Here is a 72,089-nt window from a genome sequence, read left to right on the forward strand (position 1 = left end):
TCCCTCACCCTCAAATTAACCCTCACCCTAAAAGTTACCCACAACCTTAACCTCACCCTAACCCTAACCCTAAACCTAACCCTCACCCTATCCCTCACCCTAACCCTAACCATAACCCTAAATATAAACCTCACCCTATCCCTCACCCTAACCCTAACCTTCACACTCACCCTAACCCTCACCCTAAACATTACTATCAATCTAACCCAAAAGCTAACCCTAAACCTAACACTCACAATAATCTTAACTCTAACCCTCAGCCTAACCCTTACCCTAACCCTAAACCTAACCCTAACACTAACCCTCACACTCAACTTAACCCTAACCCTAACCTTAACCATCACCATAACCCTAAACCTCACCCTCACCCTAACCTCATCCTAACACTTACCCTCAACCTAAGTCTATACCTAACCCTCACCTTAACCCTAAACCTCAACCTAAACCTAACCCTCACCCTGACACTCACCCTAACCCTAATCCTTTCCCAAACCCTTACACTAAACCTAACCCTCACCCTAAACCTAACCCTCACCATAACAGTAACCGTCACATTAACATTAACACTTAACCCTCACACTCACCCTCACCCTCACCCTCACCCTAATCCTTACACTCACCCTAACCCTAACCCTAACCCTCACACTAAACCTAACACACAAACTAACCCTAAACCTACCCCTCAGCCTAACCCTCACCCTAACCCTAACCCTAACCCTAATCCTCACCCTATCCATAAACTTAAACCTAACCCTCACCCTCACCTTAACCCTCATGCTCACCCTAATCCTCATCCTATCCCTGACGCTAACCCTTAACCTCATGTTAACCCTAAACCTCACCCTCATCCTAACCCTCACCCTAACCCTTACCTACACCCTAACCCTCACCCTAATCCTCACCCTAACCCTAACACTCACCCTCACCCTAAACCTAACCTTCACCCTAACCCAAACCCTAACCCTAAACCTAACCCTCACACTAACCCTAATCCTAACCCTCAGCCTAAACCTCTCCCTACCCCTAAACCTAAACCTAACCTTCACCATCACCCTAACACTAACCCTAAACCTAACCCTCATCCTAACCCTAACCCATACCCTTACTGTCACCCTCACACTCAGCCTAACCCTAATCCTTACCCTAAAACTAACCCTCACCCTCACCCTCACCCTAACTGCAAACATAACACTCAACCTCACCCTCACCCTAACCCTATCCATAACCTTCACCATAGCGCTAAACCTCACCCTATACATCAACCTCACCCTAATCCTAAACCTAACCCTAAGCCTCACCCTAACCCTAAAACTAACCCTAACCCTCATCCTCACAGTATACCTCACACTAACCATTACCTTCACCATAACCCTAACGCTAACCCTAACCCTAATTCTCACCCTAACCCTAACCCTCACCCACACCCTAACCCTCACCCTCACCTGAACCCTCACCCTCACCCTAACACTTAACCTAACCCTAACCCAAACACTAATCCTAAACCTATCCCTCACAATCAAACTCAACCTAACCCTAACCTTCACACTCACCCTCACAATAACCCGCACTCTAACCCTAACTCTCACCCTAACACTAACCCAAACCCTAACCCTCAACCTAATGTTAACCCTATCCCTAACCCGCACCCTCTCACTAACCCCAACCCTAACACTAACCCTCAACCTAACCCTAATCCTCAACCATAACTTAACCCTCTCCCTCACCCAAACCCTCACACTTCCACGAACACTCATCCTCACCCCAACCGTCACCCTCACCCTAAACATCACCCAAACCCTAACGCTTACCCTAAAGCTAACCCTAACCCTCACCCTAACCATAACCCTCAACCTAACCCTCAACTTCACGCTAATCCTCTCAATAACCCTAAACCTTTCCTAAAAGAATCCCTCACCCTAACCCTTAAACTAAAAATATCCCTCACCCTAGCCCTCAGCCTAAACCTATCCCCAACCCTACCCCTCTCCCTCACCCTTATCCTCAACCTAACCCTTACCCTCACTCTAACTCTAACCCTAACACTAATCATAATCCTCACACTAACTGTAACCCTCACCCTAACCCTAACCCTAACTTTAACCCTAAACTTCACACTCACCCTGACCCTTACCCTCAGCCTAACACTAACCCTAACCCTATTCCTAATCCTATCCCTCACACGCACCCTCACCCTAAACATAACCCTAACATTAACCCTCACGCTCACCCTCACCCTCAACCTCACTGAACGCTCACCCTCACCCTAAACATCACCCTAACCCTAACCCTAACCCTAAGCATCTGCCAAACTTTTAGCGGGAGCAAACCCCGGGGATTAACCCCAACACTAGGCGGATGCTGATAAATTACACATCGAGGACAGTCTAATATCACCTGTCTCGCATTGGCTCGAGAAATTTGAAATTTTTGTTGTAGTGCTTTTGCATTAACATGAAATGTTTTATGAAAGGTTTTGGCTCTGTCTAAGGCAGAGCTAATAAATACCCATTCTTGTCTGGTCCATTGATCCACTACATCATTTCCTTTGCCCAGGGGTCCTGGCAGGCCCGTATGAGCCCGAATTTGCAAGGGATAAAAGCATGATTTTCTCTGCCAAATCAACTGTTGTAATTGTTGAAACAATGGACCAACCGGACTGGAACTCTTAATAGGTCCGGCAACCTCTAAAACCTTGAGAGCATTAATAACATAAGCAGAATCAGATATTAAATTAAAAGAAAACGGGCATGCTTCAAAAACTTTTATAACAATTTTTAACTCTACCATCTGAGGAGCACCGGGCTGAAACTGGTGTTGTACCGGTCGTTGTGCCTCAAACAGGTATACACCACATCCCGTTTTTGAGCCATCAGTAAATACATTAGGGGCACTTACAATAGGTTGAGAAGTCGTTACCTTTGGAAAGATAATTGGGTGTTCCTTGAAAAACCCCAAAAGGGGATGTTTTGGAAAGTGGTTGTCTATTTGTCCAGTAAAGCTACATTGTAAAATAGCCCAATCATCTATAGTAGCACACAAAGTTTGAACTTGATGGCTGGTGTAAGGAACTATAATGATAGACGGGGCAATTCCAAAATACTGTAAGCATTGTTGAATTCCAGAGAGTGCAACACCAGCCACAGCAGTAGGGTAATATTCAATGGACTTGGCCGGTGATATTTTCGGGTGAATCCAAAACAACGGGCCTTCTTGCCACAACAACTCAGTAGGTTGAGACAAGGTAGGGAGTATACACAGGGTAATACTATTGTCTTCCTGTATTCTCTGTAAGCAGGCATTTTGTAATCTCTCTTCTATCTTATGTAAAGTCTCTCTTGCCTCTTTGGTTAACTGTCTAGGAGAATCCAAAGCAGAGTCTCCTTGTAATATAGCATAAAGGGGTCTCAACTCATAATTTGGTAGCTTTAAATAGCTTCTAACCCAATTAATATCTCCTAACAATTTTTGAAAATCATTTAAGGTTTTTAGATTATCTTTTCTCAACTCTACCTTTTGTGGAGTAACGCAAATTTTACATATTTTCGCTCCTAAGTAATCTATAACCTGGTCCTGCTGTACCTTTTCAGGAGCTATAAACAGTCCTCTGTGCTTTAGCATCTCAATCAAATCCACATACGCCTTTTCCAGCATATGTTTACTCTTTGCTGTTAGTAAAATATCATCCATATAATGAATGCATCTTAATTTGGGATATTTTTGTCTAAGAGGGGCAAGAGTTTCATCCACATAAAGTTGGCACATAGTAGGACTATTGGCCATGCCCTGAGGCAAAACTACCCACTCATATCTTTTATCTGGCTCCTCATGATTGCAGGAGGGAATAGTAAAAGCAAACCTCACACTGTCTTGATCATGCAAGGGAATGGAAAAAAAACAATCCTTTATATCAATCACAATAATGGGCCAAAAGGCCGGCAGGGAAGAAAGCAAAGGTAGGCCTCGTTGTACGGGGCCCATAATTTGCATCTGGTTATTGATGGCTCGTAAATCGTGTAACAAACGCCATTTTCCAGACTTCTTTTTAATAACAAAAATGGGTGTATTCCACGGGGATACTGATGGTTTAATGTGTCCTTGGGTTAACTGTTCCTGTACTAATGTCCTGGCGGCAGTTAATTTTTCAGAGGAAAGTGGCCACTGAGGCACCCACACCGGCTCCTCTGTTTTCCAGGATATGGGGATCCCTCCCCCAGTGGCCCCTAGGAAAAACCCAAGCCCTGCCTGTGGTTTCTCTGGTACACTTTAATAGGCTCCTTGTTCCCTCGTAGAAATTTACCTAGTCCAAAACTGGGGTGATAACCCATACGCACCATCATGTCCTGTGATGCAGGGGAATAGTCATTACTTAATTTAAATCCCATTTCTTTCATAAGGTCTCTGCCCCATAAGGAAACTGGGAGCTCTAACACATAAGGCTGTATTATACCAGAATGTCCTTCTTCATCACTCCAGTGCAGCTGTCTCGCACTCATGTCAGGGGCCTTAGCATATCCCAGACCTTGTAAGGTTTGGGAGGACGCTTGTACAGGCCATCCTGATGGCCAATCTTTTCTGGCAATAATGCTCCTGTCTGCCCCAGTATCCAAAAGGCCCAAAATTTTCTTATTATCAACATTGAGTTCAAGAACTGGTCTTTGGTCCAAATCAAGAGACAGGAATGTTAAGTCTGTTCCCGTGGATCCAAAACCCCCTTTTCCTCTTAGCTTGGGCTGAGCCGCAAAATGGTCATGTAAACTGGGTAAAATCAAAAGCTGAGCAATTCTATCTCCTGGGGAGATGGCTAAAATTCCTTTAGGAGATTCAACCATAATCTTTACAATTCCAGTATAGTCTGGGTCAATCACACCAGGATGCACCTTAAGGCCCCACAGAATTGTGGATGACCTCCCTATCAACAATCCCACCGTGCCAGGCTCAAGGGGCCCTTGGAAGTCTGTGTCAACTAACTGGACCCCCATTCGGGGAGTTAATACGAGTCTGGTGGTGGCACGGAGGTCCAGTCCTGCTGAGCCCGCAGTGGCTCTCCGCGGTCCTTGGGGTGCCGAAGGGTCGGCCACTGTTCTGGGTAGTAGCTCCTGTCCTCGTTCTCGACTGCCCCATATATTTGCGGGCCCTGAGGGCGGGGGCCCTGCTGCCCGTTTTTTGAATGGGCCTGCGTTAAGGTTCGACCGTTGATGTCTTTCACAGATCGGCATTCAACTGCCCAGTGCTTCCCCCTTTTACATCTAGGGCACAGTCCAAGCCGCTTAGGCTGTTGTCCCTTTCCTGTTTCTATCACACTTCCTCTTTCAGGGCAATTACGCTTTATGTGTCCCATCTTGCCGCATCTAAAGCACGCACCTGAGCCTCCTCCTTTCTTCTGGGTTAATTGCACCACAGCAGCAGCTAATCCAGCATTAGTTAATGGTCCGCCCAGCTCTCTGCAAACTTTCATTCATGCTTCTAGTCCCCTATTCTTATATGGGGTTATGGCGGCTCTGCATTCCTTAGTACACTGCTCGTAATCAAGCTGTTTAATTAATGGCATGACTGCGTCTGGGTCACCAAAAATTCTGCCAGCAGCCTCGACCATACAGGCAACAAAGTCTGAAAACGGCTCCGTAGAGCCCTGCAGGATTTGGGTAAGATTGCCACTCACCTCGCCTTTATTTGGTAAGGCCTTCCATGCCTTTATGCCAATTTTATTGATTTGTTCATAAACTTGAACCGGGTAGCCTATCTGCTGATTGGCAAATCTCCCCTGTCCAAGCAGCATATCTCTGTCCCAAGCTGGGTTTCCCCCAGCCTGATTGGCTGCAGCCTCTTCACTAGCAAATTCAATCAAAAAGGGCTTCCAATCTAAATACTGACCTGGGCTCAAACAAGCTCGTGCGAGCCCACTCCAATCACCGGGTGTCATGCAGTGTCTGTTTAGGGCCTCCACCTGGGCTACAGTAAAGGAGGCCGTGATTCCGTATGTCCGCACAGACTCAGCTAAAGATTTTATCACCTTAAAATCTAAGGGTTCATGATACCGCTGTCCCTGTGGATCCTGAAATATTGGACAGGCTAGATGTAACTCGGTTCTGACCGCTTTCCACATGCCTGGGCTGAAAGAACAGCCGGGGCTGCCACTTCCAGGGTCCTCCGCATAGAGCGGAGGGGCCGAAGGTGTGGGGCGGTGCACGGAGGGCGTGCATTCGTCTTTATCTGGGTCCTCTCTCTCTTTCCCTTTCCTCCTCTTTCTTATCTTTGTGTTTTCTATTTGTTCTATGAGTGATTGTAGTTCCTCTGAGTCTGTAGACTCAGAGGTCTCTAGTTCGGCAAAATCAGGGTATGACCCCCCCCGCCCCCGCTCTCCTCCTTTTCGCTGTCTGCCCTTTCCGATCTTTCTTCCTGCAGCATTTCTAAGGCAGCCTGACCATTCTCTACCGCCTCACTGCAACGCTGGTCCTCTAGACAGCCTCTTATCAGTTTCCATATTGGTCTCACTCCTCTCTTAAGCGTTCCTTGTTCAGAGGCAAAATCTAGGTCCCTCCCTAGTTTCTCCCAAGAGGCCACCGTGAGGCTTCCAGAGACAGCGAACCATGGGGCAACGGTGTCACATTCATTCAAAAATCTCTCTAAAGTACTCTTTTTTATTTTTAACTTTTTTGAGTGCAGTAGCTCATTGAGAGCCAAAAAAATTGGGTGCGAAGAAGAAGCGCCCATGTTTTAAACTTTTAAAGCTGGTAAACAAACTTTTACTTTCACTTTTGGCTACTCTATTGACTAGCCCCGGGTTCTCACTCTCTTTATCTACCGAGAAGAGCAAAAATCCCCCCGCTCTTGTGGCGGATTCCCCTTTTACCTGGGAACTTACTCCCTGCTCTTGTGGCGGATTCCCCTTTTACCTGGGGACTTACCGGTGCACCACCCTGACCGCAGAGAGTTCTGAGTCCTCGTTGGGGTTATGGCTGAGTCCCCGTACGGGCCGCCACGTGTCGCTACCACCTCGACCAGCAAGGAAGACCCGACACCGGACTCTTCTCTCTGCAGTTTATTCAGGACCTTTTAGTAATCTTCTGACCCCCAACCCCGGGGAGAATTCCCCACAGCCTTAAGTATCCGCTGGGTAGCCAACACTGATACGCCACGTGGGAACCACCAATAGGTTCAGGTGCGCGGAAGCAAGCCAGATTCTTTGCCTTAGCCATATCAGGAGTTGTTTACCACAGAGAGCACTCGCCATCGGGAAGGCGGAGGGCAGAAGCTGGCACCATCTTCCAGGTGCGGCCTCTCACAGCTCTCTACATAACCCTTACCCTCACCCTAACCGTAACCCTAACCCTGAACCTAACCCTCACACTAACCCTAACTTTCACCCACACCCTGTCACTCTCACCCTCACTCTCACCCTAAACCTTACCCTTACCCTAAACCTAACCCTAACACTAACCCTAATCTTAACACTAACCCTAAACCTAATCCTAAACCTAATGCTCACCATACCCCTCAGCCTAACCCTAACTCTAACCCTAACCCTCACCCTCATCCTAACCCTCACCCTGACACGAAAAATCACCCAAACCCTAACGCTCACCCTCACAATAAACATCACCCTAAACCTAACCCTCAAACTAACGCTAACCCTAACCCTCACCCGAACCCTAACACTCACCCTAACCCTAACACTCACCTGAACCTCACCCTAAAACTAACCCTTACTCTAACCCTCACCATGACCCTCACCCTCACCCTAAATCTAACCCTCAACCTAAACTTCACCCTAACCCTAACCCTCACCCTAACCCTAACCCTCACTCTAAACCTAACCTCAGCTTAACCCTCACCCTCACCCTAATACTCACCCTAAACCTACCGTTACCTAACCGAAACCCTCACCATCACCCTCATCCTCGCCCTAACCTTAACCCTAACAATAACCCTAACTCTAAACCTAACCCTAACCCTAAAACTCACCCTAAACCTAATCCTAACCCTAACCCTCACTCTCATCCTCACCCTCATTCTAACACTCACTCTCAACCTGACCTTCACCATCACATTAACCCTCACAATTACCCTAAACATCACCCTAACCCTACCCTTCACTCTCATTTTCTCCCTCACCCTCACCCTAACAATAACCCTAACCCTCATCCTCAACCTCACTTGCACCCGTACCCTCACCCTAAACCTCACCCCCACACTAACCCTCAACCTCACCCTAAACCTAACGCTAAGCCTAACCGTCACCCTACCCTAACCCTAACCCTCACCCTAAACGTAACGCTAAGCCTAACCGTCAACTTCACCGTAACCCTCACCCTATACCTTATCTTCACACTAACCTTAACCCTAACCCTAAGCCTCAATCTAACCCTAACCTTCACCCTAACCCTATCCCAAAACCTAACCCTAACACTCACCCTAACCCTAACACTCACCTGACCCTCACCCTAACACTAACACTAACTCTAACCCTCACCATGACCCTCACCCTCACCCTAAACCCCTCCCTCACCCTAAACCTAACCCTAAACCTAACCCTCAACCTCACCCTAGCCCTCACCCTAACCCTCACCCTCACCCTAAACGTAAAACTAAACCGCACCCTCACCCTAACCCTCCTCGTCACCCTAACCCTCACCCTAATCCTAACCCTCAACCACACCCTAACCCTCACACTCAACCGAACCATCACCCTCACTCGAATACTCACCCTTACCCTAACCCTCACCCTCAGTATAAACATCTCCATAACCCTAACTCACACCCTAACACTAACCCTTACCCTCACCCTAATCCTAAGCCTCAACTTAACCCTAACCCTCACCCTGACCCTCACCTTAACCCTCACCTTCACACTAACCCTCAACCTCACCCTAAATATCAACCTAACCCTAACCTTCACCCTCACCCTATCCCTAACCCTCACCCTAACCCTAACGCTAAGCCTAAACATCACCCTCACACTACCCCTAATGCTAACCCTAAACCTCACCCTCACCCTAACCCTAAACCTAACCCTTACCCTCACCCTCACCCTAACGCTCACCCTAACATTTACCCACATCCTAAAACTCACCCTAACCCTAACCCTAAACCTAATGCTCAACCTAAACCTTACCCTAACCCTAAACATAACCCTACTCATAACCCTCATCCTAACCCTCACCCTAAACCTAAACCTCACCCTCACACTAACCCTCAACCTCACCCTAAACATCACCGTAAACCTAACCCTCGCCCTCACCCTAATCCTAACACTCACCCTAAACCTAATGCTAAGCCTAACCATCACCCTCACCCTAACCCTTTTCCTCACACTAATCCTAACCATAACCCTAACCCTCAATCTAACCCTAACCCTAACCCTAACCCTATCCCGATACCTCAACCTAACTCTCACCATAACCCTAAACCTAACCCTAACCCTCACCCTAACCCTCCCCGTCACCCTAACACTGACCCTAATCTTAAGCCTCAACCACACCCAAACCCTCATCATCAACTAAACACTCACCTTTACCCTAACCCTCACCATCACAATAAACATCACTGTAACCCTAACTTTCACCCTAACACTAACCCTAACCCACACCCTAACCCTAAGCCTCAACCTAACCCAGGCCCTCACCCTGACCCTCACCCTAACCCTCACCCTCACACTAAACCTCATCCTCACCCTAAACATCACCCTAACCCTAAACCTCACCCTAACCCTACCGCTCACCCTAAACCTTACCCTAACCCTAAACATAACCCTACTCCTAACACTCATCCTAACCCTCACCCTAACCCTAACCCTCATCCTCACCCTAACACTCACCCTAAACTTTACCCTCAACCTAACCCAAACCCTAACCCTAAACCTAACACTCATACTAACCCTAAACCTAACCCTCAGCCTAACCCTTATCCTAACCCTAACCCTAACCCTAACCCTAAACCTCACACTCACCCTAACCCTAAACCTAACCTTAAACCTAACCCTCACCCTAAACCTAACCTCAGCTTAACCCTCACGCTCACCCTAATCCTCACCCTAAACCTAACCCTTACCTAACAGAAACCCTCAACGTCACCCTCATCCTCACCCTAACCATACCCCTAACAATACCCCTAACTCTAAACCTAACCCTAACCCTAAAACTCACCCTAAACCTAATCCTAACACTAACCCTCACCCTATCCTCACTCTCATTCTAACACTCACTCTCAACCTGACCCTCACCATCACACTTACCTTCACACTTACCCTAAATGTCACCCTAACCCTACACCTCACCCTCACTTTCACCCTCACCCTCACACTAACCCTAACCTTAACACTCATCCTCAACCTCAGCCGCACCCGTACCCTCACCCTAACCCTCACCCACACACCTACCCTCAACCTCACCCTAAATATCACCCTAACCCTCACCCTAAACCTAACGCTAAGCCTAACCGTCACCCTCACCCTAACCCTGACAATAACCCTTATCCTCACACTAACCCTAACCCTAAACCTCACCCTAACCCTATCCCAACACCTCACCCTAACTCCCACCCTAAGCCTAACCCTAACCCTCACCCTCATCCTAACCGTAAACCTAACCCTAACCCTCACCCTAACCCTCCTCGTCACCCTAACACTCACCCTAATCCTAAGCCTCAAACACACCCTAAACCTCACCCTCAACTGAACCCTCACTCTCACACGAAAACTCACCCTTACCCTAACCCTCACCCTCACAATAAACATCACCATAACCCTAACTCACACCCTAACACTAACACTAACCCTCACCCTAACCCTAAGCCTCAAATTAACCCTCACCCTCACCCTGACCCTCACCCTAACCCTCACCCGCACACTAACCCTCACCCTAACCCTAACACTAACCCTCAGCCTAACCCTCATCCTAAGACTAACCTGAACCCTAGCCCTCACCCTCAACCTTACCCTAACCCTAACCCTAACCCTCACTCTAACCCTAAACCTCACCCACACCTTAACCCTCATCCTAACACTTACCCTCAACCTAACCCTATCCCAACCTTAAATCTAACCCTAACTCTCACCCGAACAGTCAACCTCACCCTAATCCTCACCCTCACACTAAACATCACCCTAACCCTAACTCTCACCATAAAACTAAACCTAACCCTCACCCTGACACTAACCCTAATCCAAACATAACCCTAACACTCACCCTAAACCTTACCCTAACCCTAACGCTAACCCTAACCCGACCCCTAACCCTAACCCACACCCTCACCCTAATCTTCACCCTAACCCTAACCCTAATCTTCACCCTAACCCTAACCGTAAACCATACCTAACCTAAAACCTCACCCTCAACCTCACCCTCACCCTAACCCTCACCCTCACCCTAAACCTAACCCTAACCCTAACCCACACCCTCACCCTAATCCTCACCCTAAACCTAACCGTAACCCATACCTACCCTAAAAGCTCACCCTCACCCTCACCCTCACCCTAATCCTCACCCTCACCCTAGCGTCACCCTAAAAATAACCCTCACCCTAACCCTAATCCTAACTCTCACCGTCACCCTCTCCCTAACCCTAAACCTAACCCTAACCCTCATCCTAACACTAACTCTAACCCTAATTCTCACCCTAAACCTTACACTCACCCTCAGCCTCACCCTAAACCTTACCGTCACACTAACCTAACACTAACCCTCACACTAAACCTAATCCAAACACTAACTCTAACCCTACCCCTCAGCCTAAACCTCACCCTAAACATAAACCTAACCCTAATACTCACCCTGTCCTTAACCTTAACCCAAACACTCACCCTAACCCTCACTCTCACCCTAACACTAATGCTAACCCTAACCCTCACCCTCACCCTAAACCTCACCATAACCCTTACCCTCACCCTAACCCTAACCCTCACCCTAACCCTAAGCCTCACCCTCAAACTATCCCTCACCCTAACACTTAGCCACACCCTAACTCTCACCCTAACCATAAACCTAAACCTAAACTTCACCCTAAACCTCACCCTAACCCTAAACGTCACCCTCACCCTAAACATCACCCTAACCTTTACCCTCACCCTAACCCTTATCCTAACCCTAAACCTAACCCTCACATTAACCCTAACCCTAAACCTCATCCTAAACCTTATCCTAACCATAAACCTAACCCTAACCCTCACCCTACCCCTAACCCTAACCCTCAAACTAATCCTAAACATAACTGTCAGCCTAAAGCTAACCATAACCCTAACCCACACCCTAACCCTAACCCTAACCCTAACCCTCAAACTAATCCTAAACATAACTGTCAGCCTAAAGCTAACCATAACCCTAACCCTCACCCTAACCCTAACCCTAACCCTCATCTTAACCCTAACCCTCACCCTCACCCTCAAAATCACCCTCAGCCTAACCCTAACTCTAACCCTAAACGTAACCCTAACACTCACCCTCACCCTCAATCTAAGCCTAACCCTAACCCTAACCCTCACCCTAACCCTATCACTAACCCTAACCCTCATCTTCACACTAAACCTCACCCTAACACTTACCCTCAACATAACCCTAACTCTAACCCTAACCCTAATCCTCACCCTAACCATAACCCTCATCGAGAACCTAACCCTCACCCTCATCCGAACCCTCACAATCATCCTAACACTCTGCCTAATCCTAATCCTAAATCTAACCCTAACCTTCACCGTCAACCTGACACTCACCTTCAGCCTAACCCTAGCCCTAACCCTATTTCTAATCCTAACCCTCACCCTCACCCTCAACCTAAACATAACCCTCACCCTAAACCCTAACCTATACTCAGCTTAACGCTCACCATCACCATAATTCTCACCCTAACCCTAAACCTTACCTAACTGAAACCCTCACCCTAACCCTCAACCTCACCCTAGCCCTCACCCTAAACCTAACACTTACACTAACCCTCACACTCAAACTACACTTCCCCCTCAGCCTTACCGTAAACCTAAACCTAATGCTAAACCCTACCCTCAAACCCACCCTCACTCTAACCCTAACCCTAAACCTAACGCTAAGCTTCACCTTCAACCTAACACTAAAACTAAACCTAACAATAACCCTAACCCTAACCCTAACCCTAAAAATCACCCTAACCCTAATCCTAACCCAAACTCTCATCCTCAACCTCAACCTCATTCTAACCTTCCCCATGACCCTGACTCTCACCATCACACTAACCCTCACACTAATCCTAACCCTCACCCTAACTTTAACCCTAACGCTCACCCTTCACTTTCACCCTCACCCTCAGCCTAACCCTAACCCTAAACCTAATCCTAACCTAACCCTCACTCTCACCTTCACCCTAACTCTAACCTTAACCCTAACCCTCACCCTAACCCTCACACTAACACTCAACCTCACCCTAAATAGCAACCTAACCCTAATCCTCACCCTAACACTAACCCTAACACTCACCCTAACACTAACCGTCACCCTAACCCTTACCCTAACCCTAATGCTAACCCTAAACCTCACCCTCACCCTAACCCTCACCCTAACCCTTATCCTCACACTAACCCTAACCTAACCCTCACCATCACATTAACACTAACTCTCACTCTAAACCTATCCCGACACCTCAACCTAACTCTCACCCTAACCCTAAAGCTAACCCTAATGTTCACCTTTACCCAACTCTAAACCTAAACCTGACCCTCACCCTTACCCTCAAATTCACCCGATCCCTCACCCTAACCCTAACCCTCAACCACACCCTAACCCTCACCCTCACCCTAACCCTCACCTCACGTGAACTCTCACCCTTACCCTAACCCTTACCATCACAATAAACATCACCCTAACACTAAATCTCACCCTCACCCTAACCCTTACCCTCACCCTAACCCTAACCATCACCCTCAATCTATCCCTCACCCTAACACTAACCCAAAACCTTACCCTAACCCTTACCCTAACCCTAACCCTCACCCTAACTGTAACCGTTACACTAACCTTAACACTAACCCTCACCCTCACCCTTACCCTCACCCTCACCCTAACACTAACCCTCATCGTAACCCTAACGTTAAACCTAATGCTAACCCTAAAGCTCATCCTTACCCTAACCTTTACCTCAACCTAACCCAAACCCTAACCCTAAACCTAACACTCACACGAACCCTAACCCTAATCCCCAGCCTAAACCTTATCCTAACCCTAACCCTCATCCTCACCCTCACCCTAACACTAACCCTCATCCTAACCCTAACGTTAAAATTAATGCTATCCCTAAAGCTCATCCTTACCCTAACCTTTACCTCAACCTAACCCAAACCCTAACCCTAAATCTAATACTCACACTAACCCTAACCCTAACCCTCAGCCTAACCCTTATCCTAACCCTAAACATAACCCTAACACTAACCCTCACACTCACGCTAACCCTCATCCTAACCCTAACCTCACCATAAACCTAAACCTCACACTAACCCTAACCCTAACCATCACCCTCACCCTAACACTAACCCTAAACCTAACCCACACCCTCACCCTAATCCTCACCCTAACCCTAACCGTAACCCATATCTAACCTAAAACCTCACCCTCACCATCACCCTAACCCTCACCCTAACCTTAGCCCTCACCCTAGCACTAACGATCACCCTAACCCTAATCCTAACCCTCACCGTCACCCTCACCTTAACCCTAAACCTACCCCTCAGCCTAACCCACACCCTAAAACTAACTCTAACCCTAATCCTCACCCTATTCCTAAACTTAACCCTAACCCTCACCCAACCCTCACCCACAACCTAACCCTCATGCTAAGCCTAACCCTAACCCTCACCCTAAGCCTAACCCTAAACCTAACCCTCACCCTAACCCTAAACATAACCCTAACCCTAACTGTCACTCTAATCCTCACCCTGACCCTAACCCTCAACCTCACCGTAACCCTCACCCTTGCCTTTACCCTCAACCTAACCCAAACCATAACCCTAAACCTAACACTCACACTAACTCTAATCCTAACCCTCAGCCTAACCCTTACCCTAACCCTAAAACTAACCCTAAACTTCACCCTAACCCAATCCCTAACCTTAACTCTAACCCTCACACTAACCCTAAACCTAACCCTCAGACTAACCCTCACCCTAACCCTAACGGTAACCCTAACCCTCACCCTCACCCTCACCCTAACCCTACCCCGAACCCTAACCCTCACCGTAAACCTAACCCTCATCCTTAATATCACCTTCACCCTCAGCCTAAACCTAATCCTTTCACTAGTCCTAACCCTCACCCTCACACTAACACTAAACCTAACACTCTCCCTCACCCTAACCCTAATTCTCATCCTAACCCTAATACTCACCCACAACCTAACCCGAACACGAACCCGAACCCGAAACCGAACACTTACAATCAATCTACCCCTAAACCTAACCCTATTCCTAAACCTAACCCTCACCATCAAACTCACCCTAACCCTAACCCTAACCCTCACCCTCACAATAAACCTCACCCTCATCCTATCCCTCACCGTAACACTAACCCTAACCCTAACCGTCAACCTAATGCGAACCCTATTCCTAAACCTCACCCTCCCACTTACCCTAAACCTAACACTAACCCTCACCCTAACCCTCACCCTCACCCTAAACATCACCCAAACCGTAACCCTTACCCTAAACCTAACCCTATCCCTCACCCTAATCTTAACCCTCAACCTAACCCTCAACCTCACGCTAATCCTCACCATAACACTAACCCTTGCCTAAAAGAATCCCTCACCCTAACCCTCACACTAACCCTCTCCCTAAAATTAGCCCTCAACCTAAACCTATCTCTAGCCCTAACGCTCACCCTCACCTTAACCTCACCCTAACCCTTATCCCCACCCTAACCCTAACTCTAACACTAATCATGATCCTCACACTAACCGTAACCCACACCCTAACCCTAACCCTAACACTAAACTGCACCCTCACCCTGACCCTTACCCTCAGCCTAACCCTAACCCTATTCCTAATACTAACCCACACATGCAATCTCACCCTAAACCTAACCCTAACACTAACCCCCACCTTCACCCTCAACTCACCCTCAACCTAAACCTAAACCTAACCAAAACCATAACAATAACACTCATCCTAACCCTAACCCTCACCCTAACCCTAACACACTCCCTCACCCTCACATTAATCCAAACGCAAACAATAAGCCAAACTCTCACCCTCACCCTAACCCTCACCCTAAATCTTACATTCACCCTCACCATCACGCTAACCCTAACCCTTACCCTCACCCTAAACCTAACCCTAACCATAAACCTAACCCTCAAACTAAACATAACCTTCACCCACACCCTAACCGTCAATCTCACCCTCACCCTCACTCTAAACCTTACCCTCACCCTAAACCTAAACCTAACCCTAACCCTAAACCTAACCCTAACGCTCACCATACCCCTTACCCTAACCCTAACTCTAACCCTAACCCTCACCCTCATCCTAACCCTCATCGTCACCCAAAAAATCACCCCAACCCTAAAACTCACCCTCACAATAAATATCACCCTAACCCTAACCCTCAACCTAACGCTAACCCTAACCCTAACACTCACCCTAACCCTAACTCTCACCCTAACCCTAACCCTAAGCGTAAACCTCACCTTAACCCTTACCCTAACACTAACCCACACCCTAAACCTAGCCTTCACACTTACCCTAATCCTAACCCTCACCCTCACCCTCACCCTCACCCTAACCCTAACCCGAACCTTAATCCTATCACTAAACCTCACCCTCACCCCCACCCTTACCCTAACCCTAATCCTAACCCTCACCCTAACCCTCACCGAAACCCTAACCCTCACACTAACCCTAACCCTTGTCCTCAACCTCAACCTAAACCTACCTCTAACACTACCCCTCACCCTAATCCTCACACTAACACCCACGCTAATCCTAACCCTCACTGTCACCCTAACCCTCAACCTAACACTTACGCTCACCCTAGCCCTAACCTTAACCCTCACACTAAACTTAACCCTCACCCTAACTCTAAACCTAAACCTAACCCTAATCCTAAACCTAACACTAACACTCACCCTCACCCTAAGCCTAACCGTCACCCTAAATCTCACCCTCAACCTAAACATCAAGCTAACCCCAAACCTCACTCTAAAGCTAATCCTAACCCTCACCTTCACCCTAGCCCTCATCCTAACCCTAATCATAACAATAATCATAACCCTAACACTAAAACTCACCCTAACACTAATCCTAAAGCAAAACCTCACCCTCTTCCTCACCGTCACCCTAACCTTCACTTTCAACCTCACCCTCACCCTAAACCTCACACTAACCCTAAACCTCACCCTAAACCTACCACTAACCCTCACCACTAAACCTAACCCTAACCCTCACCCTCACCCAAACGCTCAACCTCAGCCTAACCTAATCCTAACCCTAAACCTAAACCTAAACCTAACACTCACCCTCTGCCTAACCCTAACCTTAAACCTTACACTCACCCTCACCCCCACCATAAACCTAAGCCTAATCCTAAACCTCACCCTCACCTTAACCCTTACCCTAAACCTTACCCTCATCCTAACCCTAACCCTAACACTCACCCTCACCCTAAAACTAACCCTAACCATAACACTCACCCTCAACCTAACCCTCAACCTCACCCTCAACCTAACCCGCACCCTCACCCTAAATATCACCCTAACAATAACCCTCACCCTAACACTAACCCTAACCCTAACCCTCACACTAGCCCTAACCATAACCCTAAACCTCACCCTCAAATTAACCCTCACACTATCCCTTATCCTCACACTAACCCTACCTATAACCCTAACCCTACCCTCACACTAACCCTAACCCTCACCCTAACCCTAAACCTACCCCTCACCCTAACCCTCCACCTAACCCTTACCCTAACCCTAACACTTTCCCTAAAGCTAATCCTAACAATAACCCTCAACCTCATAGTAAACATCACCCTAACTCTAACCCTCACCCTAACCCTAACCCTAATCTTAAACCTGAACCTAAACCTCAACCTCCCCCAATCCTCACCCTAACCCTAACCCTAACACTTACCTAAACGAAACCCTCACCCTCACCCTCACCCTCAACCTAACCCTCACCCGAACCCTTACCCTCACCCTAAACCTAACCCTAAACCTCACCCTCACCCTAACCCTCACCGTTACCCTAACACTCAACCTAACCCTAAACCTAACCCTATCCCTATCGCTAACCCAATCCCTTACCCTCACCCTAACCCTCACCCTAACCCTAACCCTAAACTTCACACTATCCCTAACACTTACCCTAACCCTCACCCTCACCATAACCCTGACCCTAACCCTATCGCTACTCCTCACCCTAACTCTCAACCTAACCCTAACCCTAATCCTCACCCTATCTCTAACCCTCACTGACACCCTGACCCTAACCATCACCCGAATGCTCATCCTCACCATAAAACTCACACAAAACCTAACCCTAACCGTAATCCTAAACCTAACCCTCAACCTCAGCCTCTCCCTAAGCCTAACACTCACCCTCACCATAAACATCACCCTAACACTAACCCTCACCCTAAACCTATCCCTAACCCTCACCCTAACGCTCACACTATCCCTAACGCTAACCCTACACCTCACCCTCACCCTAACTCTCATGCTAACCCTTATCCTCACACTAACCCCAACAGTAACCCTAACCCTAACCCTCACACTAACCCTAATCCTCACCCAATTCCTAACCCTAACACTAACCCTCATCCTAACCCTCACCCTCATCCTAAGGCTAATGCTTACCTTAACTCTCACCCTAACCCTCACCCTCACCCTAAATCCCACCCTAACCCTTACTCTCACCCTAACCCGCAGACTAACCCTAACCCTAAACCTAACGCACAAACTAACCCTCAACCTAACCCTCACCCTAACACTTACCATCACACTAACCCTATCCCTCTCCCTAACCCTAACCCTAACTCTCACCAGAGCACTCACCCTCACAGAAAATCTCACTCTCACTCTAAACATCACCCTCAACCTAACCCTCACACTTACCCTAACCCTAACCCTCACCCTAACCCTAACTCTCACCGTAACCCTAACCCTCACACTAAGCCTAACCCTCACCCTCAAACTCAAACTCACCCTCACCCTCACCCTAACCCTCATCCTAACATTCACCCTCAACCTCACCCTCACCCTAAACCTAACACACAGCCTCACCCTAATTCTAACCCTGAACCTGACCCTAAACCTTACCTAACCAAAAACCTCACCCTCACCCTAAAACTCACCATCACCCTAGCCCTCACCCTAACACTATCCCTCACCCTAACCCTAACCCTACAATTCACCCTCACCCTAACCCTAAACCTAATCCTAACCCTAACACTCATCTTAACCCTAATCATAAACCTAATGATAACCCTAAACCTCACACTCACCCTAACCCTCACCATAACCCTTACTGTCACCCTAACCCTAACCCTAACCCCCACACTAAACCTAACACTCACTAACACCAACACTACCCCTCAGCCTAATCCTCACCCCAAACCTACCTCTAACCTTAATCCTTATCCTATCCTTAACCTTAACCCAAACCCTCACTCTAACCCTCACCCTGACCCTATCCCTCACCGTAACCCTTACCCTCACAATAACCCTAACCCTAACCCTCCCCCTAAACCTCACCCTAACACTTACCCTAACCCTAATCCTAACTCTCACCCTCACCCTCACCTTAACCCTCACGGTAAACATAACCCTCACCCTCACCCTAATTCTCACCCTGAAGCTGACCCTAAACCTTACTTAACAAAAACCTCACACTCACCCTCAACCTTAACCTCACCCTCAACCTAAACCTCACGCTAGCCCTCACCCTAACACTAACGCTAAGCGTACACATCACTCAAACCCTCACCTTAACCCTAACGCGAACCCTAACACTTTCCATAAGGCTAAACCTAACAGTAACAATCACCCTCATACTAAACATCACCCTAACGCTAACCCTCACATTAACCCGAACCCTAAACCTCACTGTAACCTTAACCCTCAACCTAACCCTCACACTTCCCTAAAACTCAGCCTAAACCTAACCCTAACCCTTACCTAACGGAAACCATCACCCTCACCCTCACCCTCAACCTAACCCTAACCCTATACCTCAGCCTAAACCTCACCCTCACCCTCACCTTCACACTAAACCTAACCCTAAAACTCACACTTATTCTAACCCTCACTCTAACCCAAACCATATCCCTCCCACTAATCCTCTCCATAAATCTCACCCTAACCCTAACCCTCAAAAAAAACCTAACCATAACCCTCACCCTCAACCTAAACCTCACATTCACCCTAACACTCAACTTAACCATAACCCTCCCCCACACCCGAACTCTCACCATCACCCGAACCGGAACCCTCACCCTAACACTAAACCTCACCCTAAACATCACCCTAACCCTAATAGTCAACCAAATCCTGACCCTAACCCTCACCCTAAAACTAACACTCACACTAACCCTCAACCTCAACCTAATCCTCAAACTAAAAATAACCCTAACCCTTACCTAACCGAAACCCTCACACTCACACTCACCCTAACCCTCACCCTCACCCTAACCCTCAACCTATCCCTAACTATAACCCTAACCCTCACCCTCACCCTAACCCTCACACTAACCCTAACCCTACACCTCACTGTAACTCTCACCCTAACCCTAAACCTAACCCTAAACTTCACCATAACCCTAACCCAATATCTAACCCTCACCCTCACCCTAACCCTCACCCTAACCCTAACCCTCACCCTAACCCTAACCCTCAACCACACCCTAACACTCACTCTCACCCGAACCCTCACACTCAACCTAACACTCACCCTCACCCTAACCCTCACCCTCACAGTATACATTACAAAAAGCCTAACACTCAGCCTAACCTTAACCATAACCCTAACCCTAATCCTAACACTAACTCTCATCCTCACCCTCACCCTCACCCTAACACTAACCCTGAAACTAACCCTCACCCTTACACTCATCCTATCCCTCAACCTCACCCTAACTATAATGCTAACCCTACCTCTCACCCTCACCCTAACCCTCACCCTAAACCTCACCCGAACCCTTACCCTAACCATAACCCTAACATTAACTCTAACCCTAATCCTCACCCTAACCCTATCCCTCGGCCACACTCTAAAACTCACCATCACCCAAAACCTCATCCTCACCCTAACACTCACTCTAACCCTCACTCTAACTCTAATCTTAAACCTAACCCTCACCCTCACCCTCAACCTAACCATAACCCTACCCTAACCCTTAAACTAACCCTCACCCTCACCCTCACCCTAAAACTCACCCTCACCATAAACATCACCCTAACCCTAACTCTCATGCTAAACCTAACCCTAACCCTCACCCTAAACCTAAACCTCACTCTAACGGTCACTATCCCTAACCCTAACCCTACACCTCACCCTCACACTAACCCTCAACCTAAACCTTATCCTCACCCTATCCCTAATCCTCACCCTAACCCTCACCCTCTCCCTAACTCCAATGCTAACCCTACCTCTCACCCTCACCCTAACCCTCACCCTAAACTTCACCCTAACCCTTATCCTCACCCTAACCCGCAAACTAACCCCAACCCTAACCCTAACGCTCCCCCTAAACGTCACCCTAACCCTAAACCTAACCCTAACCCTAATCCTCACCCTCACCCTTACCCTCACCCTAACCCTATCCCTAAACCTAACGCTAACCCTAACTCTGAAATGAACACTCACACTCACCTGAACCCTCACACTAAACATCACCCAAACACTAACCCTCACCCTAACCCTTACCCTCATCCTAATCCATGCCCTAACCCTAACCCTCACCATAACCCTAACCTTCACATTAACCCTAACCCTAAACCTCACCTTCAATCTCACCCTCAAGTGAACCATAACCCTTACCCAAACACTAACCCTCACCCTCACCCTCAGTCTAACACTAACCCTTATCTAACTGAAACACTCATCCTCACCCTCACGCTCACACTCACCCTGATCCTAGCAATCACCCTAACCGTAACCCTAACCCTCACCCTCAACCTCCCCTTCCCCCTCAGCCTTACTCTAAACCTAACCCTAATCCTAACTCTAACCCTCAACTCCACCCTCATCCTAACACTAACACTAACCCAAATGCTAACCCTCACTCTCATCTTCACCCTAACCCTAACCCTAACAATAACCCTAACCCTAATCCTAAACCTAACCCTAAAACTCACCCTAACCCTAATCCTAACCCTAACCCTCGCCATCACCCTCACCCTCATTCTAACTCTCAATCTCATCATGACCCTCACAATCACAATTACCCTCACAATAACCCTAACCCTCACCTAATACTAACCCTGTACCTCAACCTCACTTTTTCCCTCAACTTTAGCCTAACCCTAACCCTAACCCTAATCCTAACCCTAACCCTCACCCTCACCCTAAAACTAACCGTAACCCTCATCCTCAACCTCACCCTCACCCACCCCTAACCCAAACCCTCACCCTCACACTAACCCTCAACCTCACCCTAATCATCACCCTAAATCTTACACTCACCCTAACCCTAAACCTAACCCTCTCCCTTACCCTAACCCTCACCCTCACACTAATGCTAATCCTACCCATCACTTTAACCCTCAACCTAAACATAACGCTAACCTTAACACTTTCCTGAAGGTTAACTCTAACAGTAACCCTCACCCTCATGGAAATCTCACCCTAACGATAACCCTTACCCTAACCCTAACCATAACTCTCACCCTAAGCCTAACCCTCAACCTAACCCTCCCACTCCCCTAAACCTCATCCTAACCTTAACCCTAACCCTTATCTAACCGAAACCCTCACCCTCACCCTCAACCTAACCCTCACCCTCACCCTAGCCCTCACCCTAATTCTAACCCTAACCCTAAACCTTACCCTCACCCTAAACCTAACCCTACCCCTCTCCCTAAACCTCAAACTAAACCTAACCCTAAGGCTAACCCTCAATCTATCCCTAACACTTCCCCTAACCCTCACCCTCACACTAACCCTAAACCTAACGCTAACCCTCACCATAACCCTAATCCTTACCCACACCCTAAACCTCACCCTCATTCAAACCCTCACCCTCACCTGAACCCTAATCCTCACCATAACTCTCACCCTCACCCTAAACATCATCCAAACCCTAACCCTCACCCTAACCCTAACCTTAACCCTAAAACTCACCCTCACCCTAACTCTTACCCTAACAGTTACCCTCACCCTCACCCTAAACCTAATCCTAAACATAACCGTCAGACTAACCGTAACCCTCACCCAAACCGTAACCCTATCCCTAAACCTAACCCTAAACTTCAAGCACAACCTGACCCTCAACCTCAGCCTAACCCTTACGCTAACCCTACTCCTAATCCTAACCCTCACCCTCAGCCTAAACCTAACCCTAACCATAACCCTAAAAACCTCACCCTCACCCTTACCCTCACCCTAACCCTCACCCTCACAATAAACATCACCCTAACCCTAACTCTCACCCTAACGCTAACCCTAACCCTCACCCTAAAACTAACCCTCAACCTAAACGTAACCCTCACCCTGACCCTCACCCTAGCGCATCCCTAACCCTAATCCTCACCCTATCACTCACCCTAACCCTAAACCTAACACTAATCCTAAACCAGCCCTCACCCTCAAACTAACCCTAAAAATAACACTAACCATAACCTTCTCACTCACACTCACCCTAATCCTCAAACTCACCTTAAACCTCACCCTAACACTACCTCTACCCCTCTCCTTAACCCTCACCCTAAACCTACCCCTAACCATATCCATAACCCTACCTCACACTAACACTCAAACTAACCCTAACCATAACCCTAATCCTAAACCTAACCCTCACCATCAAACTCACCCTAACCCTAAACCTAACCCTAACCATCACCCTCACCCCAACTCTCATACTCACCCTAAACCTCACCCTAATCCTACCCATACCCCTCTCCCTAACTTAACCCTAACCCTAACCTACCGTTAAACCTAAACCTCACACTAACCCTAAACCTAACGTTAACCTTCACCCTAACCCTAATCCTCATCCACACCCTAACCCGAACCCTCACCCGAACCCTCACCCTCACTCGAACCCTCATCCTTACCCTAAACCTCATCGTCACAATAAACATCACCCTAACCCTAACTCTCACCCTAACACTAAGCCTAACTTTCACTGTAACCCTAACCCTCACCCTAACACTAACTCTCACCCTGACCCTCACCCTACCCCTAACCCCAACCCTCACCCTAAACCTTACCCTAAACCTAAACCTCACCCTAAACCTAGCCCTCACCCTAATACTAAGCTTCACACTAAACCTAACCCTAACACTCACCCTCACCCTCAACCTCACCCTCGCCCTAACCCTAACTCTCATCCTAACCCTAACCTTAATCCTAATGCTAACCCTAAACCTCAACGTCACACTAACCCTAACCCTGACCCTCACCCTAACCCTAAACCTAACCCTCACCCTCACCCAAATATTCACCCTCATCCTAACCCTCAACCTCACACTAACCCTAAACCTAACCCTCACCCTCACCCTCACCCTAACTCTAACCCTCACCCTAACCCCCAACATAACCCTAAACTTAACCCTCACCCTCACCATAACCCTAACTCTAACCCTAACCCTCACCCTAACCCTCACACAAACACTCACTCTAATCTTAACCCTCACTCTCACTCTAACCCTCACCCTAATTTTTACCCTCACCCTAATCTTAACCCCAACCCTCACACTAAACCTAACCCTCACCCTAACTCTAACCCTTAACCTAACCCTAATACTAAACCTAACCCTAACATGCATCCTCACCCTAAGCCTAACCCTCACCCTCACTCTCATCCTAACCCTCACCCTCAAACTAAACATCATCCTAAACCTAACCCTCACCCTAAACCTAACACTAACCCTCACCCAAAACCTTAATCCTAATCCTATTCCTAACCCTAAACCTCATCTTCAGCCTAGCCCTCATCTTAACCCTAATCCTAACAGTAACCAAAACCCTAACCCTAAAATTCACCCTAACCCTAATCCTTAAGCTAACCCTCACCCTCTTCCTCACCATCACCCTAACCTTCACCCTCACCCTCACACTCACAATACCCCTAACCCTAACCCCAATCATAAAAGTGAACCTCACCCTCACCCTCACCCTAACCCTAAACCTAACCCTAACCCTCACCCTAACCCTCATCCTAACCTTAACGCTAACCCTATCCCTCACCTTCACCCTAAACCTCACCCTAACCCTTACCCTCACCATCACCCTAAACCTAACCCTAATCCTCACCTAAACCCTAACCCTTGCCCACGCCCTAACCCTCACCATCACCCGAACCCTCACCTTCACCCGAACACTCACACTAACTCTAACCCTAACACTTATCCTAAACCTAACCCTCACCCTCGCCCTCACCCTAAGCCTAACACTAACCCTAACGCTAAAAGTAACCCTCAACCTCACCCTAAACCTAACCCTCACCCTAACGCTCACCCTATCCCTAACGCTAACCCTACACCTCACCCTCACCCTAACCCTCACCCTAACCCTTATCCTCACACTAACCCTCACCCTAACACTAACAGTAACCCTCACACTATCCCTAATCCTCACCCTATCCCTCACCCTGACCCTAACCCTAACCCAAAACCAAACCCTCACCCTCACTCTCACCCTAACACTCACCCTCAGGATAAACATCACCCTAACGGTAACCCTCATCCTAAACCTAACCCTAACCCTCACCCTAAACCTAACCCTAAACCTCACTCTAACTTCTCCCTATTCCTAATGTTAACCCTAGACCTCACCCTCACCCTAACCCTCACCCTAACTCTAAACCTCACACTAACGCTAACCCTAACCCTCACCCTCAACCCTCACCCACAAAATACCCAAACAACTAAACCTAATCCTTCCACTAACCCTCAACTTCACCATCACCCTCAAAATACCCCTACCCCTAAACCTAATCCTAACACTAACCCTCACCCTCACCCTCACCTTCACTCTAACCCTAAACCCTCACCCTAACCCTCACCCTAACCCACATCCTAATCCTAACGCTAACCCTAACCCTAAACTTCACCCTAAACCTCACCCTAACAATAACCCTCACCATAACCTTAACCCTAACCCTAACCCTATTCCTCACCCTAACCATAACGCTAACCCACAACCTAACCCTCACCCTCACCCGAAAACTCACCCTAGCCCTAACACTCTCCCTAACCCTAATCCTAACACTAAACCAAACTTCACCCTCACCCTGACCCTCACCTTCAGCTTAACCCTAACCCTAACCCTATACCTAATCCTAACCATCACCCTCACCCTCACCCTCACCCTATCCCTCAACCACATTCTCACTCTAAACATCACACTAAACGTAATCCTCACCCTAACTCTAACCCTACCCCTCAACCTAAACCTAAACTCAGCTTAACCTCACAATCACCGTAATCCTCACCCTACCCTAACTCTTACATAACTGAAACCCTCACCCTAACCCTCACCGTAACCCTCACCCTCATCCTAGCCCTCACCCTAAATCTAACCCTAACCCTAACCCTCACCCTCAACCTCCCCTTACCCCTCAGCCTTACCCTAAACCTAACCCTAACCCTAAACCTAACCCTCAACCCCACCCTCACTCTAATCCTAACCCTAACCCTCACGCTAAGATTCACCCTCACCCTAACCCTAATCCTAAATCTAAAGATAACCCTAAACCTAACCCTAACCCTAACCCTAACCCTAAAACTCACCCTAACCCTAATCCTAACCCTAACCCTCATCCTCACCCTGACCCTCACCATCACACTAACCCTCACACTTACCCTAACCCTCACCCTAAACCTAACCCTTACCCTCACCCTTCACTTTCACCCTCACCCTCAGCCTAACCCTAACCCTAACCCTAATCCTAAACTAACCCTCACCCTCACCTTCACCCTAACCCTAAGCCTAAGCCTAACCCTCACCCTCACCCTCACCCTGACCCAAACACTAACCTTAAACCTCACCCTCACCCTCACCCTCACACTAACACTCAACCTCACCCTAAACCTCACCCTAACCCTAACCCTCACCCTAACATTAAACCTAACACTCAGCCTAACGCTAACCCTCACCCTAACCCTAATGCTAACCCTAAACCTCACCCTCACCCTAACCCTCACCCTAATCCTTATCCTCACACTGACCCTAACCTTAACCCTAACCCTCACACTAACACTAACCCTCATCCTAACCCTATCCCGACACCTCACTCTAACTGTAACCCTACCCCTAACCCTAAACCTAACCCTAACCCTCACCCTAACCCTCACCGTCACCCTAACCCTCACCGTCACCCTAACCCTCACCCTCACCCAAACACTCACCCTCACCCTAACCCTCACCCTCACAATAAACATCACTTAACCCTAACCCTCACGCTAACACAAACCCTAACCCTCACCCTAACCCGAACCCTCAACCTAAACCTAACCCTCACCCTGACCCTGACCCTAACCCTAAACCTTAACCAAACCCTTACCCTAACCCTTACCCTAACCCTAACCCTCACCCTAAACCTAACCCTTACCCTAACAGTAACCTTCACACTACCCCTAACACTAACCCTCACCCTCACCCTCACCCTGACCCTCACCCTAACACTAAACCTCACCCTCAACCTAAACCTAACCCTCAACCCCACCCTCACTCTAAACCTAAACCTAACCCTAACACTAAGCTTCACCCTCACCCTAACCCTAAACCTAAACCTAAAAATAACCCTAACCCTAAACCTAACCCTAACCCTAACCCTAACACTCACCCTAACCCTAACCCTAACCCTAACTCTCATCCTCACCCTGACCCTCACCATCACACTAACCCTCACACTAAACCGAAGCCTCAGCCTAACCCTAACCCTAAACCTCACCCTTCACTTTCACCCTCACCCTCAGCCTAACCCTAACCCTAACCCTAATCCTAAACTACTCCTCACCCTCAACTTCATCCTAACCCTAAGCCTAAGCCTAACCCTCACCCTCACCCTCAACCTCACCCTCACCTTAAAGCTCACCCTCACCCTCACCCTCACACTAACACTCAACCTCACCCTAAACCTCACCCTAACCCTAACCCTCAACCTAAAACTAACCCTAACACTCACCCTAACGCTAACCCTCACCCTAACCCTTACCCTAACCCTATCGCTAACCCTAAACCTCACCCTCACCCTAACCCTCACCCTAATCCTTATCCTCACACTAACCCTAACCTTAACCCTAACCCTCACACTAACCCTAACCCTCACCCTAACCCTATCCCGACACCTCACTGTAACTGTAAGCCTAACGAGCACCCTAACCCTAACTCTAAACCTAACCCTAACCCTCACCCTAACCCTCACTGTCACCCTAACATTCACCCTAACTCTAACCCTCACCCTCACCCGAACACTCACACTCACCCTAACCCTCACCCTCACAATAAACATCACCTAACCCTAACCCTCACGCTAACACAAACCCTAACCCTCACACTAACCCTAACCCTCAACCTAAACCTAACCCTGACCCTGATCCTGACCCTAACCCTAACCCTAAACCAAACCCTTACCCTAAACCTTACCCTAATCCTAACCCTAACCCTAACTCTAACCCTCCCACTCAGACTCACCCTAACCCTAATCTTCACCCTAACAATAACCCTCACCCTAACCCTAACCCTCAACCTCCCCCTCATCCTAATCCTAACCCTAACACTAACCCTAACATTCACCCTCATTGTAACCCTCACACTAACCCTTACTCTCATCCTCACCCTAACCCTAACCCTATCCCTAATCCTAACTCTTTCACTAACCCTAACCTTCACCCTAAACCTTAGCCTAACCCAAACCCTCAGCCTAGCCTCAACCTAATCCTACCCCTTACCCTCACTGTAAACCTAACCATAACCCTAACCCTCACACTAACCCTAACACTCACCCAAACCCTAACCAACATCCTCAACCGAACCTTCACCATCACCATAACCCTCACCCTCATAATAACCCTCACCCAAACCCTAACCCTAAATGAAAACCTAACCCTCACACTAAACCTATTCCTCACCCTAACCCTTCCCGTACACCTCAGGCTAACCCTCACCCTCACCCTAACCCTAATCCTAATCCTCACCTAATCTCTAACCCTAACCCTAACTCTCACACACACCCTAGCCCTCACACTAACCTCACACTAAACCTAAACCTAACCCTTACCCTAACCATAACCCTAAACTTCACACTAACCCTAACCCTCACCCTAAACCTGACCCTACCCCACAGCCTAACCCTCATCCTAAACCAAAACCTAACCCTAACCCTCACCCTAACCCTAACCCTAAACCTAAACCTAACCCTCACCCTAACCCTAACCCTCACACTCACCCTCACCCTCAGCCAAACCCTAACCCAAATCCTAAACCTAACCTTCACTCACACCCTCACCCTAAATATAACCCTAACCCTAACACTAATCCTCACCCTCACCCTCACCCGAACTCTCACCCTCACCCTAAACCTCACCCCAACCCTCACCCTCACCCTAAACATCACCCTAACTCTTATACTCACACTAAAACTAACTCTAATCCTAAACCTAACCCTCACTCAAACTCTAACCCTCACCCTAACCCTAAAGCTACCCCTCACCCTAACCCTAACCAAAGCCTAACCCTCACCCTAATACTAATGCTAACCCTAATGATAACCCTAACTCTCACCCTCAATCTAGCCCTCACCCTAACCCTAACCCTCAACCTAACCCTAACCCTCAACCTCACCCTCTCTCTCACCCTAACCTTAAACCTAACCCTCAACCTCACCTTAACCCTCAGCCTAACCCTTACCCTCACCCTAATCATAACCTTAACCGTACCGCTCACTCCTAACCGTAACCCTCAATCTCACCCTCACCCTCACCCTAAGCCTGACCATAACCCTAGCCCTAATCCTAAACCAAACCCTCACCCGCAACCTCACCCTAACCTTAAACCTAACCCTCAACCTCACCCTAACCCTCAGCCTAACCCTTACCCTCACCCTAATCATAACCTTAACCGTACCGCTCACCCTAACCGTAACCCTCAATCTCACCCTCACCCTCACCCTAAGCCTGACCATAACCCTAGCCCTAATCCTAAACCAAACCCTCACCCGCAACCTCACCCTTACCATAAACCTAAACCTAGCCCTCACCCTAAACCTAAACCTTACCCTTACCCTTACCCTAACCCTAACCCTAACCCTCACCCTAAACTTCACCCTAACCCTAACGCCAACACTAACCCTCACCCTCATCCTAGCCCTCATCATATCCTTATCCTCACACTATCCCTAACCCTAAACCTAACCCTCACACTAACCCTAACCCTCACCCTAACCCTAAACCTACCCCTCACCCTAACCCTCACCCTAACCCTAACATTAACTCTAAATCTCACCCTAAAAATAACCGTAATCCTCACTCTCACCCTAACACTCACCGTCACTCTAACCTTAACCCCAACACTAACCCTCACCCACACCCTAACCCTCACCTGAAACCGAACCCTAACCCTCACCCTAACCCTCACCCTAAACATCACCCTATCCCTAACCCTCACCCTAGCTTTCACACTAAACCTCAACTTCAACCTAATCCTCATCCTAACCCTAAACCTTAACCTAACCCTTACCCTCAACCCCACCCTCGCCCTACGCCTAACCCTAACCCTCACCGTCACCCTAGACCTCACCCTAACCCTAACCCTAATCCTAACATTAACACTAACCCTCAGCTTCTCCCTCAGCCTAACCCTGACCCTAACTGTAATCCTAACAATAAACCTCACCCTCACACTAACCTTAACCCTAACCCTAAACCTCACCTTCACCCTCACCCTCACACTCACCCTAACCCTCACCCTCACCCTCAACCCTCATCATAACCCTCAGCCTCACCCTAAACATCACCCTAACCGTAACCATAATCCTAACACTAACCCTCTCGCTAAACCTCACAATAACCCTTATCCTCACACTAACCCTAACCCTAACCCTCACACTAACCCTAACCCTCACACTAACCCTAACCCTAACCCTAACCTTAACCCTAACCGTCACCTTAAACATAACGCTAACACATACCCTCACCCTAATCCTCACCGTCACCCTAACCTTCACCCTAACCCTCACCCATAACCTAACCCTCACGTGAACATGAACCTTAACCTTCAGCCTAACCCCACCCTAACCCTAATCTTAATCCTAACCCTCACCCTCTCCCTCACCCTAATCCTAACCAGAAACCTAATGCTAACCCTCACATTCACACTCAACTGAACCCTAACCCTAACCCTAACAATAACTGTAACCCTAACCCTAACCATAATCCTAACTCTAACCCTCACCTAAAGCCTCAACAAAACTCTAAACCTAACCCTAATCCTAAACTTAACCCTCACTCTTACCCTAACCTAAACATAACCCTTACCCTAATCCTCAACCTAACACTATTGCCAACCCTAAACCTCCCCCTCACCCTAAACCTCACTCTATCTCTAAAGCTCACTATAACCCTAACCCTAACATTAACTCTAATCCTCACCCTAACCCTAACCATCAACCACGCCCTAACACTGAAACTCACCCTAACCCTAACCCTCACCATAACCCTCACCCTAAACTTAACGCTAACCCTAACACTCAACCTCATCCTAAACCCCATCCTCACACTAACAGTAACCCTATACCTAACCCTAACCCTCACACTAACCATAATCCTCACAATAACCCTAACCCTACCCCTCACCCTAAACCTCACGCTAACTCTAACCCTAACGCTAACCCTCAACCTAAAACTAACCGAGACCTAACCCTCACCCACACACTAACCCTCACCCCCACCCGAACCCTCAGCCTAACCCAAACAGTCACCCTCACCCTAACCATCACCCTCAACCTAAACATCACATTAAACCTAACCCTCACCCTAACCCCAACCCTAACCCTCACCCTTAATCTAATCCTCAACCTCACCCTAATCCTCACACTAACCCTATCCCTTATATAACCGAAAACCTCACCCTCAACCTCAACCTCACCCTCACACTAACCCTAACCCTAATACTCACCCTAACCCTGACCCTCACCCTAACCATCACCGTAACCCTTACCCTTACCTTAACCATAACTTTCACCCTCACACTAACCCTCACCCTAACCCTTATCCTGACACTAACACTAACCCTATACATAACCATAACCCTCACACTAACCCTAACACTCACCCTAACACTAACCCTACCCCTCACCCTAAACCTCACCCTAACCCTAACCCTAACGCTAACCCTCACCCAAATCATAAACTGAACCCTAACCCTCACCCTCACCCTAACCCTCACCATCACCCTAAAACTCACCCAAACCCTAACCCTCACCCACACCCTAACCCTCATCCTCACCCGAACCCTCACTCTCACCCTCACCCGAATCATCACCTTCTACCTAAACATCATATTAACCCTAACCCTCACCCTAAATCCAACCCTAACACTCACGCTAAACCTAAAACTCAACCTAACCCTCACCCTCAACCTAAACCTCACCCTAACCCTAACCCTTCCCTAAACGAAACCCGCACCCTCACCCTCACAATCACACCCACCCTAACGCTCACCCTCACCCTAGCCCTCACTCTAAACCTAACCCTCAACCTAACCCTAACCCTAAACCTCACCCTCACCCTAACCCAAACCAAAGCCTAACCCTCACCCTAACCCTCACGCTAACCCTAATGCTAACCCTAACCCTCACACTCAATCTAGCCCTCACCCTAATCATAACCCTTCACCTAACCCTAACCCTCAACATCACCCTCACCCTCACCCTAACCCTAACCCTAACCCTCACCCTAACCCTAACCCTCAGCGTAACCCTTACCCTCACCCTAATCATAACCTTAACCCTACCCCTCACACTAACCGTAACTCTCAATCTCACCCTCACCCTCACCCTAATCCTAACCCTAACCCTAAACCTAAACCAAACCCTCACCGCACTCTCACCCTTACCCTAAACCTAACACACAACCTAAAGCTAACCCTTACCCTAAACCTTACCCTAACCCTCACCTTAACCCTCACCCTATACCTCACCATAACTCTAAGACAAAACCTAACCCTCACCCTAATCCTAACCCTCACCATAACCTTATCCTCACACTAACCCTAATCCAAAACCTAACCCTCACACTAACACTAACCCTCACCCTAAACCTAAACCTACCCCTCACCCTAACCCTAACATTAACTCTAACTCTCACCCTAAACATAACCCTAACCCTCACCCTCGACCCAACCCTCACCGTCACCCTAACCTTAACCCTAACACTAACCCTCCCCCTCCCCTTAACCCTCACCTGAAACGGAAAGCTAACCCTCCCACTCACCCTAAACAGCAGCCGAAACCTAACCTTCACCCTAACCCTCACAATAGACCTCAACCTCAAACTAATCCTCCCCCTAACCCTAACCCAACCCTTACCCTCAACCACACCCCTCACCCTCAGCTTAAACCTAACCCTAACACTCAACCTCAACCTCACTCTAACCCTAACCCTCACCCTCACCCTAGCCCTCACCCTAACCCTAACCCTAATCCTAAACCTAACACTAACCCTCAGCCTCTCCCTCAGCCTAACCCTAAACCTAAACATAATCCTAACAATAATTCTCACCCTCACCCTAACCTTAACCCTAATCCTAACCCTCACTGTCACCTTCACCCTCACACTCACTCTTACCCTCACCCTCAACCTCAAACCTTACCCTAACCCTCAACCTCACCCTAAACATCAAAATAACCGTAAGCCTCACCCTAACCCTAACCCTCTCCCTAAACCTCACAATAACCCTAAGGCTAACCGTAAACCTCACCCTCTTCATATCCTGCACCATAAAACTTATCCTCACACTAACCCTAACCCTAACCCTCACACTAATCCTAACCCTCACACTAACCCTAACTCTAACCCTCACACTAACCCTCACCCTAACCCTAACCTTAACCCTAATCATCACCTTAAACATAGCGCTAACACACACACTCACCCTAACCCTTACTGTCACCCTAATTTTCACCCACACCCTAAACATCACCCTAAACCCAACCGTAACCCTAATGCTAACCCTAAACCTCAACCTAACCCTAAACCTCACTCTAACCCCCACACTCAACCTAAACCTCACCATAAAAATAACCCTGACACTTACCTAAATGAAACCCTCACACTCACCCTAGCCCTCACCTTAACCCTCACCCTCACTTTAAGCCTAACTCTCACCCTCAACCTCATCCTAACCCTAACCCTCAACCTCAAACTCACCCTCAGCCTCAGCCTAACCCAAACACTAACCCTAATCCTAAACCTAACCCCAAACCTCACCCTAACCCTAACCCTAACCCTAACACTAACCCTCACCCTCACACTCACCCTCACCCTAACCCTCACACTCAAACTCACACTCACACTAAACCTCACACTAAACCTAACTCTCATGCTAAACCTAACCCTAACCCTCTCGCTCACCCTCACCCAAACCCTCACCCTCAGCCTAACCCTAACCCTGACCCTAATCCTAACCCTAACCATCACCCTCACACAAACCCTCATCCTAACCTAATCCTAACCCTCAGCCTAAAACTAACCAACACCCTAATCCTCACCCTCACCCTAACCCTCATCCTAAACTTTAACCTCACACTAACCCTAACCCTAACACTAACCCTAACACTCACACTAACCCTAACCCTCACCCTAACCCTAAACCTACCGGTCAACCGGTCAACCTCACCCTAACAATCACCCTAACACTAACCCTAAACCGAACCCACACCATAAGCCTTACCCTCACCTGAACCCTCACCCTCACCTGAAAACTCACACTCATCCTAACCCTCACCCTCACCCTAAACATCTCCCTAACCATAAACCTCACTGTAAACCTAACCCCAACACTACCTTAACCCTAACCCTCAACATAACCCTCACTTTCACACTAACCCTCACCCTAAACTTTAACCTCACACTAACCCTAACCCTAACACTAACCCTAAGCCTCACACTAACCCTAAGGCACACCCTAACCCTAACCCTATCCCTCAACCTAACCCTCACCCCAACATTCACCCTAACCCTAACCCTAACCCTCAGCCTCAACCTAACCTTCACAGTCAACCTAACCTGACCCTAACCTTAACCCTAACCCACAACCTAAACTTCACCCTCACCTGAACCCTCACCCTCAACCGAACCTGAACCCTAATTCTCACCCTAATCCTAACCCTAAACCTAACCCTAACCCTAAAACTTACCCTAACCCTAACCCTCACACTAACCCTAACCCTCACCATAACCCTAAACCTACACCTCACCATAACCCTCACTATCACCCTAAAACTAACCCTAACCCTCACCCAAAACCTAACCCTAACCCTCACACTCAACCTAACCCTCACCGTCACACTAACCCTCAACGTAACCCTAAACTTCAGCCACACTCTAACCCTCACACTCACCCCCACGCTAACGCTCACCCTAAGCCTCACCCGCACCCTGAAAATCACCCTAACCCTACCACTCAACCTAACTATAAACCTAACCCTCACCCTAACCCTAACCCTCAAACTAACCCTCACCCTCAATTTAAACCTCACCTTAACAATAACCCTAATTCTTACCTAACCGAAATCCTCACCTTCACCCTCACCCTCACTGTCACACTAACCCTCACGCTCAACCTAGCCCTCACCCTAACCCTAACTCTAACACCCTCATCCCCCCCTCGCCCTCAGCCTAAACGTAACCCTAACCCTAACACTCACCCTCATCCTCACCCTAACCCTAACACTAACGCTAAACCTCACCCTCACACTCACCCTGACCCTCAACCTAGCCGTAAAAATAACCCTAACCCTAAATCTAACCCTAATCCTAACACTAGCCATCATGCTCACCCTAACCCTAAACCTAACACTCACCTGCATCCTAATCCTCACCCTAACCTTTAACCTCACACTAAGCCTAACTCTATTCCTAACCCTAATCCTCACACTAACATTAACCCTCACCGTAACCCTAACCCTAACCCTAACCCACACCCCCACCCTCGCCCTCAGCCTAACTGTAACCCTACCCCTAACACTCACCCTCATCCTCACCCTAACCCGAAACCTAACGCTAAACCGCACCCTCACAATCACCCTAACCCTAACCCTAGCCCTAACAATAACCCTAACCCTAACCCTAACCCTAATCCTAACACTAGCCCTCACCCTCACCCTAACCCTAACCCTAACCCTCACCTGCACCCTAATCCTCACCCTAACCTTTAACCTCACACTAATTCTAACTCTATCCCTAACCCTAATCCTCACACTAAAACTAACCCTCACCCTATCCCTAACCCTAAAACTAATTCTAACCCTAACCCAAAAACTTATCCTAACACCAATCCTAACACTAACCCTAACACTCACCCTAAACCTAACCCTCAATCTAACCCTCACCCTCACCCTAATCCTCACCATAACCCTAACCCTAACCCTTACCTAACCAAAACCCTCACACACACCCTCACGCTCACCCTCACCCTCTCCCTATGCCTCACCCTAAGCTTGAACCTGCCCCTAACCCTAACCCTCACCCTAAACTAAACCTCACCCTAACCCTTACCCTCACCATAACCCTAACCCTAACCCTAATTCTCACAATAACCCTAACCCTAACCCTCAGCCTAACACTCATCCTAAACCTAACCCTCTCCCTCACCCTAACCCTAACGGTCACCTTAACCCTCACCCTAACCCCTAACCGTCACCCACACCCTAAAACTCACCCTCACCCAAACCCTCACCCTGACTCCAACCCTACCCTAAATCTCACCCTAATCCTAACCCTCACCCTAAAACAAATTCTAACCCTCACCCTCATACTAACACTAACCCTTACCTTATCCCTCACCCTAACCCTAATGCTAAACCTAACCCTCAGTCACAACCTAAACCTCACCCTAATCCTTATCCTTACACAAACCCTAACCCTAACTGTAACCCTCACATTAACCCTAACCCTGACCCTAACCCTTACCCTAACCCTCACCTAACACCTCACCCTACCCTTACCCCAAACCCTCAACCTAACCCTAACCCTAACCCTCACCTTCCCCATTACTCTCACCCTCATCCTAACCCTTACCCTAAACCTAACACTCACCTACACCCTAACCCTCACACTCTCCCTAAAGCTAACTCTCACCCTCACTCTAAAAATCACTCTAATCCTAAACCTCACCCTAACCCTAATCCTCACGCTAAACCTAACGCTCACTTTAAACCTTACCCTCACCCTAATCCTCACCCTAACCCTAACCCAAAGCCTTTCCTAAGCGAAACCCTCACCCTCACACTAACCGTCATCCTAACCCTCACCCTCACCCTAGCCCTCACCCTAAAAATAACCCTAACACTCACCCTCACCCTCAACCTCAACACCACCCTCAACCTAACCATAACCCTAACCCTCACCTCAACCTCATCCTCACCCTCACCCTCACCCTCACCCTATCCCTAACCATAACCCTAATGCTAAAACTATCCCTCACCCTCACACTAACCCTAAAGTTCAGCCTAAACCTAACCCTTACCGTAACCCTACCCCTACCCCTCACCCTAACCCTCTCCCTCATAGTAGCCCTCACCCTAAACGTAACCCTCAACCTACCACTAAACCTAACACTCTCCTTCACCCTAAACCTCACCGTCACCCTAAACCTCGCCGTAAACCTTACCCTCACCCTAACCCTCACCCCAACCCTAACCCTCACTCTAACCCTCACCCTCACCCTAACCTCACCCTAACCCTTACCCTCAAATGAACCCTAACCCTAACCCTCAGCCTAACCTCATATTAAACTTAATCCTAAACCTAACCCTCACCTTACCCTTAACCCTAACCCTAATCCTAACCCTAATCCTAAGCCTCACCTTAACCCTAACCCTCACAGTCACACACAACCTCATCCACAGCCTAACCCTAACACTAACCCTAATCCAAACCCTAACCCTAACCCTCATCCTCACCCTAACTCTAAACCTAACCCTAAACAAAACCTCACCCTAACCGTAAACCTATCCCTAAACCTCACCCTATACCTAACCCTAATCCTAATCCTAATCCTCACCCTCAACCTTACCCTAACCCTAACCCTCACACTAACCCTAACCCTAAACCTAACCTTCAAACTAACCCTAACCCTGACACTAACCCTAACCCTAACCCTAACCCTCAACCTAACCCTCACCCTAACACTAAACCTAAACCTAACGACACCCAAACACTAACCATAACCTAACGTTCAACCTCACCCTAAACCTCATCGTCACCTTAACACTCAGCCAAAACCTAACCTTCACCCACACCCTAAACCTCAACCTCACCCGTACACTCATTCTCACCCTAACCCTCACCCTAACCCTAACCTTCAACTTAACCCCTACCCTAACCCTCACCCTAACCCTAACCCTCTACATAACCCTCACCCCCAACCTAATCTTCACCCTAACCCTAACCCTAACCCTTACCTAAACCTAACTCTAACCCTCAACCTCACCCTCACCCTAACTCTAACCCTTACCCACACCCTAAATCTAACCCTAACGATAACCCTCACCCTCACCCTATCTCTCACCCTAACACTTACCCTCACACGAACCCTAACCCTAACCCTCAGCCTAACCCTCATATTAAACTTAAACCTAACCCTAACCCTCACCTTACCCTTAACCCTAACCCTAATCCTAACACTCACCTTAACCCTAACCCTCACACTCACCCTCAACCTCACCCTCAGCCTAACCCTAACACTAACCCTAATCCAAACCCTAACCCTCACCATCACCCACACCCTTACTCTTAACCTAACCCTAAACAAACACTCACCCTACCCGTAAACCTATCCCTAAACCTCACCCTAACCTAAAACAAATCCTAAACCTAAACCTCACCCTCACCCTAACCCTAACCCTAACACGCAGCCTAACCGTCATACTAACCATAACCCTAACCCTCACCCTCACCCTAACCTTAACCCTAACCCTAACCCTCACCCAAACCCTAACCCTCACCCTCACCCTCAAGCTCACCATCACCCTCACCCTCATACTCACTCTAACCCTAACCATAACCCTAAACCTTACCCTAAACCTAACCCTCACCCTCACCATCAACCTAACCCTAACCCTAACCCTCACCCTAAACTTAACCCTAACCCTAACCCTAACCCTCACCCAAACCCTAACCCTCACCCTCACCCTCAACCACACCATCACCCTCACCCTCATACTCACTCTAACCCTAACCATAACCCTAAACTTTACCCTAAACCTAACCCTCACCCTCACCTTCAACCGATATCACCTTCAAACTAATCCTCACCCTGACCCTCAAACTAACCCTAATCCTAACCCTAACCCTCACCCTAACCTTAATTCTGACCCCCACCCTCACACTCACCCTAAGCCTTACCAAACACCTAAGCCTTATCCTAAACCTAATCCTCAACTTCACCCTCACCCTAAATCTAAACCTGGCACTAACCCTAACCATAAACCTAACCCTCACACTCACCCTAACCCTAACCCTAACACTAAAACTCACCCTAAACATAATCCTAACCCTAACACTCAACATTACCCTCACCCTAACCCTCACCCTCACCCTCACCCTCACCCTCAGCGTAAACCTAACCCTAACCCTAAACCTAACCCTCACCGTCACCATCACCCTCACCCTAACCCTCAACTTCACCCTAAGCAGTACTCTCACCCTAACCCTAACCCTAACCCAAACCCAAACCCTCACCCTAACCCTCACACTAACCCTAACGCTAACCCTAACCCTAACCCTCACCATAAACCTCACCCTAACCCTTAAACTCACCAAAACCCTGACCATAACCCTAACCCTAATATGCACTCTGACGCTAACCCTCACCCAAATCCTAACACTCAAGGTCACCCGAATCATCATCCGAACTCTTACAATCACTCTAACCCTAACCCTAACCCTAATCCTATATCTATCCCTCACCCTAACCTTAACCCTAACCCTAACAATAACCATTACCCTCAAATTAACATTCACCCTCACCCTAAATAACACCCTAATCCTAACCCTCAGCCTAAACTTAACCCTAGCAGTCACCCTAACCCTAACACTCACCGTAAACCTCACCCTAACCCTAACACTAACCCTAACCCACACCCTCACCCTCACCCTAACCCTCACCCTCATCCGTATCCTAACACTCACCCTAACCCTAACCCTAACCCTCACACTAACCCTAACCTTGACACTAACCCTAAACCTAACCCTCAACCTAACCCTCACCCTAACACTAACCCTAAATCTAAACCTCACCCTAACACTAACGATAACCCTAACGCTCAACCTCACCCTAACCCTCATCGTCACCCAAACACTCATTCTCACCCTAAACATCACCATAAACTTAACCTTCACCCTATCCCCTACCCTAACCCTCACCCTAATCCTAACCCTCAACCTCAACCTAATCCTCACCCTAACCCTAACCCTAACACTTAACTAAACGTAACTCTAAACCTCTACCTCACCCTCACCCTAACCCTAACCCTCACCCTCAGGCTAACCCTAACCCTAACTCTAAATCTAACCCTAACCCTCTCCCTCACCCTAACCCTCGACATCAGGCTAAACAGTACCTTCACACTAACCCTCACTCTAAACCTAACCCTCACCCTAACCGTCACCCTAACCCTAACGATAACCCTAAAACTCACCCTCACCATATCCCTCACCATAATCTTTAACTATACACTAACCCTAAGTCTAACCCTAACCCTAACCCTCACACTAACACTAATCCTCACCCTAATTCTAAACCTACCCCTCACCCTAACCCTCACCCTAAGCCTAAACATAACCCTCACACTAACCCTCACCCTAAACCTAACCCTAAATCTCACCCTCAACCTAACCGTCACAGTCACCATAACACTCACCATAACACGAACCCTTATCCTAACCCTAAACCTACCCCGCTCCCTAAACCTCACCCTAACCCTAACCCTAACCCTAACCCTCACCCTAAACCTAACCCTAACCCTAAACCTCAACCTAACCCTAACCCTAACCCTCACCCTAACCCTAATCCTTACCCTAACCCTAACCCCAACACTCACCCTAACGCTAAACCTAACCCTAACCCTCACCCTCACCCTCAACCTAACCCTAACCCTAACCCTAATCCTAACCCTAACCCTCACCCTCACCATAACCCTCACCCTAATACTCACCTTCACCCTAACCCTCAAACTAACCCTAACCCTCACCCTAATCCTAACCCTCACCCTCAACCTCAACTTCAGCCCAACCCTAAACCTAACCCTAATCCTAACCCTAAATCTCACATTCACCCTAAACCTAATCCTCACCATCACGCTCACCCTCAACCTCACCCTCAACCTCACCTTCACCCTAACACTAACCCTCACCCTAAACATCACCCTAACCCTAACCTTCACCCTAAGCCTAACCTTAACCTTAACACTAACTGTAAGCTTCAACCTAACCTTTATCCTCATACTAACCCTAACTCTAAACGTAACACTAACCCTAACCCTCTCCTTAACACTGACCTTACCCCTCACCCCAAACCGTTCCCGGACCCTAAACCTAACACTCACCCTCACTCTCACCCTCACCCTAACCCTAAAGTTAAACCTCACCGTTACTCTCACCCTAACCCTAACCCTAAACCTAACAATAACAGTAACCCAACCCTAACCGTAATCCTAAAAATAACACTCACCCTAACCCTAAACCTAACACTCACCCTAAACCTAACCCTCACCTTAAACCTCACACTAACCCTAATCTAACCCTAACCCTCACCCTCAACCTAACCCTTATCCTCACGCTAACACTAACCCTATACATAAACCTAAACCTCACACTAACACTAACCCTCACCCTAACCCTAACCCTAGCCCTCCCTCTACCCCTCAACTTAACCCTAACCCTAACACTTACCCTCACCCTAACCATAATATTAACCCTATCCCTCAAACTCAACCTAATCCTCACCGTCACCCTAAAACTCACCCGAAGCCTAACCCTCACCCACACCCTAACCCTTATCCTCACCAAACCCTTACCCGAACCAAAACCCGAACACTCACCCTAAACCTCTCCCTCAACCTAAACATCGCCCTAACCCTAACCCTCACCCTAATCCCAACACTAACCCTCACCCTAACCCTAACCCTCAACCTAAACCTCACCCTCACCCTATTCCTAACCGGCAAACTCACACTCACACTCATCCTAAGCCTAACCATAACCCTAAACCTAATTCTAAACTAAACCTCACCCTCACCCTCACGCTTACCCTCACCCTCACCATCAGCCTAATCTTAACCCTAACGCTAATCCTAAACCTAACCCTCACCCTCAAACTAACCCGCACCCTAACCTTTAACCTCACACTAACCCTAATCCTAACCCAAACCCAAACCCTCACACTAACCCTAAATTGCACACTAACCCTAACCCTACCCCTCAACCTGAACCTCACTCTAACTTTAACCCTCACTCTAACACTCACCCTAACCTTAACCCTAACCCTCACCCTTACCCAAAGCCTCACAGTTACCCTAACCCCACCCTAAACCTAACCCTAAACCACACCCGAACCCTCACCTTCACCCGAAACCTGACACTCACCCTAATCCTCACCCTCACCCTAACTCTCAGCCTCACCCTAAACATCACCCTAACCCTAACCCTCACTCTAAACCTATCCCTAAACCTAACCCTAACCCTAACCCTCAACCAACCCTCACCCTCACAGTAATCCTCAACCTAAACCTAACCCACACCCTAACAGTAAAACTTACCCTAACCCTAACCCTAACTCTAACCCTCACCCTCACCCTAACCCTCACCCTCACCCCACCCTCAGCCTAACCCAAACCCTAACCCTAACCCCAATCTCTACCTCACCCTCAAACTCTCCCTAACCCTATCCCTAACCCTAACCCTAATGCTAAAACTATCCCTCATCCTCACATTAACCCTAACCTTCAGCCTAACCCTAAACCTAACCCTAACCCTACCCCTCCCCTCACCCTCACCTTAACCCTCTCCCTCACACTAGCCCTCACACTAAACTTAACCCTCACCTAAACCCTAACTCTAACCCTCTCCTTCACCCTAACCCTCACCGTCACCCTACACCTTGCCCTATCCCTTACTGTCACCCTAACCCTAACCCTAACCCTAACAGTAACACTAAGCCTCACCCTAACAATCACCCTAAACCTTACCCTCACCCTAACCCTCACCATAAACCTAACCCTAACCCTAACACTAACCCTCACCCTAAACCTCACCCTAACACTAAGCCCTAACCTAAACCTCAACCTCACCCTAACCCTCACCCTAAACCTTACCCTCACGAACCTTAACCATAACCCTCAGCCTAAACCTCATATTAAACTTAATCCTACCCCTATCGCTCACCTTACCCTTAACCCTACCCCTAATCCTAACCCTCACCTTAACCCTAACCCTCACACTCACCCTCAAACTCACCCTCAGCCTAATCCTAACACTAACCCTAATCCACACCCTAACCCTCACCCTCAACCCTAAACCCATCCCTAAACCTCACCCTAAACCTAACCCTAATCCTGATCCTACCCTCACCCTCACCATAACCCTAACCCGAACCCTCAGCCTAACCGTCATCCTAACCCTAACCCTAACCCTCACCCTAACCTTAACCCTAACCCTAACCCTAACCCTCACTCAAACCCTAACCCTCACCCTCAACCTCAACCTCACCATCACCTTCACCCTACCTCTCACCCTCACACTCACTCTAACCCTAACCATAACACTAAACCTTCCCCTAAACCTAACCCTCATCCTCACCGTCACCCTCACCATCACCCTCAAACTAACTCTCACCCTCACCCTCAACCTAACCCTAACCCTAACCCTAACCCTCACCCTAATCTTAACTCTGACCCTCACCTCCAAACTCACCTTAAGCCTTACCAAACACCTAAGCCTATTCCTAAACTTAACCCTCACCTTCACCCTCACCCTAAACCTAAACCAGACCCTAACCCTAACCATAACCCTAACCCTCACACTCAACCTAACCCGCACCGTCAGCTAACACTCAGTCGAAACCTAACCCTCACCCACACCTAACACTAACCCTAACCCTAAAACTCACCTGAAACATAATCCTAACCCTAACACTCACCATCACCCTCACCCTCATCATAACCCTCACCCTCACACTCACCGTCAGCCTAAACCTAAACCTAACCCTAAACCTAACCCTCACCGTCACCATCACCCTCACCGTCACCTTAACACTCACCCTCAACCTAACCCTAACCCTCACCCTAAGCTGTACTCTCAACCTAACCCTCACCATAACCCTAACCATAACCCTCATCCTAACCCTAACCCTCACGATAATCCTCACCCTAAACCTAACCCAAACCCTCACCCTAACCCTAACGCTAACCCTAACCCTAACCCTCACCATAAACCTCACCCTAACCCTTAAACTCACCAAAACCCTGACCATAACCCTAACCCTAATATGCACTCTAACACTAACCCTCACCCAAACCCTAACACCTAAACTCACCAAAACCCTGACCCTAATCATAACCCTAATATGCACTCTAATGCTAAACCTCACCCAAACCCTAACACTCAAGGTCACCCGAATCATCAACCGAACCCTTGCAATCACCCTAACCCTTGCCCTAACCCTAATCCAATACCTATCCCTCACCCTAACCTTAACCCTAACTGTAATCCTAACCATCACCCTCACAATAACATTCAACCTCACCCTAAATAACATCCTAAACTTAACCCTCACCCTCACCCTAACCCAAACAGACACCCTAACCCTAAAACTCACCTTAAACCTCACCCTAACCGTAACCCTAACTCTAACCCTTACCCTCACCCTCACCCTAACACTCACCCTCACCCTTATCCTAACAATAACCCTAACCCTCACACTAACCCTAACCCTGAACCTAACCCTAACCCTAACCCTCACCCTGACCCTCACCCTCACACTAACCCTAACCCTAACCCTCACCCTAACACTAAACATAACCCTAATGCTCAACCTCACCTAAGCCTCATCGTCACCTTAACACTCAGCCAAAACCTAACCTTAACCCACACCCTAACACTCAATCTCACCCGAACCATCACTCTCACCCTAAACATCACCCTATCCCTAACTTTAACACTAAGCCCTACCCTAACCCTCACCCTAACCCTAACCCTCACCCTAACCCTAACTCTAAATCTAAACCTAACCCTCTCCCTCACCCTAACCCTCACCCTCAAGCTAAACAGTACCCTCACCCTAACCCTCACACTAAACCTAACCCTCACCCTAATGGTCACCCTAAATCTAATAATAATCCTAACACTCACCCTCACCTAACCCTCACCGTAAACTTTAACCATACACTAACGCTAATTCTAACCCTAACCATAACCCTCCCACTAACACTAACCCTCAACCTAAGTCTAACCCTACCCTTGAACCTAACCCTCACCCTAAGCCTAAACCTAACCTTAACACTAACCTCACCCTAAGCCTAACATTAATCCTCACCCTCACCCTAACCCTCACGGTCACCCTAACACTCACCCTAACCCTAACTCTCACCCACACTCTAAACCTCACCCTAAACCTAACCCTAACAATCACCCTCACTCTCACCCTCAACCTGAACCTAAACCTAACCCTAAAACTAAACACTAACCCTAACCCTAACCCTAACCCTTATCCTAACCCTAAACCTACCCCTCACCCTAACCCTCACACTCACCCTAACCCTAACCCTAACCCTCACCCTAAACTTAACCCTAACCCTAAACCTCAACCTAAACCTAACCCTAACCCTCACCCTAACCCTAATCCTTACCCTAACCCTAACCCCAACTATCACCCTAAGTCTAAACCTTACCCTAACCCTCACCCTCACCCTCAACCTAACCCTAACCCTAACCCTAACCCTAATCCTAACACTAACCCTCACCCTCACTGTCACCTTCACCCTAACCCTCAAACTAACCCTAACCCTTATCCTAATCCTAACTCTCACCCTCACCCTCAGTTTCAGCCTAACCCTAAACCTAACCCTAATCCTAACCCTAACGTCACATTCACCCTAAAAGAATCCTCACCGTCAACCTCACCTTCACCCTCACACTCAACCTCACCCTCACCCTAACCCTCACCCTAAACATCACCCTAACCCTAACCTTCACCCTAACCCTAAACTTAACCCTAACACTAACTCTAAGCCTCACCCTAACCTTTAGCCTCATACTAACCCTAACTCTAACCCTAACCCTAACACTAACCCTCTCCCTAACACTGACCTTACCCCTCAACCCAACCCTCACCCGGACCCTAATCCAAACACTCACCATCACCTTCACCCTAACCCTAACCCTAACGCTAAACCTCACACTCACACTCACACTAACCCTAACCCTAACCCTAACAATAACACTAACCTAACCCTAACCGTAATCCTAACAATAACACTCACCCTAACCCTAACCCTAACACAAACCCTAACCCTAAACCTCACCTTAAACCTCACCCTAACCCTAATGCTAACCCTAACCCTCACCCTCACCCTAACCCTTATCCTCACACTAACACTAACCTTATACATAACCCTAATATTCACACTAACCCTAACCCTCACCCTAACCCTAACCCTACCCCTTCCCCTAAACCTCACCTTAACCCTAATCCTAATGCTAACCCTCACCCTAACCATATTAACCCTAACACTGAAAATCACCCTAATCCTCACCAGCACCCTAAAACTCACCTGAACCCTAACCCTAACCCACACCCTAACCCTCAACCTCACCGAACCCTCACCCGAACCTGAACCTGAACCCTCACCCTGACCCTCACTCTCAACCTAACCTTCACACAAACCCTAACCCTAACCCTCACCTTAAACCTCACACTAAACCTAATGCTCACTCCCACCACCACCCTCACTCTAAGCCTAAGCTTAATCCTAAACCTTACCCTCACCCTCACCTAAACCTAACGTAACCCTCACCATCACCCTCTCACTCACCCTAACCCTAAACCTAACCTTAAACCTCACCCTAACCCTAAACCTCGCCCTAACCCTAACACTAACCCTTACCCTCATCCGCACCCTAACCCTAAACCTCACCCTAACCCTCACACTAAACTTAACCCACACCCTAACCCTAACCCTACCCCTCACCCTAACCTTCACCCTAACATTAACCCGAAGCTTAACCCTCACCATAATCCTAACCCTAATACTAACCCTCACCCTCAACCTAACCCTCACCGTCACCCTAACCCTCACCCTAACCATAACCCTCATCCACACCCTAACCCTCACCCTCACCTGAAATCTTACCCTCACCCTAAACCTCACCCTCACCCTAACCCTAACCGTAACCCTTACCTAATGGGAACCATCAACCTCCCCTCACCCTAACCCTAACCCTAAAACTTAACCCCACCCTCACCCTCACCCTCACACTTACCTTAACCCTAAACCTGACGCTAACCCTCAACCTAACCCTAACCCTCACCCTAACCCTAACCCTCACCCTTACCCTCACTCTAATCCTAACCCTAACACTAACCCTAAGCTTAACCCCCCCTCAACCTATCCCTTACCCTAACCCTTATCCTCAACCTAACTCTAACCCTAACATTCACCCTAACCCTCAACCTAACACTCACGCTAAATCTAACCCTCACTTTGACCCTAAACTTCACCTTAACCCTTAAATTCACCATAATCCTAACCCTAAACCTAACCCTACCCCTCACAGTAAAACTAACCATCTAACTAAACCTAAACCTAACCCTAAACCTAACCATCACCCTAACCTTCAACATAACCCTTACCCTAACCCTAACCCTCCCACTCACCCTAACCCTCACCCTAACCCTTAACCTCATGCTCACCCTAACCCTCACAATAACCCTAACCCTAAACCTAACCCTAACTCTCAAACTAGCCCTCACCCTAAACTTAACCATAACCCTCAACCTCAACCTAAACCTCACCCTAACCCTTACCCTCACCCTAACTCTAACCCTAACACTCACACTAACCCCCATATTAACCCTAACCCTAACCCAAACCCTCAACCTAAACCTCACCTTAACCCTAATGCTAACCGAAACCCTCAGCCTAATCCTAATCCTAACCCTAAACCTCACCCTCACCCTCACCCTAACCCTAAAACTCAACCTAATCCTAACCCTCAACCTAATCCTAACCCTCAGCCACACCCTAACCCTAAACCCTCACCCTCACCCTCTCCATAATCCTAACCCTATGCCTCACCCTAACCCTCACCCTAAACTTCACACTAACTGTAACACTCACCCTAACCCTAACCCTACCCCTCACCCTACTCCTCACCCTCACACTAACCCTCACCCTAACCCTTACCCTCACCGTAACCCTAAACCTTATCCTATCCCTCACACTAAACCTAACCCTAAACCTAACCCTAACCCGACCCCTTACCCTAACCCTCACCCTCACCGTAACCCTAAACCTAACCCTCACCTTCACCCGAACTATAACGCTCACACTAACTGTAACCGTAACCCTCACCCTCACCTTAACCCTCACCGTCACACCAACCCGCACCCTAACCCTAACCCTCACCCACACCTTAACCCTCACCCTCACTCGAAACTTCACACTCACCCTAACCCACACCCTCACCGTAAAAGTCACATTAATTCTCACCCTCACCCTAATCGTAACCCTAAACGTCTTCCTAACCCTCACTCTCACCCTCACCCTAACCCTCAACCTCACACTAGCCCTCATCCTCACCCTAACCCTAAGCCTCACCAACACCCTAATCCTCACCCTAACTCTAAGCCTCACCAATACCCTAACCCTCACCGGAACACTAACCCGAAACCTCACGCTATTCCTGACCCTCACCCTAAACACCAACCTAACGCTAACCTTCACCTAACCCTAACCCTAACCCTAACCCTAACCCTCACCCTCACGCTCAATCTAACCCTAAGCCTAAGCATAACCCTAACCCTAATCCTAAACCTTTCCCTCACCATCACCCTCACCCTCACCCTAATCCTAAACCTAACCCTAAAACTCACCCTAACCCTAACCCTCACCTTAACCGTAACCCTAACCCTCAACCTTAACATAACCCGAAACCTAACCCAAACCCTAACCCGAACTCTAAAACTCACCCTAACCCAAAAGGTAACCCTAACCCTCACCCGCACCCTAGCCCTCACCCTAACAGTTATCCTCAACCTAAACCTCACTTTAACCCTAATCCTTACCATCACCCTAATCCTCACCCTCACACTAACCCTTAAACTCAGCATCATCCTATCCCTAACCCTCACACTAAACCCTCACTAAACCTAACTCTCACCCCAACACTAAACCTACCCCTCACTCTGACCCTCACCCTAACCCTAAACCTAACCCTGACCCTCACCCTAAAACTAACCCTAACTCTAACCCTCAACCTCACCCAAACCCTCACCGACATCCTAACACTCACCCTTACCCTAACCATCACCCACACCCTAACCCTCACCCACACCCTAAGGCTCACCATCACCGAAACCCTCACCCTCACCCTAAACCTCACCCATACCCTAAAAATAACCCTAACCCGAACCCTAACCCTAACCCTTACCCAACCCTAATCCTCAACATAAACCTCACTCTCACCATAATCCTCACCCTAATCCTAACCCTAACCCTTACCGAAGGCAAACCCTCACCCATCCCTCACTCTCACCCTAACACTAACCCTAAACCTAAACCTCACCCTCACCCTCACCCTCACCCTAACCCTAACGCTAAACCTCACACTAACCCTAAACCTAACCCTCACCCTATCCCTAACCCTAAGCCTAACCGTCATCCTCAACCTAACCCTGAACCTAACCCTCACCCTAAACCTCACCATAACTCTCAAACTAACCCTAACACTCACCCTAATCCTCAAACTAACCCAAACCATAATCCTAACCCTAACTCTTCCCTAGCCCTCACCCTCACCCTAACCCTAAACATAACCCTAACTCTCACCTTATACCTCACACTAACGCTCACACTAAACCTAACCCTCAACCTAACCCTGACACTACCCCTCACCCTAACCCTCACCCTCACCCTAAAACTCACACTAAATCTTACCATCACCCTAAACCTAACCACAAACCTAATCCTCACCCTAACCCTAACCCTAAACCTCACCCTAACCCTAATCCTCACCCACACCCTAACTCTAACGCTAACCCTAACCCTCACCCTTACCCTAACCCTCACCTTCACCCTAACACTCACCCTAACCCTAAGCCTCACCCACAACCTAACCCTCACCCTCACCCTCACCCTAACCCTCAACCTCACCCTAAACATCACCCTAGTGCTAACGCTCAGCCTAACCCTAACCCTAAACCTCACCCTAACCCTAACCCTAACCTTCACCCTCACCCTCATCCTCAACCTAAGCCTAACACGAACCCTAACCCTAATCCTAAACCTAACCCTCACCCTCACCCTCACACTAACCCTAACCGTATCCCTCACTGTCACCCTCACTCTAACGCTAACCCTCAGCCTAACACTAAATGTAACCCTAACCCTAACCCTAACTCTCACCCTACACCTCACACGAACCCTAACTCTGACAGTAACCCTCACCCTCATCCTAAACCTAACCCTAATCCTCAACCTATCCCTAACCCTCAACTTCACCCTAAACCTAAACTGAACACTAACCCTAACCCCCACCCTCAGTCTCACTCTAAAACTAACCCTAACCGTCCCGCTCATCCTCACCTTAACCCTAACACTAACAGCAACAATAACCCTATCCCTAACCATAACCCTAAACTTAACCCTCACCCTAACCCTTACCCTAACCCTTAACCTCACTCTAAACCTAACACTCACCCTCACCCTAACCCTCACCCTAACCTTAACCCTACACTCACGCTAACCCTAATGCTAACGCTAATCCTCACAATCACCATAAACCTCAAACTAACACTTACTTTCTCCCTAATCCTAATCTTCACCCACACCCTAAACCTAACCCTCACACTAGCCCTTATCCTCACCCTCACCCTAACCTTGACCATAATCCTAACCCTCACACTAACCTTACCTCTCACCCTGATCCTAAACCTCATCCTAACCCTAACCCTCACCCTAACCCTCAACCTAACTCTTAACCTCACCCTAATCCTATCCGTTAACCTCATCCTCACACTAACCCTAAACCTAACCCTCACCTTACCCTAACCCTCACCCTAACCCTTACCCTCCTCCTAACCTTAACCCTCACTTTAACCCTCACACCCAACATAACCCTCACCCTAACCCTAACCCTACTCCTCACCATAAACCTCACCCTAAGGCTAACCCTAACCCTAATCCTAACCCAAAACTTTACCTAACAAAAACCCTAACCCTCACCCTCACCCTAAACATAACCCTAACCCTATCCCTCACCCTACCCCTAACCCTAACCCTCAGCCTAACCCTAAACCTCACACTAACCCTCACCTTCACCCTAATCCTCACCCTAAACCTAGCCCTAACACTTCCCTAACTAAAAGACTCACCCTCACGCTCACCCTCACCTAACCCTCACCCTCACCCTAGCACACACTCTAACCCTAACCCTAACCCTAACCCTCACCCTCACCCTCACCATAACCTAAACCTAAACCTAACCCTCACCCTAAATTTAACAATAAAAATAACCCTAACCCTAACCCTCACACTGAAAATAACCCTATCCCTCATCCTAACTCTAAGCCACACCGTAACACTCACCCTTAACCTAACCCTAACCCTCACCCAAACCCTAACCCTAAACCTAAACCTCACCCTCAACCTAGCCCTAACGCTAACACTAATCCTAAAACAAATCCCCACCCTAAACCTAACAATCAACTTCATCCTATCCCTCACCCTCACCCTAACGCTCACCCTAACACTAACCCTAAAACTTACGTTCACACTAACTCTCACCCTAACGCTTATACTGACACTCACACTAACCCTCACAATAACACTAACCTACACCCTAACCATAAACCTACCCTTCACCCTCACCCTCAGCCTCACCCTCAGCCTAACACTAACCCTAACCCTAAACTTCACCCTCACCCAAACCCTAAACCTAACCCTAACTCTAACCCTCACCCTCACCCTAACCCTAAAAAAACCCTAACCAAAACCCTCACACTAAAAATAACCCTCACCCTAACCCTAGCACTAACCCTCAAACTTACCCTCACTCTCAGCCTAACCCTAACCCTAACCCTAACCCTCACACTCACCCTAACCCTCACCCTCACCCTAATCCTGACTCTAACCCAAAACCTCACTCTCAACCTCAACCTAACCCTAACCCTCAGCCTCACCCTAACCCTCTCCCTAACCCTAACCATAAACCTCAACCTCACCCTCGCCCTCACCCTAACCCTAAAGCTAAACCCAAACCTCACCCTCACCCTAAACCTAATGCTCAACCTCACCCTAACGATGACCGTAACCCTTACCCTTACACTAACCCTTAGCCACACCCTCATCCTAACATTCACGCTAACACTTAACCTCACCCTAACACTCTCCCTAATGCTAACCCTAACCCTAACCCTTACCCTAACCCTCAAACTCAACCTAACCCTAACCTTAACCCTCAACCTAAACCTAACCCTCAACCTAACCCTTACCCTAACACTCAACCTCACCCTAACCTTATTCCTAAACCTAACCCTCACCCTAACCCTTACCCTCAACCTAAACCTTATGCTAACCCTAACACTAACCCTAACCCTCACCCTGACCCTAATCCTCACCTAACCCGTATCCTCACCCTAAACCTAAACTTAACCATAATCCTAACCCTCACACTAAACCTTACCCTCACCCTCACCCTAACCTTATACCTCACCTTCACCCTAAACCTCATCCTAACCCTAACCCTAATCCTCACCTTAACCCTCACGCTAACCCTTACCCTCAGCTTAATCCTAAACCTAAACTTCACCCTCACAATAACCGTAACCCTAACATCACCCTAACCCTCACCCTAACCCTAATGCTCACACTAACCCTAAACCTACCCCTCACCCTACCCCTCACCGTAACCTTAACCCTCACCCTTACCCTCACACTAACCCTAACCCTAATCCTAACCCTAACCCTTACCTAACCAAAACCCTAACCCACACCCTCATACTCACCCACATCCTAACCCTCACTCTCACCCTAACCCTAACCCTAATCATAACACTCAACCTAAACCTAACCCTAAACCTTAACCTCACCCTAAACCTAACCATAACCATAACCCTCACACTCACACTAACCCTAAACCTAACCCTACCCCTCACCCTACCCCTCACACTAACCCTAACGGTCAACCTAACCCTAAACCTACACCACACTTTGACCCTCACTCTAATGGTAAACCTAATCCTAAACCAAACCCTTACCTAAACAAAACCCTCACCCTCACCCTCACCCTCACCCTCACCCTAACACTCACAATCACCCGAGCCCTCACCCTAACTCTAACCCTAACCCTAACCCTAACCCTCACCCTCACCTTAATTGTCACCCTAACCTTGTCCTCACCCTCAAACTAAACCTCACACTAAGCATAACCCGAACGCTCACCCTAACCCTAACTATACCCCTCACCCTCAACCTCAGCCTAACACTAACCCTAACCCTAACCTTTAGCCTCACACTTACCCTCACTGTCTCCCTAATCCTCACCCAAAACCTAACTCACACCCTCACCCTCACCTTCACCCTAAACCTAATCCTCAGTGTCAACCTAAAACTCTCTGTCATCCTAACCCTCAACCTATCCCTAACCCTAAACCTCACCCTCATCCTAACGTTCACCCTAACCCTATCCCTAACCCTCACCCTCAACCTAGCCCTCACCCTAAAACTAACCCTAACCCTAACCCTCACCCTCACCCTCACCCTCACCCTCACCCTAACCCTAACCCTAAGGCTAACCCTAAACCTCATCCTCACCCTAACCCTAATGCTCACCCTCACCCTAAACCTCTACCCTAACCCTTATCCTTACACTAACCGTAAACCTCACCCTCACTCTTACACTCACCATAAACCTTAACCTATCCCTAACCCTCACCCTAAACCTAACCCTAAGCATAACTCTTACCCTAACCCATAATCTCACCCTCAACTTCATCCTAACACTAATCCTAACCCTAATCCTCAACCTAAACCTAAAAATCACCCTCACCCTAACCCTCACCCTCACCCTAACGCTCACCCTAACCCTAACACTAAACTTCACCCTCACCCTCAGCCTCACTGTCAGCCTAACACTAACCCTAACGCTAATCTAAACCCTAACCCTCACCCTCACCCTAATCCTAAACCTAACCCTAAACCTCAAACTAACCCTAACCCTATCCCTCACCCTCACCCTAAACCTCATCTTAGCCCTAAACCTAACCCTCACCCTAACCCTCACACTAACCCTTACTCTCACCCTAATCCTAACCGTAAACCTCAACCTCACACTAACCCTAACACTAATCCTACACCTCACCCTAACCCTCACCCTAAACCTAACTCTAAACCTAATCCTAACACTAAGCATTAACTAAACAAAACCCTAACCCTCACACTCACCCTCACCCACACCCTAAACCGAAGCCTAACCCTCACCCTCACCCTAACCCTCATCCTAATCCAAACCCTAACCCTCACCCTCACCCCAACCCTTTTCTAACCCTCACCCAAACCCTCATTCTAACCCTAACTCTAAACCTAACACTCACCCTAATCTTAACCCGAACCCACACCCTCAAACTAACACTAACAATATCCCTAACCCTACACCTCAACCTAAAACTTACCCTCACCCTAACGCTCACCCTAACCCTAACCCTCACCCTCACCCTCACCTTAACTCTCACCTAATCCTTACCCTCACCCTCACCCTAACCTTCACACTAACCCTAACCCTCACCCTAACCCTAACTCTTAAATGTACCCTCACCCTCAGCCTAACCCTAACCCTAACCCAAACCCTCAACCTCTCCCTAACCCTCACACTCACCCTAATCCTCACGCTAACCCTTACCCTCACCCTCACCCTAATCCTCACCCTAAACCTTACCCTCACACTCACCCTCACTCTCACCCTAAACCTAACCCTCACCCTTACCCTAACCCTCACCGTCATGCTAACCTTTACACTAACCATAACACTAACCCTCACCCTCAGCCTAACCGTCTTCCTAACGCTAACCCTAACTCTCACCCTCAAACTAGGCCTCACCGTAACCCTAAACCTAACCCTAAACCTCACCCTATCCCTAACCCTAATGCTCACCCTCACCATAACACTCACCCTAACCCTTACCATCACACTAAACCTAACGCTAACCCTCATGCTAACACTCACCCTGATCTTAACCTCACCCTAAACCTCACCATAAACCTAACCCTAATTCTAACCCTAACGCTTAGCCTAACTCTCACCCTCACACTAACCCTAATCCTAACCCTCATCCTAAAACTAACCCTAATATTAACCCTCACCCTAACACTCACCTTCACCCTAACCCTAACACTAAAAATCACGCTAATCCTACTGCTAACCCTAACCATCACACTCACCCTAAACCTCACACTATCCCTAATCTACACCCTAACCCTAACCCTAACCCTCAACCTCACCCTCAGCCTCGTCCTCAGCCTAACACTAACACTAAACCTAATCCTAACGCTCAGCCTCACCCTCACCCTAACCCTAAAACAAACCCTAACCCTCACCTTCACCCTAACCCTCAAACTCACCCTCACCCTAACTCTCACCCTCACCCTCACCCTAACCCTAACCCTAACCCTAACCCTAACCCTAACACTCACCCAAACCTTAACCCTCACCCTAAAGATAATCCTAACCCTCACCCTCACCCTAATCCTCAACCTAACCCTCACCCTCACCCTAAACCTAACCCTAATCCTAACCCTCACTCTAAACCTATCCCTCTCCCTAATTCTCAATCTATTCCTAACCCTAAACCTAACCCTCACCCTCACCCTAACCCTAACCTAACCCTAACCCTAACTCTCAACCTAACCCTCATCCTAAAACTCACGCTGACCCTAAACCTCACGCTCACCCTTACCTTACCCTTACCCTAACCCTTACCCTCACCCTAACTCTAACCGCAAACCTAACCCTCACACTCATCATAACCCTTAACCTCACCCTTATCCTCACTATAAACCTAACCCTAACCATAACGCTTAGCCTAACCCTCACCCTCACCCTCACCCTAACCCTAAACCTCATCCTAACACTAACCCTCACCCTAATACTCACGCTCACCCTCACCCTAACCCTAACGCTCACCCTAAACCTAGTCCTAAACCTAACCCTCACTGTTACCCTTACCCTCAACCTAAACCTTACCCTAACCCTAACGCTAAACCTAACCCTCACCCTCACCTTAACGCACACCCTAACCCTTATCCTGACCCTAACACTAAACTTAACTCTAATCCTAAACCTCACACTAACCCTAACCCTCACACTAACCCTAACCCTATCCCTCACCGTGACCCTAAACCTCATCTAAAATTAACCCTCAGACTAACCCTCACCTTAAGCCTTAACCTCACCCTAATCCTGTCCCTAAACCTCATCCTCACACTAACCCTAACCCTAACCCTCATCCTAACACTCACCCTAACCCTAACACTCACCCTAACACTAACACTCACCCTAACCCTAAAACTACCCCTATCCCTAACCCTCACTCTCAACCTAACCCTCAAGCTGAGCCTTACCCTCACCCTCATCCTAACCTTAACCCTCACCCTAACCCTCACCTAAACCTAACCCTCACCATAACCCTAACCCTATTCCTCACCATAACCATCACCCTAATGCTAACCCTAACCCTAATCCTAACACAAAACCTTACCTAACCAATACCCTAACCCTCACCCTTACCCTCAACCACACCCTAAACCTCACCCTAACCCTTACACTCACCCTCACCCTAAACCTCAACCTCACCCTAAATATTACCCTAACCCTAACCCATACCCTACCCCTTACCCAAACCCTCACCCTAACCCTCACCCTAACACTAACGCTCAGCCTAATTCTAACCCTAAACCTCAAGCTCACACTAACTCTCACCCTAACCCTTACACTCGAACTCACCCTAACCTTCAAACTAACCCTAACCTACACACCCTAACCATAACCCTAAAATTCACCCTAAACTTCAGCCTCACCTTCAGCCTAACACTAAACCTAAACCTAATCTTAACCCTAACCCTAACCCTAACCCTAATCCTAAACCTAACCCTCAACCTAAGCCTCACCCTAAACATAACCCTAATGCTAACCCTGAGCCTAAATATCATCCTAAACCTAAACCTAACCCTAACCCTCACCCTATACCTAACCTTCACCATAACCCTAACCCTCACCCCCAACATCACCCTAAACCTTTCCTAACCCTAACACTAACACTCACCCTAAACCTCACCTTAACACTTACCCTAACCCTAATCCTAATCCTAAACCTCACCCTCACACTAAACCTAACCCTAACCCTAACCCTCACCCGAATCCTCAACCTAATTCTAACGCTCAACCTAAACCTAAAACTCCCCTTCAACCCACCCCTCACCCTCACCCTAAACCTTACCCTAACCATTAACCTCACCCTCACCCTAACATTAACCCTCACCCTAACTCTCACACTAAACCTCACCCTCACCCTAACCCTAAACCTATCCCTCAACCTAAACCTCACCATAACCCTAACCCTAACCCAAACATTACCTTACCAAAACCCTCACCATCAAACTCACCCTCACCCTAAACCTCACCCTCAACCTAGCTGTCACCCTAATCCTAACCCTAATCATAACCCTAACCCTCACCCTCACAGTAAACTAACCCTAGCCCTAACCCTCACCCCAACCCTCACCCTAACCCTAAAGCTCACCCTAATCATAACCCTCACCATCACACTAACCCTAATCCTAACCCTAACCCTCACACTAAAACTCACCCTAACCCTAACCCTCACCCTCACCCTCACCCTAAAACTTTCCTAACCCTAACACTAACCCTCACCCTAACCATCAACCTAACACTAACCTTAACCCTAACACTCACCCTAACCCTAAGGCTCACCCTAAGCCTCACCCTAAGCCTTATCATCACCCTCACCCTCACCCTAAAACTTTCCTAAACCTAACACTAACACTCTCCCTAACCCAGACCCTAACACTTACACTCACCCTAATCCTAACTCTAACCTTCACCATCACATTAAACCTAACCCTAACCCTAACCCTCACCCGAACCCTCAACCTAACCCTAACGCTCAACCTAACCCTAAAACTACCTGTCAACCTAACCCTCACCCTCACCCTAACCCTCACATGAAACCTCACCCTCACAGGAACCCTAACCCTAACCCTAACCCCTCACCCTAAACCTCACCCTAACCAAAACCTACACCCTCAACCTCCCCCTCAACCTAAACCTCACCCCCAACTTAGCTGTCACCCCAACCCTAACCCTAATCATAATCCTAACCCTCACCCTCACAGTACGCTAACCCTAACCCTAACACTCACCCTAAACTTAACCCTCACCCTAACCCTCACCCTAACCCTAATTCTAACCCTAACCCTAAACTTAACACTCACCCTAACCCTCACCTCACGCTAAACCTAACCCTAACCCTCACCCTAAGACTACCCCTAACCCTAACCCTCACCCTCACACTTACCTTCAACCTAACCCTTATCCTAACCCTGACGCTAACCCTAACCCTCACCCTAACCCTCACCCAAACCCTTATCCTCACCCTAACCCTAAACTTAACCCTAATCCAAACCCTCACACTAACTCTAACCCTCACCCTAACCCTATCCCTATCCCTCACTCTAAACCTCACCCTAACCTTCACCCTCACCCTAGCCCTCACCCTCACCCTAAACCTCACGTTCACCCTCAACCTCACCCTAAACCTTATCCTCACACTAACCCTAACCCTAACCCTAATCCTAAACCTAACCCTTACCCTCAACCTCACCCTAAACCTAACCCGAACCCTCACCCTGACACTGAACCTCATCCTAACCCTAACCCTAATCCTATCCCAAAGTCTCACCCTTACCCTCACCCAATCCCTAACCTTCACCCTAACCCTCACCTTCACCATGATCCTCACACTAACCCTAACCCTAACACTTTCCTAACTAAAAAACTCACCCTTTCCCTAAGCCACACCCTCAACCTCAACCTCAACCTAACCTAACCCTAACTCTAACCCCACACTCACCTTCAACCTAAGCCTAACCCTAAAAATAACCCTAACCCTTACACTCACACTAATCCTAACCCGAAACCTAACCCGAACCCTAAACCACACCCTAACACACACCTTCACACTAACCCTAAGCCTCAATCTAACCCTAACCCTAAAACTTACCCTAACCGACACCCTCACTTTAGACCACACCCTAACCCTTATCCTAACCCTAATCCTCACCCTAACCCTAACACTCACCCACACCCTAACCCTCACCCTCAACCTAACCCTAACCCTAAACCTCACCCTCACACTAACTCTCACCCTAACCCTTACACTCACCCTCAACCTTACCATCACACCAAACCTAAACTACACCCTAACACTAATCTTAACCCTCACCCTCGACCTCACCCTCACCCACAGCCTAACACTAACCCTAACCCTAATCCCAAGCCTAATCCTCATCCTCACCCTCACATTCACCCTAACCCTTACACTAACCCTCACCCTCACCCTCACCCTAAACTATTCCTAACCCTAACACTAACCCTCACAATATCTCTCACCCTAACACTTACTCTCACCCTAATCCTAACCCTAACCCTCACCGTCACACTAAACCTAACCCTAAAACTACCACTCAACCTAAACCTCACCCTCACCCTAACCCTCAACCTAACCCTTAACCTAACCCTTATCCTAACCTTAACCTTCACCCTAGCCCTCACACGAAACCTCACCCTAACCATAACCATAACCCTAATCCTAACCCAACCCATACCTAAACAAAACCCTCACCCTTAACCTCACCCTCACCCTAAACCTCACCCTCAACCAAGATGTCACCCTTACCCTAACACTAATCCTAAACCTAACGCTCACGTTCACAGTAACCTAAACCTAATCCTAAACCACGCCCTAACCCTCACCCTAACCCTAAAGCTCACTCTAACCCTAACCCTCACCCTCAAACTAACCCTAACCCTAACACTAAACCTCACCCTAAACCTCACCCTAACACTAACCCTCACCCTAACCCTCACCCTAACACTAACCCTCACCCTCACCCTCACTCTAAAACTTTTCTAATCCTAACCCTAACCTCACCCTCACACTAAACCTAACCGTAACCCTAACCCTCACCCAAACACTCAACCTAAACCTAACGCTCAACCTAAACCTAACGCTCAACCTAACCCTAAAACAACCCCTCAACCTAACCCTCACCCTCACCCTAACCCTCACCCTAACCCTTAACCTCAACCTTACCCTAACCTTTACCCTCACCCTAACCCTCACACTAAACCTCACACTCACCCTAACCCTAACCCTATCCCTCACACTAAAACTCAACCTAACCCTAACCATACCCCTAAACTTAACCCAACTCTTACCTAACCAAAACCCTCACCCTCAACCTCACCCTCACCCTAATCCTCACCCTCAACCTAGCTGTCACCCTAACCCTAAGCCTAATCCTAACCCTAACCCTTACCCTCACAGTAACCTAACCCTAATCCTAACCCTCACCCTAAGAGTAACCCTAACCTGAACGCTCACCCTAATCCTAAACCTCACCCTCACACTAATGCTAACCCTAACCCTAACCGTCAGCCTAACCCTCACCCGAAACCTAACCCTCACCCTCACACTCACCCAAAACTTTTCCTAACCCTAAAACTAGCCCTCAGCATCACCCTAAACCTAAACCTAACCATAATCCTCACCCTCACCCTAACCCTAACCCTCATCCTAACCTTCACCCTAACCCTAACCCGCACCCTCACCCTACCCTAAACTTTTTCTAAACCTAAGAGTAAACCTCACATTAAACCTCACCCTAAAACTTACCCTCACCCTAACCCTAACCCTAACCCTAACCCTAACCTTAACCCTAACCCTAACCCTAACCCTCACCCAAACCCTCAACCTCACACTAACACTCAACCTAACACTAAAACTACCCTCAACCTAAACCTCACCCTCACGCTAACCCTCACCATAATGCTTAACCTCACCCTTACCCTAACAATTACCCTCACGCTAACCCTCACACTAATCTTCACCCTCACCCTAACCCTAACCCTAAACTTCACCCTAAACCTCACCCTAACCCTAACCCTAACTAATCCTAACCCAACCCTTACCTAACCAAAACCCTCACCCTCCACCTCACCCTCACCCTAAACCTCACCCTCAACCTAGCTGTCACCCTAACCCTAACCCTAATCCTACCCCTAATCCTCACCCTCACAGTAACCTAAACCTAACCCTAACACTCATCCTAACCCTCACCCTAACCCTAACGCTATCCCTAACCCTAAACCTACGGCTCAACCTAATACTCACTCTCACACTAACTTTCACCCTAACCTTAACCCTCACCCTCAACCTCACCCTAAACCTTTCTTAAACCTAACACTAACTCTCACCCTAACCCTCACCCTAACACTTACCCTCACCCTAATCCTAACCCTAACCATCACCCTCACACTAAAACTAACCCTAACCCTAACCCTCACCCAAACCCACAACCTAACCCTAATGCTTAACCTAACCCTAAAACTACCCCTCAACCTAACCCTCACCCTCACCCTAACCCTCACCCTAATCCTTAACATCAACCTTACCCTAACCTTTACGCTCACCCTAACCCTCACCCTAAACCTCACACTCACCCTAACCCTAAACCTACCCCTCACCCTAACCCTAACCCTAACCATAATCCTAACTCAACTCTTACCTAACCAAAACCGTCAGCCTCACGCTCACCCTCACCCTAAACCTCACCCTTAACCTAGCTGTCACCCTAACTCTAACCCTAATCCTAACCCTAACCCTCACCCTCACAGTAACCTAATCCTAACCCTAACACTCACCCTAAACCTCACCCTCAACCAAATGCTCACACTAACCCTAAACCTGCGCCTCAACCTAACCCTCACCCTCAACCTAACCCAGAACCTCACCCTCAACCTTACCCAGAACCTCACCCTCACCCTAACCTTAACCCTCACCCTAACCCTCACACTAAAGCTAACCCTCACACTAACCCTAACCCTACCCATCATCATAACCCTAACCCTAACCATAATCCTAACCCAACCCTTACCTAACCAAAACTTAAACCCTCAACCTGACCCTCACACTAAAGCTCAACCTCAACCTAGCTGTCACCCTAACCCTAACCCTAATCCTAAACCTCACCCTCAACTTAACTCTCACCCTAATCCTTATCCTCACCATCACCCTCACCCTAACCCTAACCCCCACCCTCACCCTAAACGTCTCCCTGAACCTAACCCTAACCGTCAACTTCACCCTAGCCCTCACCCTAACCCTAACCCTAAGCCTAAAACTCCCCCTCACCCTAACCCTAATGCTCACCCTCACCCTAACCCTCACCCTAACCCTTACCCTCACACTAACCCTAAAGCTCATCCTTACCCTAACACTCATCCTAACCCTTAACCTCACCCTAAACCTCACCCTCACCCTAATCCTGAGCCTAACCCTAACTCTAACCTTAACCCTCACACTAACCCTCACCCTCACCCTCAACCTAACCCTAACCCTAACCCTCACCTCACACTTACCTTCAACCTAAATCTTACCCTAACCTTGACGCTAACCCTAACCCTCACCGTCACCCTAACCCTCACCCTAACCCTTATCCTCACCCTAACCCTAAACTTAACCCTAATCCAAACCCTCACACTAACTCTAACCCTGACCCTAACTCTATCCCTATCCCTCACCCTAAACCTCACCCTAACCTTCACCCTCACCCTAGCCCTCACCCTCACCCTAAACCGCACGCTCACCCTCACCCTCACCCTCACCCTTACCCTCATGCTAACCCTAACCCTAACCCTAATCCTAAACCTAACCTTACCCTCAACCTCACCCTAACCTTAACCCTAACCCTCAGCCTCACACTCACCCTCACCCTAACTCTAACCCTAATCCTATCCTGAACTCTCACCGTAAACCTCACCCAAAACCTAACCTATACCCTAATCCTCACCATCACCATAATCCTCACCGTAACCCTAACCCTAACACTTTCTTAACTAAAACATTCACCCTCACCTTAACCCTCACCCTCAAACTCACCCTAACCTAACCCTAACTCTAACCCTCACCCTCACCTTAGCCCTCACCCTAACCCTAATCCTAACCATAATCCTCACCCTAACCCAACACTCACCCGCACCCTAAACCTCAACCTCAACCTAACCCTCACCCTCACCCTAACCCTCACCCTAATCCTTAACATCAACCTTACCCTAACCTTTACGCTCACCCTAACCCTCACCCTAAACCTCACACTCACCCTAACCCTAAACCTACCCCTCACCCTAACCCTAACCCTAACCCTAATCCTAACTCAACTCTTACCTAACCAAAACCGTCAGCCTCACGCTCACCCTCACCCTAAACCTCACCCTTAACCTAGCTGTCACCCTAACTCTAACCCTAATCCTAACCCTAACCCTCACCCTCACAGTAACCTAATCCTAACCCTAACACTCACCCTAAACCTCACCCTCAACCAAATGCTAACACTAACCCTAAACCTGCGCCTCAACCTAACCCTCACCCTCAACCTAACCCAGAACCTCACCCTCAACCTTACCCAGAACCTCACCCTCACCCTAACCTTAACCCTCACCCTAACCCTCACACTAAAGCTAACCCTCACACTAACCCTAACCCTACCCATCATCATAACCCTAACCCTAACCATAATCCTAACCCAACCCTTACCTAACCAAAACTTAAACCCTCAACCTGACCCTCACACTAAAGCTCAACCTCAACCTAGCTGTCACCCTAACCCTAACCCTAATCCTAAACCTCACCCTCAACTTAACTCTCACCCTAATCCTTATCCTCACCATCACCCTCACCCTAACCCTAACCCCCACCCTCACCCTAAACGTCTCCCTGAACCTAACCCTAACCGTCAACCTCACCCTAGCCCTCACCCTAACCCTAACCCTAAGCCTAAAACTCCCCCTCACCCTAACCCTAATGCTCACCCTCACCCTAACCCTCACCCTAACCCTTACCCTCACACTAACCTAAAGCTCATCCTTACCCTAACACTCATCCTAACCCTTAACCTCACCCTAAACCTCACCCTCACCCTAATCCTGAGCCTAACCCTAACTCTAACCTTAACCCTCACACTAACCCTCACCCTCACCCTCAACCTAACCCTAACCCTAACCCTCACCTCACACTTACCTTCAACCTAAATCTTACCCTAACCTTGACGCTAACCCTAACCCTCACCGTCACCCTAACCCTCACCCTAACCCTTATCCTCACCCTAACCCTAAACTTAACCCTAATCCAAACCCTCACACTAACTCTAACCCTGACCCTAACTCTATCCCTATCCCTCACCCTAAACCTCACCCTAACCTTCACCCTCACCCTAGCCCTCACCCTCACCCTAAACCGCACGCTCACCCTCACCCTCACCCTCACCCTTACCCTCATGCTAACCCTAACCCTAACCCTAATCCTAAACCTAACCTTACCCTCAACCTCACCCTAACCTTAACCCTAACCCTCAGCCTCACACTCACCCTCACCCTAACTCTAACCCTAATCCTATCCTGAACTCTCACCGTAAACCTCACCCAAAACCTAACCTATACCCTAATCCTCACCATCACCATAATCCTCACCGTAACCCTAACCCTAACACTTTCTTAACTAAAACATTCACCCTCACCTTAACCCTCACCCTCAAACTCACCCTAACCTAACCCTAACTCTAACCCTCACCCTCACCTTAGCCCTCACCCTAACCCTAATCCTAACCATAATCCTCACCCTAACCCAACACTCACCCGCACCCTAAACCTCAACCTCAACCTAACCCTCACCCTAACCTTAACCCTAAACCTCACATTCACCCTCACACTCACCCACAGCCTAACACTAACCCTAACCCTAATCCTCACCCGCAGCCTAATACTCATCCTAACCCTTCCCCTCAACTAACCCTTATACTCACACACACCCTAACCCTTACCCTAACCCTAATGTTAACCCTAATACTCACCCTCACACTAACCCTCACCCTAACCCTTATTCTCACCCTAACCCTAACCCTCACTGTAACCCTTACGCTCACACTAACCCTAACCCTAACCCTCAACCTCACACTCACCTTCAACCTCACCCTAAACCACACCCTCACCCTAATCCTAACTCTAAACATGACCCTCACCCTAAACCTAACCCCCAACCTAATCCTAACCCTAAACTTAACCCTCACCCTCACCCTAACCCTAACACTAAACATACCTCTCAACCTCACACTCACCCTAACCCTAAACCTAACCCTAAACATAAAAATAACCATAAACCTAACCCTAACCCTAACCCTCTCACTAAGCCTTACTCTCACACTAACCCTAACTGTAGCCCTCACCCTAACCCTCACCCTCAGGCTAACCCTCACCCTAACCCTAAACCAAAGCCTCACACTCATCCTAACCATCTCCATAACACTAAACCTAAACCTCACCCTCACCCTAATCTCACCCTCACCCTAAACCTAATCCTAACCCTAATCCTCACTTAACCCTAACCCTCACCCTCAGACTAACCCTCACCCTCACCCTAACCCTCACCCTAACCCTAACCCTAACTCTAAACCTAAACATCACTTTCACCCTAACCCTCACACTAAACCTAACCTTCACCCTAATGCTAACCCTAACCCTCACTCTCACCCTCACCCTCAGCCTAACCCTAACCCTAATCCTAACCCTAAACCTCACCCTCACCCTCACCCTCTCCCTAAACCGCACCCTAACCCTCACACTAACCGTTACCCTCACCCTCATCCTAACCTTAACCGTACCCGAACCCCAACCCGAAACCGAACACTAACCCCCAACCTCACCCTTAATATAACCCTAACCGTGACCCTCACCGTACCCCTAACCCTAAACCTCTGTGTAAACCTAACCCTCATTCTAGCCCTCACCCTCACCCTAATCCTCACCCTAACCTTAACCCTAACACATTCCAAACTAAAACACTTACCCTCACTCTCACTCTCACCCTAACCCTTACCCTCACCTAAACCTAACCCTCACACTCACCCTAACCCTCACCCTCTCCCTAATCCGAACTCTACCCTCAGCCTAACCCTAAAACTAACACTAACCCTCACCCTCACCCTAACCCTTACTCTCACTCTAACCCTAACCCTCACCCTAAATCTTACCCTCACCCTAATCCTAACCCTAACCCTCACCCTCACCTTAATCCTAACCCTAAACCTCACCCTAACCCACAAATTAACCCTAATGGTCACGCTAACCCTCACCCTACAACTCAAACTAAGCCTCATCCTAAACCTAAACCTAAGCCTCACCCTAACCCTAACCCTCACCCTAACACTAGCCGTAAACACTCACCCTCGCCCTCACACTCAGCCTAATCATAAACCTAACCAAAAACCTAACCCTAAACCTCACCCTCACCCTCAAACTCACCCTAACCCTAACACTAAACATAACTCTCACCCTCAAACTCACCCTCACCCTAAACCTAATTCTAACCGTAAAAATAACCCTAAACCTAACCCAAACCCTCTCACTAAACCTTACCCTCACACTAACCCTAACCATACCGTTCACGCTAAACCTCAAACTCACCCTAAACCTAACCCTCACCCTCACCCTAACCGTAACCCTCACCCTCAACTTAGCCCTCACCATAACCCTAATCCTAACCCTAATCCTCACCGTAACCCTAACCCTCTCCTTCACCCTAACCCTCACCCTCAACCTAACCTTCACCCTCACCCTAACCCTCAACTTAGCCTTCACACTCACCCTAACCTTTACCCTCACCCTAACGTTAACCCTAACCCTAATCCTAAATCCAACACTCACCCTTTCGCTCACCCTAACACTAACCCTAACCTTCACCCTCAACCTCAACTTCACCCTAACCCTAACCCTAACCCTCAAACTAACCCTAACCCAGACCCTAAGCCTAACCCTAAACCTCACCCTCACCCTCACCCTCAACCTAACCCTAACCCTAACACTCACCCTAACCCTCACATTAACACTCATGCTAACCCTAAACCTCAATCTCACTCTACCCTCATCCTAACCCTTACCATCTCCCTAACCCTATCCCTAACCATAACCCTCACACTAAACCTAACCCTCACTCTGACCCTAACCCTACCCCTCACACTAACCCTAAACCTAACCCTAATCTGCATCCTCAACCTAACCCTTACCCTCACCCTAACCCTCACCCTAAAATTAACACTAACCCTAACCCAAACCTTAACTTTAAACATCACCCTAACCCTTACCCTAAGCCTAACCCTCACCCTCATCCTAACCCTCACCCTAACAATTACTGTCATCCTAGCCCTAACCCTAATCCTAACCCTCACCTTAACTGTTACCCTCACTCTAACCCTATCCCTAACCCTAAAAATACCCCTCACCCTAACCCTCATCCTAACCCTAACCATAACCCTAATCCCCACCCTGACCCTAACCCTAACCCTAACCCTAACCGTCACCCTCACCCTACCCTAAACTTCTGGGACAACCTCACCCTCACCTTCACCCTCACCCTCACCCTAAACCTCACACTCAACCCAGCCCTCAGCCGAACACTAACCCTAACCCTAACCCTCACCCTCACCCTAATCCTAACCCTATCCCTAACCCTCACACTAACCCTAACCCTCACACTAACACTAAGCCTGCCCCTCACACTAACCCTCATCCTAAACCTAATATTAACCCTCACCCTCACCCTAAACCTAACCCTAACCCTCACAGTAACCCTAAAACTCACACTCACCCTCAGCCTCAACCTAACCCTACCCCTCACCCTAAACCTCATCCTAACCCGAAGTCTAACCCTAACACTCACACTAATCCTAAACCAAACCCTAAACCTCACCCTCACCCTCACTATCAGCCGAACACTAAACCTAACCCTAACCCTCAACCTAGCCTAACCCTCACCTACATCCTAAACCTCACCCACACCCTCACCCTCACCCTAACCCTCACCCTAACCCTAGCCTTCAGCCTAACCCAAAACCTAACCCGAACACTAAACCTAACCATCACCCTAACCCTCACCCTCATGCTAACCTTACCCGAAACCTAACCCAAACCCTACCCCTCAACCTAACCCTAACCCTCACCCTCATCCTAACCCTGACCATTACACTTACCCTCACGGTAGCCCTAATCCTAACTCAAACCCTCACACTAACCCTACCCCTCACACTAACTCTAACCCTACCCCTCACCCTAACCCACATCCTAAATCTAATGCTAACCCTAACACTCATCCTAACCCTAATCCTGACCGTAACCCTCACCCTCACACTCACCCTCAACCTAGACCTCACCCTAATCCTAACTCTAACCCTAACACTCACCCAAACCCTAAATCTAACACTAACCCTAAACCTTAACCTCAAACTCAACGTCACCCTAACACTCACCCTAACCCTATCCCTAAACCACACCCTAACCCTCACCCTCACCCGAAACCTCATCCTAAACCTAACTCTAACCATGACCCTCACGCTAACCCTAACCCTCACTCTCATGCTCAGCCTAAACCTAAGCCAAACTCTAATCGAACCCTAAGCCTCACTCTCACCCTCACCCTAACCCAAACACTAATCCTAACCCTAAGCCTCACCCTCAGACTCACCCTAAACCTAAACCTAAATATAACCCTCAACCTAACCATAACCCTCACCCTAAACCTAACCGTGAGCCTCACCCTAACCCTAACCCTAACCCTAACTCTCATCCTCACACTAACACTCCCCCATACCCCTAACCCTATCGCTAACCCTCACCCTCATCCTAACCCTCACACTTTCCCTTATCCTCACGGTAACCCTAATGCTAACCCTAACCTTATCCCTCACAATAACCCTAGCCCACACCCTAACCCTCCACCTAAACCTAACCCTAATCCTAACTCTCACGCTAACCCTAAACCTCACCTCATGCTAAGCCTTACCCTAACCCAAACCCTAATCCTAACCCTAAGCCTCACCCTCAGCCTCACCCTAACCCTAAAAGAAAACCTAACCCTCACCCTAAACTCTCCTCCTAACCCTAACCTTAACCCTAACCCTAACCCCAAACCTCACCCTCACCCAAACCCTAACCCTAACCCTCACCCTAAACCTCACCCTAACCCTAAAAATGACCCTAACCCTCACCCTCCCAATAAACCTCACCCTAAACCTTAACCTCACCCTAATGCTCACACAAACCTTAACCCTAACCCTCATCCTTAACCGAACCCTAACTCTCACATGAACCCTAACCTCACGGTTACCCTCACCCTCACCCAAAACATCCCACTTACCCTTACTATCACCCTAACCCTAACCCTAACAATCTCCCTAAACCTAACCCTCGCTCTAACACTCAAACTCACCCTAACCCTCAACTTAACCCTTAACCTCACCCTCACCCTAACTCTAACACTCTCCCTAACCCTAACCTTAAACATCACCCTAAACCTAACCCTCACTCTCATCCTTAACACTCAGCCTAACAATTACCCTAACCCTAACCCTAACTGTAACCCTAACCCTCACCCTCACCTAACCCTTACCCTCTCCCTAACCCTAACCCTAACCCTACCCCTCACCTTAACCCACATGCTAACACTAACCTTAACAGTACTCCTCAACCTGACCCTAACTCTAACCCTAACACTAACTCTAACCTTCACACTCAAGCTAACACTCTAACCCTCACCCTACCGTAATCCTTACCGACACCCTAACCATCACCTTCACCCTCACCCTAAACCACACTCTCACAGTAGCCATCAGCCTAACCCTAACCCTAACCCTAACACTCACCCTAATCCTAACCCTCACCCTAACCCTTACCTTCATCCTAACCCTCACAATAACCCTTACCCTCAACCTGAACCTAACCCTAAACCTAACCCTCACACTTACGCTTACCCTCACCCTAACCCTCACCCTCACCATTTCCCTAAACCTATCCCTCACCCTAACCCTCACCCTCACCCTAAACATCACCCTAATTCTGACCCACACCCTAATCCTAAACCTAAACCTCACCCTAATGCTAAACCTCACCCTAAACTTCACCCACACTCTAATCCTCACCCTAACCCAAACCCTAAATCTTACCCTAACCCTAATCCTCACCCTCACCCTCACCCTCATCTTAAGCCAAACCCTAACCCTAATCCTAACACTAACTCTCATCCTCACCCTAAACTTAACCCTAACCGTTACCCTAACCCTCACCCTCATCCTCATCCTAACCCTAACCATAACCCTAACCCTAATTCTAACCCTCAAACTAACCCTAACCCTAACCCACACCCTAACCGTCATCCTAACCCTAACACGAACCCTAACAGTAACTTTCATGCTAGACCTCACCCTAAACTTAACCCTAATCCTAACGCTCATCCTTACCCTAACCCTCAGCCTAACAATTGCCCTCAGCCTCACCCTAACCCTAACCCTCACACTAACCCGAAACTTCACCCTAGCCCTCACGATAAACCTAATCCTAGCCATCAACCTAACCCTAACGCCAACCCTCACACATACCCTAAGCCTCACCCTCACACTAACCCTCACTGTCAACCTAACCCTCACCCTAACCCTAACCCTCACCCACACCCTAATCCTCATCTTCACCCTCAACTTCAAACTCACCCTAACCCTAACCCTCAACCTAACCCTATCACTCACCCTCATCCTAAGCCTCACCCTAAACATTACCCTCACCCTAACCATAACCCTAAACCTAACCCTCACACTAACCCTAACCCTCACCGTAACCCTAACCCTAACCCTCACCCTAACCCTCATCCTGACTCTAATCCTCACCCTAAACCTAACCCTAAGCCTAACCCTCAGCCTCACCATAAACCTCACCGTCACTCTAACACTCACCCTAACCCTAACCCTCACCCACACCCTAACCCTTAACCTCACTCTCACCCTCACCCAACACCTCATCCTTAACCTAGCCCTCACCGTAACCCTAAACCTAAATCTTACCTAACCGAAAACCTCACCCTCACCCTAACACTAACCCTAACCCGCACCCTCAACCTAACCCTCACTCTAAACATTAACCTCAACCTAATCCTCACACAAAACCTAACCCTAACCCTGATCCTCACCCTAACCCTCACCCTCACTTGAACCCTCACCTCATGGTAACCCTCACCCTCACCCAAAACATCACCCTAACCCTAACCCTCACCCTAACCATAACGCTAACCCTCTCCGTAAGTCTAACCCTCCCTCTAA

The sequence above is a fragment of the Dipodomys merriami genome, unplaced genomic scaffold (assembly GCF_024711535.1).
Source record: "Dipodomys merriami isolate MVZ:Mamm:240054 unplaced genomic scaffold, mDipMer1.0.p SCAF_46, whole genome shotgun sequence".
NCBI classification, from domain to species: Eukaryota; Metazoa; Chordata; class Mammalia; order Rodentia; family Heteromyidae; genus Dipodomys; species Dipodomys merriami.